Raw genomic sequence first — 72089 nt, 5'->3', positions numbered from 1 at the left:
AATCAAAGCAGAAGTAGGAGAAGGGCAGGGTGGTACAGAGAAATCATCAATGCACTTAGCAGTCAGGAGACCTGAAGTGTCTACAGGTTTTGCCACTTTCCCTTGCTGTTTGCAGCTTGATTTTAAGGATATCCCTTACCATGTCTTAGTTTTAAACTTTCCACTGGTATTGAGAAAACTAGAAGAAAAGAGTGGTTTTCCAACAGCAAATAACTTCTGTGGTATCAACTGAAAGCCCTACCGTTCCATTAACTCCTCAAACTGCCTTCACAGAGGGACTCTCTGGAGATACTGCAAACCCACAAGCTTGCCCCACTTCAGATGCCAGTGACAAATGGGGCCCCCAAGCCACTGGCACTTAGCCCCTCCCACTGTACATTCAGGGGGATTTCTGCAATCTAACGTTAACACTCCTCAGGCTTGAAAATTTGCTAGCAGGGCTCACAAAACTCAGAAAGCACCATACTTACAATTAGAGTTTAACCGTAAAGTCTAAACAGCACAAGAACCACCAAATGGAAGTGATACACAGAGTAGGGAATTGAGGTAGCGTGGTTGCGCAGTGTTTCCTCACCCTCTCTGGGCACACCACCTTCCAGCACATCAGTGTGTTCACCAATCAGGAAGATCCCTTAACTTGTCACTTCAAAGTTTTTTTTCTCTAATCAATGTTCTACCATCCAGACATGATTTGTTAAATTATTGGTCATTGGTAATTAAACTTAATCTCCAGCCTCTTTCTCCTCCAGGGAGTTTAAGGGTGGGACTAAAAGTTCTAATCTTCTAATCAATCAGATGGTTGTTTTTTTCTTTTGGCAACTAGTCCCATCATAAAGCTATCTAGGTGGCCCCAAGAGTCACTTCATAAGCATAAACTCAGGTGTGGTCAAAAGGGGCTCAAAAAACATGGGAGATCCCATCCTGGCTCAGTGGTAATGAATCCGACTAGTTCCCATGAGGACTTGGGTTCAATCCCTGGCCTCACTCAGTGGGCTAAGGATCTAGTGTTGCTGTGGCTATGGTGTAGGCCAGCAGCTGTAGCTCGGATTGGACCCTACTTCAGGAACTTCCATGTACCATGGGTACAGCCCTAAAAAAAGACCAAAAAGAAGAAGAAGAAGAAGAAGAGGAAGAGGAAGAGGAAGAAGAAGAAAAAGGCAACATTCTTATCACTCTGGGAATTCCAGGTTTTAGGAGCTCTGTGCCAGGAACCAGGGGTAAAGTCCAAATATTTATATATATTTTCATTGTATCCAAAAGGGCAATCAACTAGGTTATTCCTAAGTCCCTTTCCAGTTCTAAACTATTCTACTGATTTTTATTTATACTCCAGTTTCCAAAGTCAGGTTCAGTACTACTGAGCACAAAATTATATAGCTGTGTATAATGTGTAAAGACTTTGTGAATCTTAACACAAAAACAGGGTGAAAATGATTAGTTCTGCATTCCTTGCTATCTTCACTAAATGACAAGATTCTCAATGCTAGCAAACTTTCTCAAGATTATGTCAAAAGAACAATAACAATTGCATAGGTTGAAATAAAAATAACAATTTGGGGGATAGAGGAAGAAAGGTTAATGCAATAAATCTCATTAATTCTAACTTCTCTTTGACTTTATTATATCTTAAACTCCAAATAACAACAAATGTTTTTTTTTCCCCACAGACAATTCAAATAAATAGAATAAATACATTTTCTGAGAGGGCAATACAACATGTATTTAAGATAATTAAACAATCCGAATTATACATGCATATTCATGAACAAAAAACATAATGATATACTATTCACAACAACTTAACTAGTCACAAAAGCACCAATTCCTAGAGTACCATATTAATCTATATTTTTACCAATTTCACACAATATTGACTTTGGTTCCTACAGAATTTGCCATTTCTTTTAAATGACAGAACTCCAAATCGTAAAAATAAAACAAAAAAAAAAGAAGAGGGGAAAAATAAACTGACTTAAGTCCTGATGAATAAGCACAGTGAGAATTTTCTGTTCTTACATTTTGGCCACACTCTTGTGTTTATAGGAACTGTAACTAGAGATTTATTGTTTCAGGATACGTGGCCAAGTATAGTAAGGATTTTGCTCCTGGCCTTGAGAACAAAGTATATATGTTTTTCTCTAAATCATTTCCTGTACATTCTTTCATGACCATTAACAAGTGATCAAAAAGCCACTGACAAGGGCTTTACTGTTAACTGACAAGTAACTATAAAACAGGTCTTGGTAGCTAAACTTCAAGTTATTCCTAAATGTACCAAAGGTATCTTATATTTCAATTAATAAATGGAAGTCACAATTATAGCACCACCTCGTGGAAAAAACAATAAGGAGCTGGCTTGCCAAAGATAAGAAGTAAAAGACAAGCCCTTCCAACCTCATTAAAGGAAATATTTAAAAAATAATTTATTTTTGGTTGCCTGTTTGTTCCTTCACAATATATGTGTAAGGTTACAAGAAATTCAATTTGGAAAATTTTCCTACTCATTTTCAATGTTTTTTTTCTAAGCATAGTTAAGTCATTTTGATATTAATTATTTATTACAGCTGCATGAAATAAAACTCTGTGTATGGTGCCTAAACTATATGATTTTATATTCAGGCAAAATATTTACCATATTCCTTTTCTGTCTCTCAGTATTTTCTTCTTTTAACTTCTTCTCTTGTTCCTGCATAGATATGGAGACACAATTCTTTTAAATGATTGAAAAAAATAGAGATCAGATAATTCATTTTCAATAGTTGCTCATAGCAGGTCATAAATTAGAGCAACATGAATTGCGTGTGTGCTATATAGTATTCCAATCAATACTTATTCTCAAAATTAAAAGTGGAAAATTTATGGTTGCTGGTTTCTTATAAAGTTGATTTTCCAAATTTTAGAAACAAGACATCAGTTCTTTACTCATTAAATTATATAAAATGCTATTTATTTTCCTAATCATTTGCAATGTGTCCAATTACCCAGTCTAGTGGTTTTCAGACTTCATTGTGCATCAGAAAAATCTAGAGGAATAAAAAAATAATAATAACGACACCTTGGAATGTCTTCAGCAAGGATTTCTAAGGATTTTAAATTTAAAAAATAATTTCTAAATTTCATTTTCTCCTGAAAACTACTTTCTGCAGAGGTGGCAGTTTTAATTAATGACAATGGAGTAATGAAAAATATACAGAAGTTTCGGCCATGATTTTGTCACTATTATTTTGCAGCCAAAATGTAGTGGAATAAGAAATACGTAAGCGCTGAAAATAAGATGTTGTTCCAGCTTCCAATTGTCAGGAAATTTTCAGCATCTCTTGAAACTGAGGGTAGTCATCAGATCCCTTAAACTATAACTTACTTACCAAGTAGTATGCTGTAACCGGCCTTTACTGATCAAGCTTACTTGAATTGTTCTTGAAAATTGCATATCCTACAAGCTTCACATAGCTTAGACAATATATCATAAGATTCCTTTAATTTGCCTCTATAGATAACACCTCTGATGTATGGGTCACTCTAATAACCTATGCTTAAATTGTTTTTGTGGAACAGGGAGTTAATCTTGCCCAGTTCAAACTGGTTAGACCATTGACCATTCAATTGAGCCTGGCCTGAGTGTCTGATGGATATCCTTTTGATGTCAAAGGAGCAGAAACTCATGTCATGATAAATAAGCTCATCATTTTCAAGCACCTGGCCCATGAAGCATGTAACTCAGATAAGTGCGCAGCAAAGCAGCTATTACCACACTTTTTCCTGCCACCAATAACCTTCCCCTGCACCTCCAATCACCTTGCTTCTTTATTCTGTAAAATTCCAGAGCTCATCGCCTTCGGAGAGGCTGGTTTGAGATTTGTTCTCTCATCTTCTGGAGTAGCTCCCTCAGGAATAAACCCTCTGCTGCCAACCTTCTTGTCTCAGCATTTGGCTCGCGTCATTAGGGCGAACAAACTTGATTTAGGAACACTCTGACCTTGGTTTCCCCAGTTACAAAGTAAAGGTCACAGAACATCTATGAGGATTCCACAAGAAGCTTTTTGTGAAAGCCCTTTCAACACTGTAATACATAAATGTGTATAATTTGACAGATGTGGATGTTAAGCCTAGGCTAAGGACAGATCTCCTGCTTGGCTTCTTTGCCAAGGATTTTATCTTGCTTTAGGACATCCTGCCCCCACGTGGACGGTAGCTGATAACACCAACTAGGTTTAATGAGTCCAAATTATTAGAATTTTAATGATTTTGTTTATGGCGTAAAAATAAAGTTCACCTAGATATACTTGAGAATATTATATGTTGTTACTATAAATGTATATATGCTTATAAATGTATATATATTACATAAATATACAAATATGTAATATAAACAAAAATAAAATATAAAACAAATTATGTGTGAGTGCATGCATACATAGATATACAAAACCAATATGCACTCACACAACATATTTAATAAGAAAGGTCATAGCTATACTCCAATCACTAGGTTCCTTGATATCTATCAAAGAAAGCCTTTTCAGTTTAGGGCCACTGCTATTTAAAGTTAAAATAATAATATATTAAATGTTTAAGAAGATTTTGTTAGCAAAATATAGGATCCAGTGACATATTTTTAGAATAATTTGAGCCAGGAATAATATAAATTGCCACTTATTTTGGCTATTAACACTTCTAAAAATATACTATAATTTAATTAATATCTAAGGTTGTATAATTTTCAAAACCATTGAAATGAAATATAACTGGGCTTCAAAATATAGCTGAAACTAGTTTTCTCACCATCAAAATTTCACTCCCTAGTTCCATGAGAAAAAAATAGGAAAAACAGCAATGATAGGAAAAAAACATCCAACCAGCCAATATTCTGCACCAAACACTGGACATGGAAGTGAGACTACTGTAGATAATCTAGCTAAGTGGAGTGTGTTAGGTTTCTCCAGAAAAATGAAACCAACAGGAAGTGTACATAGCATAGATAGATAGATACATACATACATACATGTACATACACACGTACGTACGTACATACATACATACACAGACATAAAGATTTGTCTCAAGGACTTGGCTCATGCAACTGTGGTAGCTTGGTAGGTACAAAATCTTTAGGGTTGGACAGCAGACTGGAGACCCAGGTAGAGTTGTAGTTCAAGTTCAAAAGCATTATTTAACTTGTTTGTCACCCGATTAAAAAATGGATAGAAGACCTGAATAGATATTTTTCCAAAGAGGAAATGCAGATGGACAATAGGCATCTAAAAATATGCTCAATGTTGATAATTCTCAGAGAAATTCGAACCAAAACCACAATGAAATATTACCTTACACTTGTCAGAATGGCTATCATTAAAAAGAACACAAATAACAAATTTTGGCCAGAATGGAGAAAAGAGAAACCTTGTAACTGTTGATAGCAATGTAAATTGGTGCATCAACTGGGGAAAATAGTATTCAGATTTCTCAAAAAAACTGAAAATAGAACTACTATATGATCCAGCAACTCCAGTCACCCAAAAGTTCACAGCTGCACTACTCACAGGAGCCATGACATGGAAGCAAATTATGTGTCCATCAACAATGAATGGATAAAGAAGATATGGTATGTATCTATATATCTATATATACAAATACATGTAAATATGGAATTATGTATACATATACAATGATATATTACTCAGCCCTATAAAAGATGGAAATATTGCCATTTACAGCAACATAGATGGACTTGGGGGGCGTTATCCTAAGTGGAATAAGTCAGACAGAGAAAGACAAATGTTTTGTCATATCACTTAAATGTGGAGTCTAAAAAATACATCAAACTAATGACTATAAGAAAAAAAGAAGCAGGCAGGTAAAAACTATCAGGTAAAAAAAGCTACAAGTATATATTGCACAACACAGGGAATAGAGCCAATAGTGTATAATAGCTATAAATGAAGCATAACCTTTAAAAATTATGAATCACTCTACTGTACACCTGCAACTTACATAATATTGCATAACAACTATACTTCAAAAAAAAAAAAAAAGCCAGCCTGTTCATGTCTGATTAAACTTGCGTTGTGATTCTGCTTTAACTATTAAAGAAAACAATGCACTTAAAAAATAAAAATGTTGCAAATATGGTTCAGGATTCGAAATGGAGCTAAGTGGCCTTTATGGATGTAGTGTCAGACATGTTCCTATATCGCTGAGAATTTGAATTTTCTGAATTACATTGGACCCACAGACATCAGGAGTTATTCTCAAAAAATACCTGCTAGCAGCGGCCAGCTGCAAACATCTAGTCTCAAGGTCTCCCTTACAACAACAATTCCAGACTCCAACTAATCCTTGCTTAACATGCACTGCACCCTTACATCTTGCCAGCTCCAGTTATAATTCTTGACAATTTATGTCATTTTGTGTTTTTGCCTTAGTAAACCACCCCCATTTTGCAGTCTGGTAGGACACAATTCAAGTACTTTAAGAGCTGGTGTCTCCTCAGTTTTAGTACTCAGTTTGGCTCAAATAAAACTTTTTATAAACTCTTTAGTACTCAATTTGGCTAAAATAAAACTTTTTCTATTATGACTGTTTGTTGAGTATTTCCATTGATGTTACCTTTTGCAAAATAATTTATAAAAATTATGTAAGTCAAAAGCACACACACTAACAATCGGACATTGGCTTTTTGCAGGAAAAGTTTTGACTTCATTGTTGTCTTTTGTAACAACTTAAGAAAGACAATTGAATATGGTCTAATAGCTATTTAGCAAAAAACGCGAGATCAAAGAAATCATTTATCATCCATGCTATTAGCCAAGTGTGATGATGAAAAATATATTATTAGATGTACAGAGATTCAGACAAGTTTTTAATTTGCAGGCTTGTGTTGAAATATTTGCTTTTTCTATTTAGCTGATAGGTAAATTATATTAATGATTCAAAGATGAAGAATTATTCTATAAAATATGTATTGGTTTTCTTTTATCTGAACTTGAACTCCATAAGCTGAGAAAGAATGCTGGTAGTCAGGTGTATGCAGTTGCAGAGACTTCAACTTGAAATGCTATGGGATTCCTCTAATATCTCCTGCTTTTCTCTCCATTACCATTGTACAACATGCATCCTTGTGGGACTAAACCCTATTTTCAATCCGTATGAAAGTTATCATCACAGCTGTTTATCAGCAATAAATTTCCATGTTATATTCCAGTACTTAATTACTAAATATAACATATTTGAGACACTATAGAAAGAGACAACTTATTTTTTCCCTTCAAAATGTTTGCCCGAAGAAATACAATTATAATTTTCACCCCCAAGGACATTGCATAATATAAGCGTACAGATTTCAAACACTTATTTAGTGGTCTTTATCAGTATATAAAATTAAATATATAATTAAATTTATAATTATTAAATATATAATTATAAAGACCAATAAAACTACAGGATTTCCCAGAGATGTTTCTTTGCTATATAGAGCAATTCAGTTTTGTCATAGTTCCTACATTTAAATTAACATAAACTACTATCACCCTTAAGGGTCTTAGTAGAAAAGAAAAAAGAGACATAATTTAAAATGTTTTATAATTAATAATAGTAAAAAATAACTTGTTGCATGAGCTTGAGAGAGAAGGATTTTTACCTACTTCTGAATAATAACCTAAGATTATTAATTTTTGCCAGTAATTATTTCAGATACATCTAGACATACTTAGGTTGGTGTGGAGTTAGGAGGCTGAAGAGACCATAATAGCAAAGTCAGTATTCAGTTCAGGGAACCAATAGAAGGACACATCTTTAACAAAAAATTAATCTGCTTTGTAATGTAATGGGTGGGGAATGCAAAGAGTAATAAGATCTCTATAATCTTTTCTCCATTTAAGATCATATTTCTCTAAGTTATGCTTATTCAACTAACATTTAATCTAAGTTCAAGTTCTTCCTAATGGCAAATGAGCACTATTAAGGTTCTGGCTGAAAATTTCAGGTAAGGAAATTTTAAATCTTATGACAAGCAATATGTAAGTAGTATGTAATGCACATTTGGGCTTATTTTATATTTTCTTCCAAAAGAAATATCAATCATTACAAGGTTGTGAGTTAAATTTTTGTGTATTTCATTACTTTCTTTTGAAAAAGGTTTCGGGGGGAGTTCCCGTTGTGGCGCAGTGGTTAACGAATCCGACTAGGAACCATGAGGTTGCGGGTTCGGTCCCTGCCCTCGCTCAGTGGGTTAATGATCCGGCGTTGCCGTGAGCTGTGGTGTAGGTTGCAGACGCGGCTCGGATCCCGCGTTGCTGTGGCTCTGGCGTAGGCCGGTGGCTACAGCTCCGATTCAACCCCTAGCCTGGGAACCTCCATATGCTGTGGGAGCGGCCCAAGAAATAGCAAAAAGACAAAAAAAAAAGTTTTCGGGTTTTTTTTTTTTTTTTTAATAACTTAAGGGTCCTCCCCACCCCCACCCCCAGTGTTGCACTTCAGTAATTTTATAGATAGTGAGGAAATTATATTATATTATAGAGCAAAAAATTGGGAGTTTTTAAATGTGAGCACTTTGGCCTCTTTAAAGCTTTAGGTACCTCAGTTCCAATCAGTGAAGAATTCATTTCTTTCTTCATTAACCAACACATAAAGTAACAAATAAGATTTATGGATCTGGCGTTGCTGTGAGCTGTGGTGTAGGCCAGAGGCTACAGCTCCAATTTGACCCCTAGCCTGGGAACATGGATGGGGCCCTGAAAAGCAAAAAAAAAAAAAAAATGAATGGTGAATGCAAAGACAATCCTCACCAAGATCACTATGGTCTTTAAGATAGAACATGTACAGGAGTTCCCGTCATGGCTCAGTGGTTAACAAATCGGAGTAGGAACCATGAGGTTGCGGGTTCGAGCCCTGCCCTTGTTCAGTGGGTTAAGGATCCGGCGTTGCTGTGAGCTGTGGTGTAGGTCGCAGATGTGGCTTGGATCCTGTGTTGCTGTGGCTCTGGCATAGGCTGGTGGTTACAGCTCTGATTCAGCCTCTAGCCTGGGAACCTCCATATGCCGCTGGAGCAGCCCCAGAAATGGCAAAAAGACAAAAAAAAAAAAAAAGATAGAACACGTATAAAGATCAAAATGTCATCCTTCAGTGGGCATTTTATTTTCATAATACTCTGCAATAAATTAATATATATATGGATATAGTAAACCTATATGCATACATTATATATATATATGTATATAGTGTAAACCTCAAGTAAGTTTTATGCAAAGTCAAATGTATTTATTAAAAAAAAGAAACTTTAGGAATTCCCATCATGGCACAGTGGAAACTAATCTGACTAGGAACCATGAGGTTGCAGGTTCAATCCCTGTCCTTGCTCAGTGGGTTAAGGATCCAGCGTTGCTGTGGGCTGTGGTGTAGGTCGTGGATGTGGCTGGGATATGGCATTGCTGTGGCTCTGCCGTAGACCGGCAGCTACAGCTCCAATTAGACCCCTAGCCTGGGAAACTCCACGTGCTGCAGGTGCAGCCCTAAAAGGCAGGAAAAAAAAAAAAAAAGAAAGAAAGAATAAAAAAGAAACTTTATAGTTTCTCTAAAGAAAATCCTGTTGTGAAAACAATAACTGATTTTGGTGATGTAAATACTATGCTTGCTCCCTTTCTGTGCAATTAAGTAAAGCATATGTTTTGTTATCATCATCTATGATAAAAAATATTTGTATATACTTGCTTTTTTCCAAATGTTAGCTTTTTCTTTGAATTCAATTGATTTCACAAATACATTAATCGTATTTTTAGGTGTAGTCTCTGGAAAATTTTCCAGAAAGAGTAGATTAGCTTTAGGTTATCTTAAGGTCAGAATAATTAAAATTGTGTTTTCAAACCCTAATTTTTGGAAAAAAACTGTTTTACAATTTCTTTAAACCTCTGTGATCAATATAATTTCATCATTTAGTTTTCTATTAAATTTAAGAGCACAAAACAAATCTAAAATTTAACCTCAATAGTTTGAAAAAACTTTTAATACTTGCTATATTGCTAAGAGTTTGTATGTGTGTGTGTCTTTTTAGGGCTGCACCCATGGTATATGGAGGTTCCCAGGCTAGGGGTCAAATCGGAGCTATAACTGCTGGCCTACACCACAGCCACAACAACACCAGATCCTTAACCCACTGAGTAAGGTCAGGGATCAAACCTGCATCCTCATGGATGCTACTCAGATTTGTTTCCACTGCACCATGACGGGAGCTCCCAAGAGTTTTAAACTAAAAAAAGCCTCTAAGTTTTTTTTAAATTTTAATTTTCTAAGTCTCATATACATTAAGTAGCATAATGTTAAGTTAGGATTTCTTTGGCATAATTGATAGTAAAAACTATAATATCATGCTGTCTTTAATACACTATGCAGATTTTTGCTACCGTTATGTAGGCAATTTTCTTATCTTCTTCTGATAGACTGTAAAATGGACATGAGAAGTATCTCTTTGATTCATCTTTAGCTTGGGAGGGAGTTCTGTGCCTAGTAGGTACCCAATAAACACAAATAACTTCCATAAAAGACTACATTTTAGTTGTCTGAAACTGGCCTTGATTCCTTGCTTGTAAATAAAATGAATAAAATGACATTACATTATGACCAATTGTTCATCTTAGTGGATCAATGATTTTAAAGTTTCCTGGCAAGTAACTATGGACCAGGTTGACACCAGCAGGCAGAAATTTTGTGTATATCATAAAATCCTATAGCACAGAAACTTGAATTGCAATCTACCCCATGAACTGAATGATAATTCTGCTAAGTTTTGAATTAATGAATCAGTTAATGTTTCACTACAGATTGTCTTTGATGATGGGGAGCCCAGAAAAGACAGCACTAAAAAAAATAATTTCAACAGATTTATTAAAACAAAAAGAGTCATCTCTGCTTATTCCCAGACACATACACATGCACAGGTTTCATAAAGATTATTTTACTGGGGCAACTTGATTTTACAATATTCGGTGTGGAGTACACAAATTTATATTGTGCATTTTATGTTATATCAGTATGTTTGGGGCAGTTTATGGTTTATATGATAAGTGCCTTATAGTTAATAAGGGGACATGACACAGTCTGATAGGGTAACCTTGTGGTTAACATAGTAGACTCTGAGAGGCAAAGAGCCTTAAGGCTGCTAACACTAGTTCCTTCTTTATTTTGCTGTGTGAACTTGTCAAGTCAGCCTCTCTGAGCAATAGTTCCTTCTTTTTTGTGGGAATAATTACAGTACTGCCTCACTGGATCTTTTTTCTTAGTGGGAAATAAATGAGATTAACACATGTAAAACACTTTGCATGATGTCCTACACATAGTGAGCCCCAAAATGCTAGCAATTTAAAAAAACTGAGTTAGCTGTCAAGTAGCTGTTATTCACGTAAACTAGATTTTGAGCAGCACTTTCAATAGAAGAATGTGTGAATTAGCAATTCTTTTCAAATAGATCCTATTCCCTGGTAATATGACCCATCAAATCTTGTATATATTATTTGTATACAGTTTACTTGTAAATTTTTTCTCAGTGATTCATTAACACTGAGAAATATTTTTCTAAACATACTACTTAAGTCGTTAATAAATATTACACTTACTAAAGTGTTCATACTTTGCTTTTTAAAAGTATTCTCTTTGCAATAATCTTATATATTAATAACTAAGAACTACTTTAAAACTTCAATTGTTGCTAGTGATATTATATTAGCAAAATATGCCAAATTTTGGAAAACGTATGGCATTAGCCACTCTATGTTTCTGAGTAAGTTCCGACCCTATCTGAGGAAATCTGATCCAGGCCTGGGTGCAGAGTTGAGATATACAGTGGCTTTAAGCAGCTTAGTAGTAATCATTTAACAATTATGAGATGCAAAGAAAGGGTTGAAGGATAAGTTCCAAAACAGAATCCGAGAGCAAGAATCTTAACTAAAGCTAAAACAACAGGTTGAGAGGTAAGACACATGTTACTTCTAAATATGGAGTTGTCTTAAAATTATCATTGTGGCACTTCCATGACCAACATGATTTTGTAGAATGAAAGGTTCTTAAGAGTATCAATGGTTTGAAACAAAACTGAGAAATAATTTGTCTTTCCTATTTGCTTAAAGAGCAGACAATTTTGTTTGTATCACACCTCATCAAGTCTACATCAAGCCACATCATGTTGAACAAGAACACTGTACTGTGGTCTCTTCAGATATGCCTCCTAGGAACCACTCTTGGTGGGAATGTTCTGATCTGGCCAATGGAAGGGAGTCATTGGCTAAATATTAAGATAATTATAGATGAACTGATTAAAAAAGAGCATAATGTGACTGTCCTAGTTGCTTCTGGTGCACTTTTCATCACGCCGACCTCTAACCCATCTCTCAAGTTCGAAATATATCAGGTGCCCTTTGGCAAAGAAAGAATAGAAGGAGTGATCAAGAACTTTGTTTTGACGTGGATGGAAAATAGACCATCTCCTTTAACCATTTGGAGATTCTATCAAGAGATGGCCAAAGTTATCAAGGACTTCCACATGATGTCTAGAGAAATCTGTGATGGTGTTCTCAAAAACCAAAAGCTAATGGAAAAGCTGAAGAGAAACAAATTTGAGGTCTTGCTATCAGATCCAGTATTTCCTTGTGGTGATATAGTAGCTTTGAAACTGGGAATTCCATTTATCTACTCTTTGAGGTTTTCTCCAGCTTCGACAGTGGAAAAGCACTGTGGGAAGGTACCATACCCTCCTTCCTATGTTCCTGCTATTTTATCAGAACTCACTGACCAGATGTCTTTCACTGACAGAATAAGAAATTTCATTTCCTACCATCTACAGGACTACATGTTTAATACTCTTTGGAAATCATGGGATTCTTACTACAGTAAAGAATTGGGTATGTTACCCTTTTTATTATTGTTATTTGAACAAACAGAGCCTTGTATCGCTTCTTCTCCATTTCTCTGTGGCTATTCTTCCTTGATTCTACATACTGATTACTATCTATTACTAGCATTTAATAGCAGGAAAGAAGATAAAAGATGCCATGCTTTGGAACTACAGTGTGCTGTTTTCTAAGTTTATGTTATCTACAAATAACATGGTAACAAATACCTAAGTTTAAAAATAGGAATAAATTTTCATTTAGATATTGCATTGAAAATAGAAATTGCCTAGAAACTTCAGTGGGATGTGGGGAAATCTGGAAGAGATTAAGCTTTCTGCAGACAATTGTGTGTGTTGAACAACATATATGTTCATGGATAATATCTGATTATTGCACATAGATTTTATACTGTTTACTAGGCATTTTCTTAAATAGGAGGTTACAACAAAGACTGGGATAAAATTCCTGGCTTCAAGGATTTCACAGTCAAACAGAGAAGTCAGACAGGAAAAGGAATATAGTATGAATGATGTGGATAATGGAAATATATATAAATGGCAGAGAAAATGTAAAGGCAGTATGTGACAAGAGAGAGTGGTATTCTGGAAAACTTGAGTTATGATGATACACAGGACATTTTTAAACAGTGAATATGAATTTTCCTGCAAACTAAGTGTGTATAGAGAAACAGTGTGTCCGAGGTTGTGAAGTCTTTAAATATACACATGTGTGTTGGGTATTACTGATGATTCAGTATTTATGAAGGTCAAAGTGTAAAGCTGGGAGGCACCAGAAAGAATGTTGGAGATGTCAGGACTGCAAGAATGAATTTGTTCAATATATATTTTCAAAACCTCTTGCACTTCATGCTAAGCATTCTGAGTTTTATCTAAGAAGCAACAGGTAAAACTTTAAAGGGATACATTATGAATGGATTGAATTTTGTGTAAAATACTTGGACACACGTGGACTGGCATGGAGGGTCGTTAGACTGTAGGCTACAACATTACTCCTGGAAAGATGTGGTAAGAGCATGTACTAGTTGAGTAGCTTATAAACTGAGAAAAAATTGCTTTCAAGTATGCAGCACCATGTTTCAATATTTGTATATATCTCTAAATGATCACCACAGTAAGTCTGGTTAACACCTGTTACTGCACAGAGTTATGATTTTTTATTTGTGATAAGAATTTTTAAATCTACTCTTTTGGCAATTTTCAAATACACAGAACAGTTTATCATTAACTGTAGTTGCCATGCTCTACGTCACATCCCTGGGACTCATGTATTTTATTAACAGGAAGTTTGCACCTTCACCCATTTCACCCACCCGCTACCTCTGGCAACCTCCAATCTTCTCTCTGTATCTATGAGTTATGGGGTTTTGTTTTGTTTTGTTTTAGGTTCCACATACACGTGGAATCTTAACGGTATTTGTCTTTTTTACTTAGCATAGTGACCTCAAGTTCTATCCATGTTGTCCCAAATGGAAGGATTTCCTCCTTTGTTATTGCTAAATAAATTATTTGTGTGTGAATGTGTGTGTGTGTGTGTGTGTGTGTGTGTGTGTGTGTGTGTAGCCAAGACATGAAAACAACCTACGTGTCCATTGGTAGATAAAGAAAGTGCGATACTATGTGTGGCTATTGTAAATAATGCTGCAGTGAACATAGGACATAGATATATTTTCAAGTTAGTTTTCATTTCCTATGATAAATATTCAGAAATTCAATTGTTGGATTATATGTTAGTTCTATTTTTAATTTTTTGAGCAGCCTCTGTATGGGTTTTGATAGTGGCTGCATCAGTTTACATTCCTACCAACAATGCAGAAGGGCTCCCTTTTCTCCACATCCTTACCAACATTTATCTTTTATTTTTTGGATAGCAATTATCCAACAGGTAACAGATGTGATGGGATACCTCAATTTGGTTTTGATTTGCATTTCCTTGATGATTAGTACTTGATGATTAGTTTCCTTGATGATTGAGCTCCTTTTCCTGTATTTGTATCTCTTCAGAAAAATATCAGCTCAGATCCTCTGCACATTTTCAGTCATATTTTTTTATTTTGCTATCAACTTGTTTAAGTTTTTATATTTATATTAATCAGGTTACATGATTGCAACTATTTTCTACCATAAGATAAGTTGCTTTTTATTCTGTTGATGGTTTCCTTTGTTGTGCAGAAGCTTTTTACCTTGACAGGGTTCCATTTGTTTATTTGTGTGTTGTTGTTGCCTTTGCTTTTGTTGCTTTCGTTGCTTTTGATGCCAAGAAATCATCACCAAGACTTATGTCAAGGAACTTACTGCCTATATTTTCCTCTAGGAGTTTTGTGGTTTCAGTTCAGTAAGAACTGAAACCATAAAAGTCTTTAATACATTTTTAAAAATTGTTTTTATTTTTTAAATTGAAGTATAGTTGGTTTTTGATGTTGTGTCAATTTCTGCTGCACAGCAAAATGATTCAGTTAGACATACATACATGCACAGTCTTTTTTTCTATTTTTTTCTTTTATGGTTTATCTAAGAATATTGAATATAGTTCCCTGTGCCATACAGTAGGACCTTGTTGTTTACCCATTCTATATATAATAGTTTGCATCTGTTAACCTCAAACTCCCAGTCCTTCCGCCCCCCCCCCCCGTCTCCTCCCCTTTGGCAACCACAAGTCTGTTCTCTATATCTGTGAGTCTGTTTCTGTTTTATAGATGGGTTCTTTTGTGGTGTATTTTAGATTCCACATGTAATTGATATCATATGGTATTTGTCTTTTTCTTTCTGACTTCTCATAATGTGATAATCTCTAGGTCCATCCATATTATTGCAAATGGCATTGTTTCATTTAAAGTCTGTAATCCACTTTGAGTTAATTTTTATATATGATGTAAGATAGGGGTCCAATTTCATTCTTTTGCACATAAGCTGTCCAGTTTTCCCAACCCCATTTATTGAAGAGATTGGCATTTCTCCACTGTATATTCTTGGCTCCTTTGTTATAAATTAATTGACAATCTATGAGTGGGTTTATATGAGGAGGATTAAAAAGGATGTGCATTACCATTAGTGCTTCATCGCCTCTAGATTTGCTAAATAGTTGCTCCCAAATTCAAAAATAAACATTTACCTCCTGGAATATAAACAAAGGCCTACCTGTTCTGACACTCAGAATAAGCACAGCTACTATGACACTTATGAAGATAAAAGTAAAATGGGAGTTCCCGTTGTGGCGCAGTGGTTAACAAATCCGACTAGGAACCATGAGTTTGTGGGTTCGATTCCTGGCCTTGATCAGTGGATTGAAGATCCGGCGTTGTCGTGAGCTGTGGTGTAGGTTGCAGACGTGGCTTGGATCCCGCGTTGCTGTGGCTCTGGCACAGGCCGGTGGCTACAGCTCCAATTGGACCCATAGCCTGGGAAACTCCATATGCCCTGGGAGCGGCCCAAGAAATGGCAAAAAGAAAAAAAAAAGTAAAACGGTAAATATCGTAGAGCTAAAACTAGACTTTGAAAATGAAGAAAAAGAATAAAGAAATGGCAATTTTATGAGGCAAAGAAGCTTTCAAGATCTTTGAAAATTCTTTAACCTCTTCATGCATGTTTTAAACACCTGAATGACACAGACACCTGACTATGTGCAGCATCTGAAGTAATGAACTAGAGGAATGTACATGGAGAAATCCTTGGACAGAACTATGTCTACATTTTTATATCAACTTAAAATTTTATTAAGTTTTTGTCAACTACTTGTTCTCAACCTTGGAAAAATAATTATCAGGATCACAATGTTCTTCACATGTGTTGGTGAAATCATTCCTGTAGAAACCTTCCTTATGCTGGCGATCTTAAAATCATATATTTCATTGTATTTTGTTTGTAAGTTAATGCTGGTAATAAAACCACACCATTTCCCCCATCTTAAGACATGAGAGTGATCTTTCTTAACAATTGGTTCATGGGAATGTAATGAAGATCTCTAAAAACGTTCTTAGCCTCTGATTTTGATATCATGTTTCTCATCAAACTACAGTCTACCGACTTAGAATGACTATTTAAGTTTGTTTTACTAAAACATAGTGTTCTTATTGATGCCCAGGGACATAAGCACTCATATTCAAAAGGCCAGGTAAGAAGTAACATTATTGACATGATGGAGAAATTTCTTTTTGTGCAAGACTTTGTACATGTGAAGTGATACATGAGGAGGATGAATGGAACTGACTAGTAAAAAAACTTATTTCCAATTTGAAATTTGAATTTACCTTTTACTTTAGCTTAAATGCTCTAATCAAAGTCATTGCAACAAATCCATATCCATTCAGGTCTAAAATTGTCACACTTGGGGAAATAAATTGAGGACGTCTTTCTGTAAGATTATTTTTCTGCAGTGGAATGCTATAAGAACCTCAGCATGAGTCCCTAATCCCTGCTAATTGATAGGAATTGGATATTATAAGGGGGAAATTATTTCTTTTTTTTCAGGCCATGGGTAATTGGTTAAATTTTTGGATATCATTATAGTCATAGCTGGTAGTATCTATCTGTTGATCTCTTCTTTTGTACCAGACACTGTGATAAGTGCTTCACATGTAATATATATCTTAATCCTAGCAATGAACTTGTGAAGGAAAAAAATTACTATCACAAATGAGAATAGCATAATAGCATGTTAAAATCCAGTCATACAGCTACTAGACATAATAGCATGTTAAAATCCAATCATACAGCTACTCAGTTGAGAAAATTATTTTCAACATGTCTTTCTTACACCAGTGCATCTAGAACAATTTTTCTCTCCTTTAAAATTTTCAGGTGCAAATACATCAATTATTCAGAATATTTTAGGTTTAAGCTTTCTTGGCTACTTTTCTTCTTCCTTTCAATGTACTTAGTTATTGCAATCTATTTCGTGCCAATTTTAATTTTCCATGAGGAGTTTAATCAGACAATGTTATCACCAGGCAGCTTGCTATTCCTTTAAGTGTAGGTATCCATGTGACTCTGTTGCCTGGAGTAATTTGCCTGAGGATAGATTTCTGGTCCTAAGAGAGCTTTGATCAAACGGAAAGTAAGAAAAATCTTCTGCAGATTTCAAGTACAGTTGTTTAAAGTTGAACCAGATAAATTTTATTTTCTTTGTTTATACTAACAACAAGAAAGCCACTTCTGATATTGGGAAATATTTAAGGAAACAATAATGTAACATTTTAATGCTGTAAAAATATTTATAATCTATACAAACTACCTACTGTTTCAAGGAGTTTTTCCTTATGGTCATTATAAAAATAAACAGTTTTTTTTTTTTTTAATGAGTAACTTTTATATATTAGACTTATATAAATACATAATGTATTATTATATCTGAATAACTAGCTGAATAATCTCTAAAAACTAATACCATCTATTACAATAGACTATCTTGCAAATATGTTAAGTTCAATAGGAAAAACAGCACACTTTCAAAAAATAAAAAATTATGACTATAATATTTAGATCTTTGCATGAAGTAGGTACTCAGTGAGCACAGGTAATAAACATAAAGTTGAGTGTGTGTATCTCTGTAATGCTTGATTTCCAGTAGTCATTTTAAAGGAGGAAGCAATGTATTGGAGTCTTTTCTCTGAAGAGTAATATATTTTGGTTTGGTTTGGATCTTTTTTATTTTTTTGTCTTTTTTAGGGCCACACCCACAGCATATGGAGGTTCCCAGGCTAGGGTCGAATCGGAGCTGTAGCCCCCAGCCTATACCACAGCCACAGCAACACCAGATTGGAGCTGCGTCTGGTACCTACACCAGAGCTCACCGCAAAGCGGGATCCTTAACCCACTGAGCCAGGCCAGGGATCGAACCTGAGTCCTTATGGATGTTAGATTTGTTTCCGATGAGCCACGATGGGAACCCCTGGTTTGGATCTTTTTCTTTCTTTTTTCCCTCTTCCAGTCTTTCCTTTGCGTCCCTCCTTCCTCTACCTTTAAAATTTAAGTTAATCTTGATTGGTTCAAATCTTTCAAATCACCACTGGTAGCCCTCCCTTTTCCAAATCACCACTGGTAGCCCTCCCTTTTCCAAATTACTCCTGAGCCAGAAGACAACGGTAGGAGTGACACTGGAGGTGGAATTTGCTGTGGGAGGCGCAGGATTGCCGCCAAGAGAGCGTGCACTATTTTTCATACCCATTCAAAAAAAAGGAATGAAGGTTATAATCTTTCTGAGGATAATCTTGAGTTTTATGTCTGTGTATTTCTTAAATCGTTTGCCAACCTCCATACTGAGTACGTCATTAGTGATAGATCCTTTGGGATTTGCAGGGTCTGAGCAAGACTGACATTGGTGGAGAACTCGCCCACGCTTGGAAATATCCGCACAACAGCTCAGGTGCGGGGGAGCCGTGGTCTGAGGAGTGGTGGAGAGTAGGTGGGTCTCGGTAGTAAGATCTGTTTAAAGCGGTCGTTTTTAAAGTCAATTCTCTCCCTGCAGTATCATATTCAGCTAGCATTTAATGAGCACAAATGCTGTCCTGAATAATTTATATCCCTTGCTTCATTCAGTCCTTCCTCACAACTCTAGGAGGTAGGCACCATCACTGTTCCCCATTTTGTGACAAAGGGGCTGGGTAACTTGCTCCAGGTAACAATCAAAGAAGTGGTGAAGCATTGAATGCCAGATCTGGAGCTAAAAAGAAAGCTTTAACAGATACTGTTTATAGAGTTTTAAAGAAAGAAAGAGCACCTAAATGTAAAGTTTCAAAAGAAATAAGTAAAGTCCAATCAAGGAACTCAAATAAAATTGAAGCACAGATGTGTAAGGCTAAAATTTTCCTCACTCAAGTGTTGATTACTGAGCTTCCTAAAAATAGTATGAACACCTGTTTGCAGGCTCTTGTGGCCTCTGGCGCCACCTCCACTCCTAGAGACTATAAGAAATGAACCAGCACCTTTAAATCCTACCATCCAGGGCAATGCTGAGGGAGAACATAGCAAGAGGAAACCTTTAAGCCAGGGCATGTCTCCGGGGAAAAAAGTTATAAGGAAAACTGTACAAAAATATTTTAAGGAGTTCCCCAGTGGCACAGTGGGTTAAGGGCCTGGCATTGTCACTGCTGTGGTTCTGATCATTGCTGTGACATGAGTTCGATCCCTGGCCTGGGAACTTCCTCATGCTATGGGTGAGGCTAAAAAAAAAAAAAAAGTTTTTTTTGCTTAAAATTCTCAATGCAAACTAATATCATTATACATATTTTAAGAAACTTTATTTCAAATTTAATTTTTTACAGATGACTAGACATTCTCCAGCAAGTGTCATATACAAAACCTTTTACATCTTATTCTGAGAACTTTATGTCTGGTGTATGACCCTTTGAAGTTTTCCTTTTCAAAACTGACAAAGAATGAAAAGGAGCCCTTGATGCTGTAGGGGAAAAAAAAAATCTCGTCACCCTGAATGTGTCTCTAGTTTGAGGATTATTTTGAACTGATTGCTGTTAATAATCAAAAGGCTCAGGAAGTCTTTCTTTTTACCTCCCTCTTGAAACTACATAAAAAAATTTAGATAAAGGGGCTGGTCCAGGTAGAGCCCTCTCACCAGAGAATCTACAAAGAAAATGGGCTACTGAAGTGGGGAACTCTGCAGGGCCTGGAGACGGAAGCTACTCCATGTCCCACTGCCTCTGCATGGCACAGCCAACATTTGTGTTGCTTTGCCATAAGTTTTGACTAAGTGGCTTTAGCAGGGAAAACATTTTTCATTTAACCTAATTTTGGGAAAGATATGCTACATTGAAGACACATTTTATAAACCAAGGTTATTATCACAGAAAAAACATACATCAGGCTTCTAGCCCACCTAGAGCCATAAGATTCCTGTAATGGCTCAGTGGTAACGATCTAGACTAGTGTCCATGAGGATGTTGGTTCAATCCCTGGCTTCAATCAGTGTGATGCCATGAGCTGTGGTGTAGGTCACAAATGTGGCTCGGATCTCCTGTTGCTGTAGCTGTGGTATAGACCAGCAGCTGCAGCTCCAATTCCACACCTAGCCTGGGGACTTTCATATGTCTTGGGTGCAACCCTTGGAAGACAAAAAAAAAAAAAAAAATAGGGCCAGATTTCATTTTTTTCTGTTGAGATAATGATACTAATGCATTGAAAAATATGAATTATGTTGTTTTCCTTTTAATATGTTGATCAATTGACTTATGAATGAGTGTAGCTGCCGCATTAAATATTATTTTATTTGAAAAAAATCTACATAAATATACTTTGAAAGTTTCTTTTCATCTCAAAAGATCTGCAGTAGGATGGCTTCCATAATGGATGCCCCCATGCCTAAGAAGCTTTTCCATCTGCTGGTTGTTAATCTGACTCTGACTGAAATTGTTCTAAGTGGGAATGTGCTAATTTGACCAATGGATGGTAGCCACTGGTTAAATATCAATCATTTTAGAAGAGTTGAATCTAAAACATCACAATGTGACTGTACTGGCTTCATCAGTGGTGCTCTTCAACTCCCATCTCTATTCTCCCGTGAATTTTGAGGTGGTACCTGTTTCTTTCAAGAAGAGCACTATAGATTCCTTAGTTGAACATATGATAATGGTGTGGACGGATTACAGCCCAACCCCCCTCACCTTCTGGGCTTTCTACCAAAAACTGGGAAAAACCCTAGATATTTTTTTTCAAATTAATACACAAATCTGTGATGGGGTATTAAGCAACCCCGCATTAATGATGAGACTTCAGAAAGGTGGTTTTGACGTGTTGCTAGCGGACCCAGTAAAAATATTCTGTGGAGATCTGGTTGCTCTAAAGTTGGGAATTCCATTCGTGTAGATGTTGAGGTTCTCTCCAGTGTCCACAGTGGAGAGACACTGTGGGAAGATTCCCTCACCTGTCTCCTATGTACCTGCAGCCCTTTCAGGGCTCAATGACCAGATGACCTTTGGCGAAAGGGTTAAAAATACCCTATCTTGTCCTCTTCAAGACTACATATTTCAGTCCTACTGGGGAGAATGGAATTCATACTACAGCAAAATTCTGGATAAGTCTCTAAAACGTCCTCTTACTCGTGACTCCAGATGCCTTCTTTATCCTTACCGCTAATACAGCAAAAGGTTTTCACACCCTCCCTCCATGTGCCAGGCTGAAGTAAAAGTGCTTTTTACATGTCTTTGAACCTCATTTTCGGATGCATTCCTAAAAAATGGAATGATGGCATTAATACATATGCTGTTGTCTCAAAGCAAAAAATCTTGTGCCTAGTCAGGGCATCGCCTTTCAATGGGTGCATCAATCTTCAAATATAAATGAAAGTACCCTTACTAGAATAAATTATGAAACTGCTAAAAAATGCCCTCCTTCATTCTTCATTCCTTTTTTTTTTTTTTTTTTTTGTCTAAGGAAGTTTTAAAAAACCCAAATCAGGCCTTGGAAACTTGAATGTATATCCTCCTTCCTCCTCCGCTTCTCACTTTCTCTTTATCCTTAGGCTCCTCTGGGTGTTTGGGCCAGCGCTGCCTCCAGCTTAAATTCTCAGGGAACTTTGACAAGCCTCAAGGTTCCTTGCCCCACAGATTCCATTATGAGGATCAAGCAAAATAAAATAAACTGCAAAGGCCAGTTCTGGTTGGTTGTTTACATTCCTTGTTTTCCTGACCTTGTGAGTCTTCTTTCCTTTGTTTTTCTACTTTTTTCTCTCCTGAATGTTTTGTTTTTCCCCTCTAGATCTATTAGTAGTAGCAGGGATATTAATTTAATTAACATCTGGAATTAAAAGTTGATGGTACCAGTGTTGCTTTCTTACAAACGTAATATGAAAAATACTATTTTACTCCCAGTTTGGTCTTCCTTCCTCCCTTTATTTCATTTCCTTCCTTCCCTTCTTTCCTTCCTTCCTTCCATCTTTTTTCTTCATGTAGAAAAGATATCAGTACCAACCCAATATCTGCCTCTTTTCTAGGTACTGAGAACATAACATTTAGCAAAATAGATAAAAATCTCTACCCTTATGCAGCATACATTCTAGTAAAAGGAGACAGACAATAAATAAAATAAATATATCAAATATATGGGGTGTTAGACCATGATATGTGTATATAGTAAAATAAGAAGACTAGATATGCAAGCAGTGTTACATTTTTAAAGGGGGAGGCAAGGGCAGGTTTCAAATGAAAGATGACATTCAGACAAAGACCTGAATGAGGGCAGTGAAAGTGAGAACCAACAGGATTCCTGGCATAGATAAGAACAAGTGCAAAGACCCACTGCAGGCCATAGATGCATGGTTTGCATGAGGACTTACAGTAAGATTTGTTGTAACTCGACCTTAACCACTTTTCACAAGCAGAATCTGTAAAATGTTTTCTCATTCCTTCATTTTAAAATATTCTTTATCTTGTTTTCCATCACTTAAACTTTTAAACTTCTTCATAGAACCGGTCTAGAGGGAAGATATTGAAAATATCACACATGTAAATAAAACGCATGTATGATAATTAAAATCTGCATAAACTTTTGAAGATATGGTAGAATTTTGAAAGTGAAATTCTGTGTTTTTATATTTTTCATAGTGTAACATAACTGTTCTCTTCTTCTCTAGATTCAAAACTTCATATGCCTCAAAAACACGTATTTTGCTTTAAATTTAGGTGTTATTCACATGATTATTTCCCAAGACATTTTAAACATGTTGTATAATAATTATCATTGTGTGTGTGTGTGTGTGTGTGTGTGTGTGTATCGTGCCAACTCTTGCAGGCTTTGACATAACGGTCTGTATTCCTTAAACAGAGAGTTGCAAAAAGTAAAATGACGAAGGGTCTTGCAAATTCCAGGAGATTTGGGGCTCAGGTTCCACTTGCTAACTGGGTGACCTCAAGCAGATAACTCAAACTCTGAGCCTTAGCACGCCCTTCTCTTTAAAATAGGGTCATTGGAGTTCCCGTCAAGGCTCAGTGGTTAATGAACCCAACTAGCATCCATGAGAATGCTGGCCTCTCTCAGTGGGTTAAGGATCTGGCATTGCTGTGAGCTGTGGTGTAGACCATCAGCTACAGCTCTGATTCAACCCCTAGCCTGGGAACTTCCATATGCCACAGGTGCGGCCCTAAAATGACAAAAGACTAAATAAATAAATAAATAAATAAGGTCATTGTTTTACTTCTTTAAGGTGATCATATGACACTTTATGTGTGATATGCTATGACAATTCTAAAGGATTATACTTACATTGAACACTACACCAAACTACATAAGAATTCTGCAATGAAAATGCCCTAATTATACTATCATGGGGCTCTACACCTAGAAAATGTGTGTAGAAAATGAATGGCCTCTGGGGTATACTAAACCTTCCCTCTCAAAGGAAGCCACGACAAATTACATAATATGTGAAAATGTTTTTGTGAAACAGAATGTTCCCAAGTTCTCATTTTCACAGGACATTAATCTAAGTTCAGAAATCCTACATATTAAGAAATTAAATATCTTATTTACTTAAATCCTTTACGCTTATCATGTTACTAAACGCTACTAAATGCGGTTGAACAACAAATACCTACCTGGAATATTTTATTTCAAATCAAAGTATATTTTGAAGAAGAACTGGTCAAATCCAATTTGCCTTTTGTTTGCAAGTACATTCTTTAAGTATTAGAGACCCCTGTTAAGTGTAAACTGATACTGAAATAAGGCAGGTACCTTATATTTGATATTATCTTTGAACACAAGAGATTTCATAATGTGAAATTTATTTTGGCGTTTCCATTTCAATAGCTGTTCTTCAGTTCTGTGAGAAAAATAGATGAGAGAAAGAATCTGTTTAACTGTGATAAAGACAAAAATCCCAAATATCTATTTTGAGGAAAATAGAGGTAAGTAACACGGAAATATCTAACTGAACTTGTTCAAAATCCTGTTTTATTTATCAGTGAGGAACTCTTATAGATGAAGCAAGGAAAAATGATTATCAATTCGATTTTACTTTATTCAAATTTAAATATGCTTCTAACACCTAAGGGAACAGGCATATTTGGAATTAGTGCCCATCGTTGTTACTCAGGTTCAGGAGTGAATCTATTATTAAATCCTGTCCTGGCTAATAGTTCTGCAAGGCATCTTCAAACTGCACTGAGACTGATCTGGCCCCCTTCCTCAGAGAGATCTGCTCTACGAACATCACAGAGATAGTTCTCACGTGGGCAGGATTTGAGACTAGGCTTTGCTGCAAGCTATAGGAAGGCCAAGGATTTGAAGGCTGTCAGGAAAATGGTTAACAGGTAAGGAAATTGAAGGTCCTATTTTGCCTGTGTCTGGAGGTTCCCAGGCTAGGGGGCCAATCGGAGCTGTAGTGGCTGGCTTACACCAGAGCCACAGCAATACGGGATCCGAGCTGTGTCTGCAACCTACACCACAGCTCACGGCAATGCCGGATCCTTAACCCACTGAGCAAGGCCAGGGACCGAACCCATAACCTCATGGTTCCTAGTCGGATTCATTAACCACTGCGCCATGACGGGAACTCCCTGACTGATTTTAAACTGTAAAAATGAAACACACCTTATGGCTCTTCTGTATTTTGTTTAACATCATGTTTTTTATATTTGTTCATGTTGCACATAGGTGTAGTTGGTTCATTCTCACAGCTATATGGAGTTTAATTAACATACATTTTACTTATCCAGTCTACTGTTGATGGACATGTAGAGTGAATTGCCAGGTCACAGGGCATGCAAACATAGGGCCTGCATCTGTTTAGCTTTAGAAAATAGTGCTAAATTCGGAGTTCCTGTCATGGCTCAGTGGTTAATGAACCTGACTGGTATCCGTGAGGATTCAGGTTCAATTCCTGGCCCCGCTCAGTGGGTTAAGGATCCAACATTGCTGTGAGCTGTGGTGTAGGTTGCACATGTGGCTCGGATCCAGCGTTGGTATGGCTCTGGTATAGGCCAGCAGCTATAGCTCCGATTGGCCCCCTAGCCTGGGAACCTCCATATGCCATGGGTGCTGCCCTAAAAAAAAAAAAAAAGACAAAAAAGAAAAAAGAAAATAGTGCTAAATTCTAGTTTCCCAAGCACTCATACCAATTAATCTCATCAGCCATTTACTAGGATTCTAATTGTTCTCTATTTTCATCAACACTGGGTATTTTATTTCTGCTCTTTTATTTTAGCTTTAACCATGTTGTTGATGTGCAGTGCCATCTCATTATCATTTTTTTATTAAGGGTTAATTACATATTATTTTTTAAAAAGTACAGTGTGATTTGTTTTGTCAAATGTATAAACCTTTGTAATCAACACACCAATCAATCTCTAGAATCCCTTTTTAACATAGCTATCCTCCAGACCTTTCAGACACTAATCAGACTGAATCATTCCGTAGTTTACTAAGTTTTCATTCTTATTTACTTCCATTTTTGTTCTTTTTTGATCTAAGTATGGTTAATTTAGAATATTATATGAGTTTCATAGTAATCCAATGTTTTTATAGATGATAGCCCACTTAAAGTTGTAAAGTAACGGCAATGTTTCCCTGTGCTGGAAAATAAATCCTCATTTATTAATGTATACATAGTAATTTATATCTCTTAATCCACTATGCCTATCCTGTCCCTCCTCTCTTTTCCCTCCCCACTGGTAACTGCTAGTTTGTTCTATATATCTGCGTCTGTTTGTTATACGCATTTGTTTATTTTTTAGATTCCAAATATAAATGCTAACAAAGTATCTGTCTTTCTCTATCTGACTTATTTCACTAAGCAAATACTCTCAGTCCATCCACATTGTTGCAAATGGCAGAAATTCATTTTTTATGACTGAGTAATATCCCATTGTATATGTACCACATCTTCTTTATCCATTCCTCTGTTGATGAACATTTAGGTTGCTTCCATAACTTGAGTACTGTAAATAATGCTGCTAGGAATGTTGGGTGCATGTATCTTTTCAAATTATTGTTTTTATTTTCTTTGGACTTCCATTTTTTTTATGTGGCTTTTTAATGCATCCTATAATCATTTTAACTGTATAATATTATTACATTGTCACTCATGTTCAGTTTGTAATCCATCAAACATCTCTGCTTTGTTGTTATATTCACTGATACAGAAGCTAATGCCCTTCCTAGATGTACCATCTGTACAGCTAATGTGAGTGGACACATCAAATACATAGAGCAGGTATAACCACGGGAACAGGGAAGTGATGCCTGTGATCCTAGCCACTTAGCCCCAGAGAATATGATTGCAGCAGGGAAGGTAGTGCACATGACTCCCACCTCCCAGCTGCTGTACCAATTTACACTCCAAACAGTGTATAAGAATTCCCTTTTCTCCACATTCTCACCAACATTTGTTATTTCTTGACTGCTCATAGTCACAGGTAATTGGGTAGCAGCAGGAGCAGGGCCTGTGACTCTGTCCAGCCATGGAAACACCCCAACTCTGGGCCCTCACTCTTGCCTCCAGGGACACTGCCTGTGAATCCAGCAACCCCAGACACAGCAGAGGTAACTATGACCCACCATTTCCCTATCCTCCTCGCTCTGCAGAGACTAGGACTCAGGAGATCCCAGACCCAACAGAAGCACCACCATCCCAGAGCCTCAACAGTGACAGTGACACCAGCAGCAGCAAGGCACCAATGACTCCAGAGTCACAAGCAGTGATGATGATAGCACCAGGAAACACAATGTTGGTTTGGCTATTACCAAAAAGGCCAGAAACAGCAAATGTTGGTGAGAGTGTGGAGAAAAGGGGACTCTTATACACTCTTTGAAGTGTAAATTGGTACAGCTACCATGGAACACAGTGTAGAGGTTCACACTGTTGTTATATTCACTAGTTTGTTGTATTTATGTAGATTCCACATATAAGTGATATCATACAGTATTTGTCTTTGATTTATTTCATTTAGGTATATATTTTTCTTATGCTGACTGAGACTTTCCTCTTAATATTAAATAGAAGTAGACATTCTATGATATTCTCATATTTGATTTTAAAGGGAAAATGCTTACTTTTTTCATTTAAAATGAAATATATGAAATCGTTTCCAAAATCTGTGAAAATTTGAGCAACAGAATAATGACAATAATGAAATACAATCTATAAAAATAAAATGTTGAACTATACTGATGTAAGTAAATAAGTAATTGAATAAGCAGGACATTCCTTAAATTCTAATTAATAAATATAGAAAGAATAATGGGATTTGAAAAATTGACTGTGCTTTTAATTTTACATCACCATACTAAAGTTAGCAAAACTAGGAATTCATAGTAAACAATGTGAATTATCCTGCTAATATTCCTTTTTCTTTCTAGTATGCAATCCAGGTTTCCCCCTTGCACTTATTTTTCCACTCTCCCTACTCTTCTCCAATTTGTGACAGTTTCCACAGTCTTTCTTGGTTTTCCACTTATAAAGAATACTGGGTAGTTAATTTTTAGACCATCCCTCATTTTTTTCTTCTTCTGATATTCTCTTGTGGCAAAGGTGCATTTGAAGTAAGAATGCAATGTTGCTAAAAATGCTGGTATTTCATTCCTTTTAATGGCTGAGTAATATTCCGTTGCGTATATGTACCATGTATTCTTGATCCACTCCTCTGTCGATAGACATTTAGGTTGTTTCCATGTCTTGGCTATTGAAAATAGTGCTGCAATGAACATAGGAGTACATGTGTCTTTGTGAGTCATGGTTTTCTCTGGACAGATGCCCAGGTGTGGGATTGCTGGGTCAAATGGTAGTTCTATGTCGAGTTTTCTGAGGAATCTCCGTACTGTGTTCCACAGTGGTTGTACCAATTTACAACCCCACTAATAGTGTAATAGGGTTCCTTTTCTCTACACCCTCTCCAGCACGTATTGTTTGTAGACTTTTGGATGATGGCCATTCTGGTTGGTGTAAGGTGGTACCTCATAGTGGTTTTGATTTGCATTTCTCTAATAATGAGTGATATTGAATGTCTTTTCATGTGTTTTTTTGGCCATCCACATGTCTTCTTTGGAGGATTGACTGTTTAGATCTGCCCATTTTTTGGATGGGGTTGTTTGTTTTTTGGTATTGAGTAGTAGGAAGAGCTTATAAATTTTGGAGATTAATCCCTTTTCAGTCAATTCCTTTGCAAAGATTTTCTCCCATTCTGTGCGTTGTCTTTTCATTTTGTTTAGGGTTTCCTTTGCTGTGCGGAAACTTTTCAGTTTGATTAGGTCCCATTTGTTTCTTTTTGTTTTTACTGTCAGTACTCTAAGAGGTGAATCTGAGGAGATGTTGCTGTCCTTTATGTCGGAGAGTGTTTGGCCTATGTTTTCCTCTAAGAGTTTTAGAGTATATGGTCTTATATCTAGGTCTTTAATCCATTTGGAGTTTGTTTTTTGTGTATGGTGTTAGGAGTGTTCTCATTTCATTCTTTTCCATGTGGCTGTCCAGTTTTCCCAGCACCACTTATTGAACAAGCTGTCTTTTTTCCATTGTATGTTCTTGCCTCCTTTGTCATAGATTAGTTGGCTGTAGGTGCATGGGTTTAATTATGGGCTTTCTATCCTGTTCCACTGATCTACATTTCTGTCTTTGTGCCAGTACCATATGGCTTTGATGACTGTTGCATTGCAGTATAGTCTGAAGTCCGGAAGCCTGATTCCTCCAGCTCCATTTTTCTTTTTCGGTATGTCTTTGGCTATTCTGGGTCTTTTGTGCTTCCAAACAAACTTTGAAATATTTTGTTCCAGTTCTGTGAAAAATGTCCTTGGTGATTTGATAGGGATTGCATTGAATCTGTAGATTGCCTTGGGTAGTATAGTTATTTTGATAATATTGACTCTTCCAATCCAAAAGCATGGCATGTCTTTCATCTGTTTGTGTCATCTTTGATTTCTTTCATCAGTGGCTTATAGTTTTCAGAGTGCAGGTCTTTTGTCTCTTTAGGTAGGTTTACTCCGAGGTATTTTCTTCTTTTGGATGTGATGGTAAATGGGATTGCTTCCCTAATTTCTCTTCTGATCTTTCAATGTTGGTATATAGGAATGCTTTCTATTTATGTGTATTAATTTTGTATCTTGTGACTTTGCCAAGTTCATGGATGAGCTCCAACAGTTTTCTGGTAGAATCTTTAGGATTCCCTAGGTATAGTATCATGTCATCTGAAAATAGTGATAGTTTTACTTCTTCTTTTCCAATTTAGCTAACTCATAATTTCAATTTGGATTCCTTTTATTTCTTTTACTTCTCTGATTGCAACAGCAATTTTCTTAGTGTAAACTTCTGTGGGAGGGAACTCATTTGTAAAAGTGAGGCTAGATCTTATGAATCTAGCATCTTGTGAAGGTATATAGGTTGTGAGGGCTTGGGCAAGGCTTCAGACTTTTCTTCTCCCTACTCTTGCCACATACTCTGTACTCATCAAAGGAAAGACCCAAGATTGAACATCAGAATTCCTGCTTTGACTTTGTGTTAGGGATTCTCCTGACTTTTTACTTTCTTACCAAATCAAAAATGAAATTTTAAAAGGGTATTTTTATATTTTCCCCAGAATTTTAATTTTCAGTTCAATGTAAGTGGAAAATGCATGAGCTTTTAAATTTATGGAAATAAATCCTTCTTCATAATATGAGTTCTACCTTAGTTTTCTCATATAATAAAATAACCTAGAAATATTTCTTTAATAGTCCATATATATTGAGGTCAATTTCTGAGCTGTGTTATATATCTTTGTTCTCTCTTTGTCTTTGTTTAAATTGTTTACAATGTATTATGTTGAGTGAGTAAAAAAATTAGCCTTTTTTTTTAATCACTCCTGGGTTATTTACTTTATATAAAGGGACTTTCATCCTCTAAGATTATGTGTTATTTACTCTGTATAAAAAGACTTTCATCCTCTAAGATTTCAATGTTATCTCATTTTTTTTTCTAGCAGATTTATGGTCCTTTCCTATCTTTCTGTTATCTGACTCTCTTTTGGACTCTGTTTTTTACCAGTAACTTCCAGAACTTATGCAAAATCTAACTATGCAATAGTGCACAATTCTCAATCCTTGATTCCTGATTTATCCTGGCATCTTCCAAGAAAACCTACTCTGGGTTTTCATTTTAGCAAAACAGAAAAACACTCAAATAATTTGAAATTTCAGTATGTCCCCTTCAAATTACTGAAATGAATATAATTTTGTAAGTGAATATAACACTTGATATAACTATATCACACTTAGAACACAGATTCATTAATATTCTACGTTACTTCTAAATGACTCTTTTCAACCTGCAAAGGTGACCCTTAAAAACTTAGCTAACTCATAATTTCATCATTCCCTTTCTCCACCAAGCCACCTTCTTCACGGGCTTTGCCCTTCCTCAATTCTTCTCTCCCTTCTAAGATCCATCTCCCTTATTCTTGTAGAATGTTGTCTAACTGACATCTTCTGCATTAATCTGTTAAGTCATTTTGAATTAGAACTGTATGTGCATTAATCTGTGAAATCATTTTGAATTAGAACCATATCTGATTTGTCTCTTTATGACCTGTGCATTGTCCATAATATGGCATATAGTAAGTGCTAAAAATTGCTTACGGAAGATAGGAAATATCAAATGACTTGGAGAGTAATTGGAATTGGATAGCAATATGGAGGGATGATTGAACACAAAATCTGTATTTCTAAATATCCCCCCTCTGTTGAGATTTACAGACATCACCAATCATTAATTTATGCCACAGGTCAAAAACTCTTCCCATAGCTGCTCCTATTTTAGTGTTTCATGATATTGCCAGAGTCATGATTGCACTGGGGCTGATCAGTGTAACCCAGGCACTTCCTTGGTGGCTACTGGTCCTATCAGCCATAAGACTCTCATTCTGTGCACTCCATTCACAAAACAGTATTATATTCTCCCCGATACTCTCACCAAATCTTGTTTTCTAATATTTACTTTTCAATCACCTTACCTGTTCTTTCATTCTCAGCAATTCAAATCCTAGTTAGATGCCAGACTAGTTTTATTAAAGGACAGACGTGACTGATTTCTGAGCCTGATTTGAAGATTTGAGTAGACATATTTTTAGGGAGATTAAAACTGAAACCAGAGGATAGCACTCAAGATTGTTTGAATCCTATTTTAACTAATAGTTTCCTTTTCTGCTTTGTTCTGTGTTAGCCTCTGCTCCATACATTCTGAACTAATAACTGTATCCTTAAATGACCATGACTTACATATCATTGATCATTTTCTCCTTTTCTTCCATTCACCTTCAGAACCCTTCTTCTGTAACCTTTGCTTCTGGGCTAGCTGAAAGGGCCCCTCCATTCTGAAGCTTTGCATGATTTTCCTCACATAGGAATGACAGCATCTTCTGAGACCCTAGAACGCTGTACCTTCCTATAGAAATAATATATTCCTCCTGTATTATGTGATTCATGTGTTTTTCCATATATTAACATGTGGCCATAATTTTTCCCCACTTATTAATCATTATGTTCCATAAGAGATACCATAGTATTTACTAGAGCTACTTACATGGGTTCTTCTATCATATTTAAGAATTGTCAATTAAAACAAATTTTCCCCATTTTAACATATTTAAAACAAACTCCTATAATGTTGTGATCATTTCTTCCAAAATGTATAGATATTTCCTATCTCCTCCTGAACAAATATCATCCAGGACTGTGTCCATTTAACAACACTAGCAAAGTTCTCTGATAAGTCTTATTTCATAACTCTAGAAATTAATTTTTAACTTGCCCTCTGTCTAAATCGCCACTTCACTTCTGTGCCCAGCAAATATTCATCCTCGGCAGAGCCATGTGTGAGGGAGTTGCTGTCACGGTGTCTGAGAAATGGATTTCAGCAGTTCTACTGCTGCAGCTTTGCTACACTGGCTGTGGATTCTGTGAGAAGATCCTAGTGTGGCCCTGTGACATGAGCCATTGGCTCAATCTAAATGTTATTCTGGAGGAACTCTCGGAAAGGGGCCATGAAGTAACTGTGCTGGTCTCTCCACAAAATTTCATCATTGACCACAAGAAGCCTTCTACACTGAACTTTGAGATGTTTTCTGTATCACACAACAGAGAGGATGCTGAAAAATCACTAAATGAGTTTTTAAACCTGTCTGTTAACATCATGCCATCATTGTCACCCTGGAAGGCAGCAATAAAACTGCAAGAATATTTTTTAAATATAAATGGTATTTTAAAACGTCAGTGTGAGAGTGTAATCTACAACCAGTCACTCATGAAGAAACTCCAGGACGCCAACTACAGTGTAATGATTATAGACCCTATGATACCCTGTGGGGAGCTGATTGCTGAGTTGCTGTCAGTCCCTTTTGTGAACACGCTCAGGCTCTCCCTGGGTAACACCTTGGAGAAATACTGTGGGAAACTTCCATTTCCCCCTTCCTATGTGCCTACTGCCATGACAGGATTAACAGACAAAATGAACTTTCTGGAAAGGGTAAAAAATTTAATGCTTTCCCTTTTTTTTGACTTCTGGCTCCTACAATTTGACTCTCAGCTTTGGGACCAGTTTTACAGTGAAGTATTAGGTAAGAGACTCTGCTTTTCATTCTACAGTAATTATCAGAAACTAAGGAATAACTTCTTAAAACTTTCACTTCCAAACAAAATGTTACAAGTGATATAGCAATGAACTGTTACCAGTAACTAATTGGGACTGGGGAGGCAAAAGTAGTATCTTTCAGGGTTACACTTTCTTTGCTACCCTCTATTTTGTAGGATACTTTGATGCTTAAAAGATGGTTACCAAAACACAATGAAATGTAAATCATGCTAATGCATGCCAATCCAATGGAAGATGTATTTTGTTTTTCTGTCAGATGTAGGATATCACAAATAGGTCTAGTACCCCAACTTTTCATAGTGAGATGTTGGACTTATTGGCAAAGAGAGTGTAATGTTTACTGAAAGAGGAAGATAATCTCATTGTCTGATTTTAGCAATAAACTGAAACCTGAGCTCTATTTACAATGACATTAAATTTGGTATATAATTTACTATGAATTTCGCTCTACAAATTTTGAGAATCAGGAGTTATTAAATTCAAAATTTATACCATTCTCCTGCTGGAACTTCTATTCCTATTTCGTATAAATTTGGGGTAAAACTTTAGAAAGTCCTGTGTGAACTGCTTTATCATAGCTGGTCATACTGAAAATTTTCCTAGGTTGCTTTATACTTCTCAAAAAATTAAATAGAAAACTTAAAGGCATTTACAGCTTGAGGTGTTAAAAACAGTATATTTTCTTGTATGCTGAATGTATGTAACTTCAATAGTTATGTACATTCTATTTTTAATTACTTTTCTTTTCTAATAAAGAATGGTTTTGCTGGGGTTCCCTGGTGGCCTAGTGGGTTAAGTATCTGACACTGTTACTGCTGTGGCGTGGGTCATCACTCTGACATGAGTTTGATCCCTGGCCAGGGAACTTCCACATGCTGCAGGCACAGCCAAAATAAAGAAATAAATATAAATAAAAAGATGTTATGCAGTGTTCACATATCTAGCTCTCCTCTTATTCCATCAAATGAGACTGGCTTTCACTCCAAATGTGTTTGAGAGTCATGAGGAAATATGACCTAATACACAAAAGATCATGCTGGGTATTAGAAATATTAACTAGTTTAATTTCCTTAATGTAGTAGTTTGCTAGGTCTGCTATAACTAAATCTAACAGACCAGGTGGCATTTAAAAAGGTGTATTTTCTCACAGTTTTGAAAGCTAGAAATCCATGACCACTGCGTTGTCAGGACTGGTTCTCTTGCGGCTCATTTGGCCACTAGAGGGCCACCTGCTTCCTGTGTCCTCTCAAGGTCTTTGCTCTCTAAGTGCTCATCAGTGTCTCTTCCTCTTCTTATGAGTTCGGTCATTTCCAGGGCCCACTCTTGTGATCTCATTGAACTTTATGTCTTTAAAATACCTATCTTCAAATACAGACTTCAACATATTAATGTTAGAACACAGTTCAGTCCATAACACTGATTTTCAACACCTCTATCATTTCATAGAGGTATTTAGAAAAGCCCACTATAAAATCCTTATCTTTACACCTGATTTTGAATATACACTGCCTTGATTTCAGAGTAAATAGTTTAACAACTAACAAGCACTTCCTGGGTGTAGGCAGTGTGTTAGGCTCTGTGGAGTTAAGGAAAATAAGACCCAAGACCTTGGCCTCAATTCTGCATCAGAAATAAATTCAGGACACAGAATTTAAAAATTAAAAAATTTTAATAAAAATAAAATTTTAAAAATTTAATTAAAATTAAAAATAAAAAATTTTAATTAAAACTAAAAAAATTTCTTATAGTTGATTTACAATGTCTGCTGTGTAGCAACGTGACCCAGTTATACACACATGCACACACACACATATATATATATATACACATTCTTTTTTTCACATATCCTCCATCATGTTCCATAACAAGTGATTAGATATAGTTCCCTGTGCTGTATAGTGGGATTTCATTGCTTATCCACTCCAAATATGATAGTTTGCATCTACTAACACAAATAGCTGAAAATTCAAATGGAATAAATTTTATATAATGAATGATAACTGGCTTCTCTTTTCTCCTATATAAGCACTAAATTTTCTTGTCTTTATATCAAGATATTATCTAGGTATTATTAAACATAAGTATATATGTACATATTTTCTTTTTTACCAGTAGGAACAATTACAAAGTATTCAGCTTTACCTATGTTTTCACCTTATTTTATGTCTTTCCACACATTTTAAAATGTACATTTTTCTATATATTGTCTTAGAAATATTCATTTGAATGGATTAACAAATCACTGAACTTGTCTAGTGCTGAAAACTACACTTGGATTTTTATAGCTCTGGTGTTACAAAAATTGAAAAATTGCCCTAAACTTAATTGTGCTGTATCTCTGTCACAATGACCTCTAAATTTTTGAGCTGTTTAGCCTTTGTCCTCAGACTTTTCTTAGGTGGCCAGCAATTATTCTGTTTTCTTTGGGCCTATTTATCCTATTGACCTCTAAACTATGTTGGTATTTTTGAGGAATTTAAAGCTTTTTTTTCTATGATATGCATGACAAACATCCTTTTAAGTCCATTAATTGACTTGGGAATTCTAAACTAATTTATAACATAGAAATATTTATATACATTTAAAAATATTATGCATGTACTTGCCTATATAACTTCAGACATATATTCAAACTCTACAAAGTAGTAATGATTCAAAAAAGAGACTATCCTCTTTGGGCCTATATGATCACCAGTTTTGAATAGAATCCTCAAGAAAGGATTCTCATCTGAATTTTTCTTTATTTAGATGCAAAACATATTTTCTGTGTATAAAGAAGTGACTGGCTTGGTAATTTGCAAATGGTTGTTCTTCTCTACAAATCTCCTAAAATGAATACTTGGATTACTTGGATTCTGTCCCTTCCAAAAACTATCATTTTAAAGGTAACATTAAAATAAGTATGTGATATCAGAGTTCCCATCATGGCACAGCAGAAACAAATCCTACTAGGAGCAATGAGGTTGGGGGTTCAATCCCTGGTCTTGCTCAGTGGGTTTAAGGATCCAGTGTTGCCATGGGCTGTGGTGTAGATGGCAGACAAGGTGCAGATCCTGCATTGCTGTGGCTGTGGTGTAGGCCAGCAGCTGTAGCTCCGATTGGACCCCTAGCTTGGGAACCTCCATATGCCATGGTTGCAGCCCTGAAGAGACAAAAGACAAAAGAATAAATAAATAAAATAAAATAAAATAAGTATGTGATATTGATATTGCATATGTATTTTACATTCCAAAGGGTGGGTACATTAGGTATAAATTTCTTGGAGAATTCCTACTGAGAAAATAATGCCAAATCAAGTGAAGTGATGAGATTTGACTCAGCAGGATAAGGTAAACTGACATGGGTGGGATTCTTCAGCAATATGAAAGAACCAGAAACTGTAACAGCTGAAAGATAGAAATACTGTCCTGACTGGAAATTAGAAAGTCATTGAGAGTTGATTCTGTGCTAACATGATGATGCGAATCTGTCATCTGCCATTTAATTGGAGAGAAACCATGAGTATCAAATTCATCAGTCTTGGAGTTGTGGTTAACAGTTTTCATTGAATTTATTTCATGGGAGATTAGACCCCTAGCCTGGGAACCTCCGTATGCCAAGGGTGCGGCCCTAAAAAAGGCATTTATTTCATGAAAGAAATACTTATTTTTGTAAAATAATTAATTTTTAATTTTATTTGATTTTATTGAATTTATTTTATTGGATCTACTTTTACTTTACACATTACTGTTCTATAACTACCCAAATGTTCTTTCTGCCTCCTTCCAATTTCCTAACCTTCCTCTCTTTCTTCCTATCTTCTTTCCTTCCTTCCCTCTTTCCCTCACTCCTTCCTTATTACTTTAAAATCCCTTTCCTTTTAACATCTGGATTTGATAATCATCTAGAGAAACTAGATTTATTTTTTCCCTAATAGCATATCAGAAAATTAGTGGCACCGTTTTCCTCTGGCAAACATATATGCTAATAACTTTCAGCCATCTTTCTTCATTTTCTCTAGGAAGACCCACGACCTTATGTGAGACTATGGGGAAAGCAGAAATTTGGTTAATCAGGACATATTGGGATTTTGAATTTCCTCGTCCATACTTGCCTAATTTTGAGTTTGTAGGAGGATTGCACTGCAAACCAGCCAAACCATTACCTAAGGTAGGTCTATTATGATGGAAGGCTTTTTTTCTTTAACCTTATGATAAAATCCTGATTTTTCCTTTAAAGTTTACAATGTCAAAACATATATTCTGCTGTACATCTTCAGTTTGCTACTCCAAATCTATTTTCAAAATAATGGGGGGGGTGTCTCTTACAAATGATACTCTTTTTTTAGTTGGACCTTACTTTGTTATTTAAATAGAAAAATAAAACGATCCAAGAACTATCTTTATATTTAAGGAGTGAAGAGACAGATATTCATTTGCTTGAGTTGTAGGTGGAGGAGCATAATCTGTAGAAGACAGCAGGTTAGATGGTGTTCCTAGGAGAATTCTTGATTTTTATTTAGGATAAGGTAGATATTTAAGTTTAAAATTTCACTTCAGTATTCTGCATATGCTTTTCCTACCAACCAAGTTATAGCTGCAGACAAGCTCTATTGAGTGTTATTACTGGAAGTAATAAACAATAATTTAAATAAATACATAAAATAATTTGTTTTTAAAAAGACTAGATGGTTCTCTGCTGCAGAAGAAGCAATCAGTCTAATGGTATCCATGACAGTCCTCTGTGTTTGCCTGTTTAAAAGTGTGGGAGAGCATTTTTCACTCCCATGATCTTGCACTTGTATGCTAAGAGAGAATTTTATCTTTGCAGGAAATGGAAGAATTTGTCCAAAGTTCAGGTGAAGATGGTATCGTGGTATTTACTCTGGGGTCGATGGTCAAAAACCTCACAGAAGCTAGAGCTGATCTCATTGCCTCAGCCCTTGCCCAGATTCCACAGAAGGTTAGTCAGGCCTCCAATTCTAGTGAGCAACCACTTTGCTAACAGGGGAGGGAATGTGGCCAATAGAACTCTTACAGATGAATGTTGTAACTCCGCAAACACTGAGCAGACCTGGCCCGTCTTTAAGTAAAAATTTCTCAAAACATTAAAATGCATTGGGAGCCACATTTTACCATTTACCTTCTGGGACTTCACGTTAGGATGGAAATACATCTTTTTGTGAAGTCACTTATTTTCAAGGAAATAGAAATGAAAATGTTAAAATCCTAATAACTTTCTTTTTTGTCCACTCTGTGGCATATGGGTTTCCAGGACCAGGGATCAGACCCAAGCTGCAATTGTGACCTATGCTGAAGCAACCCCTGATCCTTAACCCACTGCACTGGGCCTGGGATCAAACCTGCGTCCCAGTGCTCCAGAGATGCCACTGATCCTGTTGCACTATAGCAGAAACTCTAGATCCTAACTTTTTACTCTTTGAAATCTTATGACTTCACTGACTCTTCCCAAAAGTTCTCTGGTGTGTTAGCTCTAGGGTCCAGGAAAAGAAAGGTGACATAGAGCAGAGGGAAATCAAGCTCAAGAATATACTTTATATCTCCAGGTTTTATTAGGACTCCAAGTATAGTTGGTTTAGGAATAGGACCTAATAGATCTAAATTGAATTTGCTACCATCGAAACAATTAAGAATCCTAATATTGTCAAAGAATATATATTTTCTAATTTATAACATTCAATTAATTTTAATTTTATTAATTCTTGATTCCTACTCTTTATATACTCCCAATTCACAAAATACCTTAGATCTCTTTATTTGTATATTAGAGTACATAAAACTCTGTACTTGTAAGTGTACTAATTAGGCATGTTAAAATTATGAATTTTTACTTCTAAACTTTTCCATTCATTTGTCATTTGTTAGTATTTAATCTGAAATTCATCATACAGAGTTTCCAAAGAGAAAAAAGTGTGTAACAAAAGGTTAACGTCCTAACAAGACACTTCGTTAAACAGTGGAGTATAAACAAATTATTTATTCCATCCTCCCTCAGAAAGAAAGAAAGAAGGAAAAAGGAAGAGGGAGGGAAGGATGGAGGGAGGAAGGAAGGATGGAAGGAAGGCAGGAAAGGAGAAAAGAGGATAAGTCATCCAAAAAGCAGACAATAAAATTTTAAAGCAAATTTTTTTTTGAAAATATAACATTTAAAACTTAAGAGCTAGAATGGGCTTGTGACAAATAAATTTACATAGTATTCACATTTGTTTTAATGTTTTTAACCCTCATACTCTGCCTCAACAAGTCCTGTTTATTTCTTTACTCACAATCTCACTCCCAAGAGCATTTAGGTGATAGTACTATATTAATAGACTATTAGTACAGCCCTTTCAAAAAAGGCAAAGGCAAATTGTTTTGCCTGATCTCTCACTGTTTCCAAAATACCTTTGTACATCTCTCTCAACTATCACATAGAGTAGGCTACATGATTTCCAAGTATCTCCATAGCCTTAAGATGCCTTAGTTTTATGTTTTTACTTGCAAAATTAAAGCATTGTCTTCCACAGGTTTTATGGAGGTACTCAGGAAAGAGACCGACCACACTGGGGGCCAATACTCGGCTCTATGACTGGATTCCACAGAATGACCTTCTCGGTAAGACTCAGGAAAAAGCTGTACAGGTAGATGATGAATGGACAAGTGAAGTAACTATTTAACAGCAAGTAAATTCAGTAAATATTTAAGGAGTTCCCAGCGTGGCTCAGTGGTTAACAAACCCGACTAGCATCCATGAGGACGTGAGTTTGATCCCTGGCCTTGCTCAGTGGATTAAGGATCTGGTGACGCCATGAGCTGTGGTGTAGGTCACAGCTGCATCTCAGGTCCCGCATTGCTGAGGCTATGGTGTAGGTTGGTGGCTACAGCTCTGATTCAACCCTTAGTTTATTAGTTATTAATTAAAGAACTGGCCATTCACTATATAGATTCATGCTTCCTCTGGCTCACAAAACAGCAGCCTTAGTTAAGACCCTCATCGCTGTTCAAGTTTTGGTCTCCTCCTCAGTAAAGTCCTTCTAGACAATGCCGAGGAGTTAATTCCACCTTTTCAGGGATCACAATTTTCTGGACAGCACTATCCCATGTGCTCAGCTTTTGTAGAAAATCCTGCCTTCTTCGTTGAGGTATCCAAAGGTTATTTTTCCTCCCCGTCTCTCTCTGGAATTATGTTAACATACTATGTATAATAAAATCCTCACTCACTTCTCACCCAATCCCCAAACCAGGTCACCCCAAAGCAAAAGCTTTTATCACTCATGGTGGAACCAATGGGATCTACGAAGCTATTTATCATGGGGTGCCGATGGTGGGAGTGCCCATGTTCGCTGATCAGCCTGACAACATCGCTCACATGAAGGCCAAGGGGGCTGCTGTGGAGGTGAACATAAACACAATGACAAGCGAAGATTTGCTCAATGCCTTGAAGACAGTCATCAATGAACCTTCGTAAGTATTACTGCTTTGAAAGGCTCATCATTAATTACGATACCCATCATACTCGAAAATGTCCAATGTTTCTTGCATTTCTAACTGGTGTATTTTCAAATAACAAGTATAACATGATCATATAAAAACTATTTTATTATTTCATTTCCCAAATTGCTGGAGCAATTGGCTTAAGTGGAAAAAAGAAAAAAAACACAGAGATGTCAAATATTCAGTTAATTTTTTCCAAATAAATAATGTTAATGGTTATATAAATTCCTAGATACTTTCCAGGATAATCTGCTTATTTTATAAATAAATAAATATATATTTATTTAAAATATTATAATCATCTGTAAGCACAAAAATGAAAGGGATAATTCACCCTGTATTAACCATTCGAAAGTCATCATTGTTAATACTGAGTTTTATCATTAATCAGTCTACACATACATATAGGGAGGCAAAATTAGAGTAGTTAATAATATTTTAAATATAGGTTGATACTATTTATGGATTTTTGAGCAAAATTTTGTTTTATCTTATTTAGCTAAAAATAAAATAAATTTATAAACTATATGGGCCTATGAACTATATGGATATATCACTATTTTTTTTTTTCTTGGAAAGATCTCACAAAGGTTAAGAATTAATATATGCATATATAATGTTTATTTTTAACTATGCGTTTTTGTTTTTGTCTTTTTAAGGCCTCACCTGTGGCTTATGGAGTTTCCCAGGCTAGCCGTCAGAATTGGAGCTGTAGCTTCCAGCCTACACCACAGCCACAGCAACATGGGATCCAAGCCACATCTAGGACCTACATCACAGCTCACGGCAATGCTGCATCCTTAATGCACTGAGTGAGGTCAGGGATTGAACCTGCATCCTCATAGTTCATAGTCAGATTCATTTCCGCTGAGCCACAATGGGAACTCCTTAACTAAGTGTTTAATTTTAGCCACTAATGGTTGAAGTTGTAAGTAATCTCATCTCTCATATGTATTACTTAAAATTTTAATTTGTCAATACTTATGGCACTTATTTTCCTCTCATTTATTTAATCTTTTCACATACTTTAAGAGAATCAATATTGACCGTTGAATTAGAGATTCTTTGTTTCAAAATATTTTAAATTCATTCTTAGCTGAATATATCATATGGAATTTTCCATTGGTAAAGAGTCATGGACTCCCTGAGACCACGGTTAGCAATATTTACTCATTGCCCTGATAAGAAAATGATGCCTATCTGAATATAACATACCTTGTTCTAATTTCTTCCCTTCAGAACAATGTACTGTTACAATCTTCTGGCTTTAGATCCTGCTATAAAGTTTTGAGGATTGGTTTTACTTTTTTCCTTGTTCAGCTGGAAAAAGATATTATTTTTTTAAATTCAGAAGATTAATTATGGTATATCCTTATAATTTCTTTTCTATGTTTTCCTGGGATTATAGTGTGTCCTTTTAACATTGTTAATATAGGATGAAAATTATTCAATTTTTATTTTCAGAATTACTTTTTGGTATTTATTAAAATGTCTTTTAGTTCCATTTCATCTCTATTTCAGGGATATCAGATTTTAAAATCTGTTTAAATTTTTTCTCTATTATTTTCTAATTGTTCTTATCATTTTTTACTTTTTTAATTCATTGAGACTTCCTTAAATAGTCCATAAATTAGTAAATGTACTTTTTTCATAATTAACATTACTTACTGTTTATAATTTTCTTATTAATCCTTTAAAGTGCAATTTTTAACAACTTATTTCAATAGCTCAACTATATCTTTTAATACCTTCTCTTTTTTCATAATCTGATTTTGATCTTATTCATAATTCTCACATTCTTACTATAATTAAATTCTCCTTTTTTGAATTATGTATTATACCTAATTATATTCTAAGTCTGTCATTTTAGTTTTCCCCCCAGTATTGTAAGTTTTTGTCAAGGCATGTTTTTCATCTTGCTTTCAGTGTTTGCTTCAAATTTGTATAAATATCTAATTTTAAATTGGTTTTCCAGTTATCTTAAACAATTATTTTTGTTCAGACACAAAACTTGAAAGATGGTTATGATATTCCACTTACACTACTGAAACCTGAAATTCAGTGGGAGGAGAGTGTAAACTCAGATGGAATTTTGTGCAATTTTTTAAAGTGGAACTGGTGTACATCAAAATATCTGTTCAAAGCCCTAGGAGCAAGGTTTTCTAAGCAAAGTATTCAATATACTCATTTCCAAAAGAGAAGACACTCAATATTTGCCTTGAAAGCATCTTAAAAAATCAGCCCTGGTGGTCCATTTTCCCTCCCACCCACATTCCAATCAAAAATTTTTGTTAAAATGAATGTTCGACTCATAATTTTCGGAATGTGATACCTATCATCACGAGCTAGAAAGGGGAGTTAGAAGCTTCCACAAGGCTTTCCAGGATCTTCTCTTTCTTGATGTTTAATCTATAGTCTATTGCCAAGTTGTTAATTGCTGATAATTTGGTTCCTTTTACCAAATATCAGACTAGATAAATTCTGTAATTTTTTTTAACATTTAGAATGCTTACTCAATTTTATTGTTGATTTGAAAACTATAGATGTGAAAGAATCATAAATGCTCTTAGAATTTCCAAGAAAACATGTGAAATGCTTTATTTTAAAGCATTAACTCTAAGCCTAATACTAAGTCTGAAATTATCTGAGAACAAAAGTGTTTAGTGTTGAGTGTATGTATAATGTATTTATATTCTCTTTTCTTATCCCTTAAAGGCATTATGGAACACAAAAATTACATTTAAGTATATAAACCATAGCAATTTGAAGTATTCATAATATATTAAAGTAACAATCATAAAACATAAGTATGGTCATTTTTATCCAATCTCATTTCTAAGAGAGTATTCTTTTTTTTTTTTTGTCTTTTTGCAATTTCTTGGGCCTCTCCCACGGCACATGGAGGTTCCCAGGCTAGGGGTCGAATCAGAGCTGTAGCTGCTGGCCTACGCCACAGCCACAGCAACGCGAGATCGGAGCCCTGTCTGCTACCCACACCACAGCTCACGGTAATGCCGGATCCTCAACCCACTGATCAAGGCCAGGGATCGAACCCGCAACCTCATAGTTCCTAGTTGGATTCGTTAACCACTGAGCCACGACGGGAACTCCCTAGGAGAGTATTCTTTATTTCTATTTGAATTCACACATACAAGCGTATCTAACAAATATGTATGTATTTCAAATTTCAAATTTCTATCTATAAATGGAGAAAACCTTGAACAAAAATATTATTTGCACAGGTAGGCTCTTATCACCACTGCAGTTTGCTTAAACATATTAGGATAAATCTTGTGAAATTACTCTTTTGGTCCTACCTACATTTCAATCCATTAGAAAGAGAGCATGGCTATTCTTTCTCACTGTGCACAAAAAGAACACAGGTCAATTACACCTTGAGGCTTCCTCTTGTGTAGCATCTTCACTGGTGAATGATGATCACATTTCTTCTCCATTCCCAACAATGTCCAACTCACCTCGGGACATCTCTTCACAAACTATGTACCTTCTGTCATTTTCATGCCTCCAGGCTGGAACTTTTATTTCTAACACAAAACCAAATGTAAACATACTAATTCTGGCTTAACCACCAGGAAATCTCAAGTGAATGCATAACTTGCTTTTCCAAGATGTTGTCTGAGAGACAGTTAGCATTTGTTAACTGTGCTTCTGCAATGCCACATTGATTGTGGGCTTTACTTCTAGTGAGATTATTCCTGAACCTTGAAGTTAAATAAAATTCCTTGCCATTTCTAAAATTACCCTAGTATCTTCATCTCATCTTGATACTGCCAATATAAACACTCTCCTTTGCCTCATACAGATACAAGTATGTGCGTTGGAGGAATTACCATAAGGCCAAGATCTCAGACACTGAAAACACGGCTCACTAATGTTGACCATCAGTTTCCTGTGTCAGTCATCATTAACTAGCCTGACATGAGAGGCCATGCTTATGGACTTTCTAATGGGTATTTTCTCTCGATAAATGTTATTCACAATCTTAGAAACTATACTTCCCTCAATATCAAGTTCCTTCTTGGAAAAATGAGGCTGTATATTTACAGCCAGTTAATTCTATTTTTTATATGTTTGTATTTTACCACATTCTGTTAAGAATGTATTTCTTCCACACCTTCCTTTCACAACTCTTAAAATGCTATGCAACCAGCAAAGTTTATGTTTCAATAAGAATTACAATTTTTTCTTAATATACCTATTGTTGTTGGCTTCCATAGCATATAACATGTGTCCCACACTTACCTTTAATGAAAACAAAAGCTCTCTAATATCTATGTTTTTCCCTGCCAGTTACAAAGAGAATGCTATGAGGTTATCAAGGATTCACCATGATCAGCCTGTAAAGCCCCTGGACCGAGCAATCTTCTGGATCGAGTTTGTCATGCGTCACAAAGGAGCCAAGCACCTGCGGCCAGCAGCCCACGACCTCACTTGGTACCAGTACCACTCTCTGGATGTGATTGGATTCCTGCTGGCCTGTGTGGCAACTGTTATATTCTTGGTTACAACGTGTTGTTTGTTTTCTTATCGAAAATTTGGTAAAACAGGAAAGAAGAAAAAAAGGGAGTAGATCTTTTAAATTTGGTTAAGTCTTCAATGGGCAATTCTGTTCATTGTAACCACAGTGACCTTAATGAAAACATAACCTCTACATCATGGTTCCAAAATCCTCATTCCTCTCTACCTTAACCTAGAGATAAAATCTAGAATTCAATAATAGCATTAGCTAGTGGGCATGTCCTATTCTTCCTTTAGCTTTTCCCAGCTGGCTTTACCCTCTTCCTCAAGCTTCCTTGACAAAGGTACACTAAATAATTTTATGTTGATTCTATTCATAATATCATTTTTTCTTTATTTTTAATCTTAAGTGATAGGCTGACTAACAAGATGCTGAATCCTGGGAAATATACAAAATATAAGCTGAAGTTGTAGATGCAGAAACACAGAAGAATATAATTCACAAGTTCCTCTGGAATATTCGCTAAGAGTTCGCTAAGAGGCTCTCGGGCTTTATGGAGCTCTGCCAGAACGACCAGATTGTGCTACTCAAAGCAGGTGCCCAGGGAGAGAGGACAGGCCCGGGGCAATGGGGACAGGTAAATAATAGTTAGGAAACCATCACTGGAGATTTGTATAAGAAGAGTGATAATTGCATTTTTATAAAAATAAGGCTTTCTGCTTGCCCATTGTTCCTGAGTTCAGAGCCAAATCAGTAACAACTTTCATGGCACAACACACGGAAAGGTCTACAGATTTCCATTGAACACATGCATAATCATGCCTACACTCCTGCCTTTAGTCAGCAGGTGTTCTTGTGTGCCCGTTAGTGCAAGAGACAGCACTGCTTTCAAGCAAGAGATCGACTGAATCATTGTTTTTTTTCTCAGGGACAGAGGATGTCAGCAGTATGTTAAAGGTGAATAAATCATTTTTAGAGGAAATATGACAAGAAATATAGAAAAAGTTTAATAATTTTATGAAATTTTAATTAATAGTACAACTGACAGTCTTACAGTTAAATGTTGACTCATCATGTTTAAAAATCATTAATGCTCATAATCTATAGTCACTATTTATAAGCAAAAATTTTGTTTTCTGTCAAAAAAGAAATATCTTCTTGGAAGGTAAAACCATTCAGTCTCTAGCTTCTTTCAGTCTCTAGCTTCTACAAATTTAAATTCAATTAATTGTCATGCTAAGGACATAAGACGTTAGCAGGCCCGTTCAACCAAGGCTGTGTTATACTAAATATTTATCAATGCAAAACACTAATTAAAGGCAATGTTCATGTTTGAATCAGCTTTACATTAATTTAACAAATGGATTAAAGACTCAAACTTAATGCCATGTTTAATTAAAGTTTTAATTTCACTATGTGATTTCAGAAATTAAAGAAATAAATGTCATCCATTGGTTTACTGAAATTTTTGAAATTCTGTTTCATTTCAATATGCGTATTCAAAATTACTTCCAATTTTAAAATAGTCACATAATGGGAACATGTAAGTACTTCTTGAACATGCACGTTACTGAAAATGCAAGTAAATTCTACAAATTTTTTTGAGAAAGCTGAAAATGTATTTGTTAAATGTTTTAACATTTTTAAAAGATGATTCATATTGATGTGCTCTGGCTTTTACAATTTTCTTAAGTTTTGAGAAGAGCTGTTTATGTTTTCTCTGTGTTCAGCTTATTTTCTGTGATTAGAATGCAGCAAATGGCTAAGATCTAATGAGAGGAGGGCTGGCCATCCTTAGCCCTGAGCACTACTTAAGTGCAGGCACTGCCTAAGTGGTTTCCGAGCCTGGACATCCATACATACAAGACTATCCTCAGCTCAATAGCCATTGCTCACCCGATTTCTCTCTTTCTGCTTTCTGATTATCTACACATTTCTTCCTTTGAGTTTCATCAGAATCCAGCTGGCAAAAATTCCCATATGATGCCAACTGCATTACTTAAAGTAACTGCAACATATACTAAATGAATAGGAATAGTCATGTTCATAGTAAACAAATGCAGAAAGACAAGGTAATTTTCCAAACAAAAGACAAAGGAAAGACTCGAAATTTTAAGAAAGTATGGATATGAAAATAATATTGAGAAGTTTACTATTTGTACAACCCTTGAAATAAGCCAGAATAAATAAATATTAATAGGGCCAAATTATATAAGCTATATGAAGCTGTGTGGACTTGCCCACTGTCTGACCAATGGCCTATAATTAACCCTTGGATTTTGAATCGCTCAGAATCCAGGTATCACCAACAAAATGGTAATTATGGGAAATGTCAATGTTGTGAAGATACAGAGAAATTTCCTATTCTTCTCGTTAAGTCAAGCTTACAAGGACTTTACGAGTACACTCAATTAGATGGCACATTTAGACAAAGTAACTCACCACTAATTGAATTTGCTGGCTTTTTGCCTTCATCAAAGTGATCTTGAACATGAAAAGAATCAATAAAAAGCACAAGCCCATACATTGGCTATATTTGAATAGTGGCTGAGCTGAACATTGAATCATAGGCTCCAACCCCCAAATACTTACACAAACTAATTTTTGCAACAGCTCCCTTTGGAGCCATTGAAACAAAGATACTTTACAGGATATTTTCCTGTAAAATTGATTTGAATTTTTAAAAATTATTTTCTTTAGGAAATACTGTCTGCAAGTGTTAATTTGCTATTTCAAAGATAGAGTGTACTTTTTTTCACATTTACTTTAAGTTCTACATGTTTTAAACAAGTTATGCACTACCTATGCTTTTGCATACATGGAGAAACACTCCCTTTATTTTATCTGCCATCAAATTACACCTGGCAGCATTTCAATAACTTTCCAACACTCCCAGTGAGCTCTGCCATTTGCCTGCTCCAGGCAGTGACCTCTGCTCCTGTTTTACTGGGAGTGTGTCCAGGTTTGGAAATCTCTCCATGTTTCCTTGTCTCAATCTGTGACTCTACTTCTCTTCCTCCATATTCAGCCATAATATAATGACGAGAGGGTCTTACTGCAGTCATCACTCATAGTGAATGAGTAGGGGCTCTATAAGACAGAATTTGTTTTGATTTCCTGCTCTGGTGATAAGGACCAAACACTTATTGAAGTAAAGAAAATAAATTATTTTTATGTAATCTTATTGCTTTTCCACCATTTTCCTAAAAATGTCAATGTAATCCCATACCTAATTCAGTGATAATCCTGGGGACTATTATTAAAAGTCAACATTCCCCCTTTTTTTGTCACACTAGAAGCATGTGGAAATTCCCTGAGCCAGGGGCCAAACCTGTGCCACAGTAGTGGCCCAAGCTGCTGGCTGCAGTGACAATGTTGGATCCGTAAACTGTTGCATGACAAGAGAGTTCCCACTGTGGCTCAGCAGGTTATAAACCCGGCTAGTACGCAGGTTCAATCCCTGAACTAGCTCAGTGGATTAAGGATCCAGCATTGCTGAAAGCTGTGGAGTGGGTCACAGATGAAGCTTGGATCTGGTGTTGCCATGGCTGTGGTGTAGCCCCAGCTACAGCTCCAATTCGACCTCTAGCCCAGGAACTTCCACCTGCTGACAGATGTAGCCATTAAAAAGAGGAATTCCGACCATGGTGGGATATATATGCCACACTTCTTTATCTAGTCATCTATTGATAGACATTTAGTTTGCTTTTGAATCTTGGCTATTATAAATAGTGATAAAATATATATGACATAGGAGTGCATATATCTCTTTCTGAATTAGTGTTTTCTTTTCTTTTTTTCTTTTTTTTTTGTATAAATACTCAGGGGTAGAATTGTTGAATCATATGGTACCTCTATTCTTAATTTTCTGAGGAATCTACATACTGTTTTCTATAGTGGCTACGTCGATTTTAATTCCCAAACAACACTTCATGAGGGTTGAGTAAATAAGTAAATAAATAAATAAATAGTCACACAGAATGTGGAAGTATTCTTGCTACATGACCTAGTTTAAATTCCAATAAAACTTTTAAAACAAGCACTTCTTTCAAGTGGGTGTGTACACCATCTAGCCTGTATTTATTTCTTAATTGTTTTGTTCTACATACTTTTAGATTCTCTTAATTACTCACTTGCCGGAGGCCAGCTCCGGCGGCCAGGGAGTGTACGCTTTTTCCCGAAGAAGATGGATGGACGTTGCCTTTTGCATCGGAGACAGCCTCTTTGTCCCTTCTTTCAGGGTGCAGGACTGCTCAAACTTTATTGGCAACATTGATTGATTATATAGACAGTTTTTCACTACAGATTACATTATAGTGTTAAAAGTACATTGATTAACTATTACATGGTATAGCAGCTATGCATCCTGTTTTAAGATCTCTATCTTAACTAAACTTAGTGAGTACTTTGAAGAGGCCATAAAACACAAGAATTTAGCATTTATAAACTTTGTTTGTAGACTGGTGCTTATCTTCAAAGCGTTACGGCAGGGAGACAGTGTAAGTAAATATAAACCAACTTAATTAAACTAGCTACCACTAAAAAGCTTTTAAAATCAAAGACAAAACTCACAGCTAGGTTTTTTGGATAGATATGGCTAACTTCTATGGACCTCATTAAAATCCTACCTCTAAAGTTTACTATATAACTAGTTAATAGATTAAACACTATGTTTTAACTAAGTTGGATTTAAATAGGGGAAAGTCTTTCAGGATGAAATTCTTATTATATTATTGTTGTAACTTTGTTAAATCACAAATCACCACAGGAAAATAGGAATGGAAAATAAGAATAATAAGTAAATAATCAGGAAAGACTGAGGAAAACTGAATAACAAATAAAATAGCAGAAAAGACTAGGTCACCCGAGAAACAATCCATGTTCTCCAGTGCAAACATGGAAATTGTTTTCCCAGGAAAGCCCCAATTTTTCCCCATCAACATCAAAGTGAGAACTGTGTAATCTGAGGCCTGCCCTCATCTTGTACCGTACAGGCAGGCTTTCATCCTGACCAGAGGCCCACCTTCGGCATGTACCGTTCAGGTGAGCTCCTTTTCTTGGTTAAGAACCTGCCTTCAGGTTTTTTTTTGCCATCAGGCAAGGTCCTTTTTTTGAGTCCCTGCATTTTCTCGGCTCCCCGCACTCACTCATTCTGAATTTTTTTTTTCAGGGCCGCATCTGCAGCATATGGAGTTTCTGGGACTGGGGGACAGCCTACACCACAGCCACAGCAATGCAGGATCTGAGCCACGTCCACCACAGCTCAGGCCAAAGCCAGACTCTTAACCCACTGAACAACGCCAGGGATCGAACCCACATCGTCATGGATATTAGTCGTGTTCACTAAATACTGAGCCATGATGGGCACTCCCCACTCTGAGTTCTGATGTTCATTCTAACAAAAAAAAGTTTTCCTGATCTTAACCATCTGTCTCTATAATCTCAAATGCACAGCATTTTGTACTTGCTATTGAGAAGACTTATTTATTTATAAAGTTAGTAATTATTACTAATATAACTTAATAAAAGTTAAATACAAATCTTAGATGCAACTCTGTAATATGCAAATGATTTCCCTGAAAATAAATATGGAGCATGAAAGGTCTTTTTCTCAAATTATGAGTTTGATAAGTATATCTAATTTGCTATATATGTGTCATCTTCCAAATGGTGCAAAATCCTCCTTTCGAACTTTAATACAAACCCGATGCTCTGCAAATCATTTCGTACCACATTGACATTCAAAATTCCAATTTATTCCTATATACCACTATATAAATTTTCTAGAGCCAACATAGCAAAGTACTATAAACTGGTGGCTTAAACAACAGAACTTTATTTTCTCACACTCTGGAGGCTTGAAGTCCAAGGTCAAACTGTCAGCAACGCTGGCTTCTTCTAAGGTCTCTCTACTTGGCTTATAGATATTCATCTTTTTCAGGTGTCTTCACATGGTCTTTTTGCATGTCCTGATTCCCATATAAAGTGGGCCTTATACGACCTTATTGTACCTTAGTGACCTCTTTTAAAGTCCTATCTCCAAATAAACTCACCGTCTGAGATACTGAGTCTTAGTACTTTTGGAGGAACACAGTACAGCACATAACAACCATAATTAAAATTTCAAAATAAATTCTTTAGTTGATCAAAACATCAAATATATTAGAGTATGATTCCTCAAAACATACATCTACCATCACCCCAGTATTAAGAAAATAAGGAGTTCCTGTTGTAGCTCTGTGGTAAGGAACCTGAACATGAACATGCGTGTTCAATCCCTGGCCTCGCTCAGTGGGTTAAAGATCCAGCATTGCCTGAGCTGTGGTGTTAGGTTGCAGATGTGGCTCAGATCTGGCATTGCTGTGGCTATGGTGTAGGTCAGAAGTTGCAGCTCATATGCAACTTGAATGGGAACTTCAGTATGCCATGGGTGCAACTCTAAAAGAAAAAAAAAAAATTAAGAGAACATTTCTATTCCTAAATGAATCTTAAGAAAAGAAACGAAACTGGAGTTCCTGTCATAGCTCAGCAGAAGCAAATCTGACTAGCATCCATGAGGACACAGGTTTGATCCCTGGCCTTGCTCAGTGGGTTAAGGATCCATCATTGCTATGAGCTGTGGTGTAGGTCACAGACATGGCTAGGGTTGTGACTGTGGCATAGGCCAGCAGCTGCAGCTCTGGTTTGACCCCTAATCTGGGAACTTCCATATGCCACAGGTATGGCCCTAAAAATCAAAACAAAACACTACATTGCTAAAAAAAAGAAGTGCTATCATCTGAACCTTCAGTGAATCAATCTTTTTGTTGGTGGAGGTCTTGCCTTGTTGATGACTGCTCATGAATTATGGTGGTGGTTGCTAATACAAGGGTGACTGTGACAATTTCTTAAAATAAGACAACTGTGAGGCTTGCCACATCAATTTGCTCTTCCTTTCATGAATGATTTCTCTGTAACATGCAATGCTATATGATAACATTTTGCTCAGTAAAACTTCATTCAAAATTGTAGTCAATTCTGCTATTAGGTGTTTCCTGACCTAGATGTTAATGAATTTGTATGTTAGCAGGAAAAAAAAGTGTCTATTTTGTTCTCTTAATAATTCTGAAAAAATAAGAAGATATACTTTCTCTTACAAGAGTTCAGTGGGTCACTAAATTTCTACATTACAAAACTCATCTTTTTTGTTAGAAAGTTTCCTCAATTTCTGTTTCAATTAGTTTACACAAAGGCCAGTCCAAGTTGTTTAAACTGCTTAGGAATTAAGTCAGTTAAGCTATTGACTCTAACTGGTACCAGACTAACCCTCTGCCATAACCAACTAGAAAAATGGACAAATTACATGTCACAACTCTTATGAACATCAGGTATCATAGAAACAGAACAACTAAGAGAACAGAAGCTTAATGAAATGAACTAGAGTTTTCTGACTGCAGACACTTTTGAGATGACACTGCCCCAAACAGAATCAACAACAGAAACTGGGGGTATTATCAATGAGTGAATCAATAGAAACTGGAATTTAAGGGGAACTGATATCTGGAGTAGGAACAGTATATTGTATAAATCAAAATGGCCAACACTGTTTTCTACTGAAAAATTAAGCTACTCAGATAAGTGTTTTCATTGTCTGCCCCACATTGCTTCTTCCCACCTGAAAAGGGATTTCTTCAGATTGCATGCATTCTTTTGATTCCACGATGCAAGCCAAGTGTCGAGAGCCTCCCATTTGTTTCCCATAGAATCCCGAAATGCTCCTGTGTATGAGCTTTCTCCCAATCCCACAGATTTGGGGCAAGTTTCTGCACTTGCTCGCCTTGCTTTAATGGTAGTCTAAAACTCCTCCACTGGACTCCTGGACCCCCAGAAAGTTGTGTTCATCCCTGAGTGACTGCCGAAATCAACATTCCATCAAGGTTGGCAGTAGAGTTATCCTATTTTGCAATCTTGCTGATGTCTTTCCAGAAAAGAAACTCTTGCCATGAAAACCTCGAAGGAAGTTGATATCAATGGAGGGTCTTTTCAGAGAGCACAGATTTTAATATACATAAAAGAGAAAGTTATTAAACCAGTTTTCTTTCTTGAGTATGACATTTTCTGAAATAGATTTTTTTTTTTTTTTTGAAAATCAGGTAAGTTTCTCCATGAAGAGTGAGTGCCAGGTGAGCAGAAGTTGGAGCAGTAATATTTGAAGGCTATTGCAGTAAATCCAGATGAGATATGAAAATGACTAGAGTTAGGAGGTCCCATTTTGCCTCAGTGATAATGAACCCACCTAGTATCCATGAGAATGAAGGTTTGGCCTTGCTCAGTGGGTTAAGGATACAGCATTGCCATGACCTTTGATGTAGGTTGCAATCTCAGCTAGGATCCCACATTGCTGTGGCAGTGGTGAAGGCTGGTAGCTATAGCTATAGCTCCAATTTGTCATTTGACCCCTAGTTAAGATTGCAAAGGAAGATTGATTTACAATTTGGGAGTAGAATTTATAGTTTTAGTAAATTGTTGAATAATAAAGCATTATATTTTATTATTAGCCATTATTCTTATGATAATATTATTATCACAATTAACTCCTATTGTTCCTCCTATTGATAAATTGCTTGAGGGAAAAAAAAACTTTTTAAGCAAAAGTATTATAGATAAAGTTGTTGTCCTAAATATTTTTGACTCCATTTCCATCCACATGGAGTCAAGGCATCCACATGTGGAGAGCTAGGCAACAACAACAAGAAAGGAATTTTATATTTTATGAAATTCCTTAGAACAAGTAAACAGAAGTGGGTATTTTTTATAACAAGGAAAGAGAAGTGGATATTTCTGGAAGGAAGGCCAATATCGTCAAGATATCTTCATGACTTACCCTCTCCATTCTAAGACATTTCTAAAACAAAATAACCTTAATTTGACCTAGAAACTCAACTCAAACTCAACTGCGGTAAGAGTAAAAATATATATTTTCTCTTTTTCTTAAAGATAGATGTGACTTAGCAAAAAGGGCACTTTACTTAGCATCAAGATATTTATATTCAAATCTCACTGCCTTAAACTGAAGTTGAATTATCTCACTCTTAAACTGAATATATTTTCCCCTGTCAGATGGCCTCTTAACCAGAGTATCTAGCAGAATTATGAATAAGAGAAATATTAGAGACTATTCTGTTCAAATGAACATTCAAATAAAACCAGAGGGAAAAAATTCAAAAATCTACTCAATTGAAATGCATCACATGATAGCATATTTTAACATAATTTTAAAATTATTATGGATTTGCGTTTAACTTTAAGCCCCTTTCTTTTGATATTTTCTAAAAGATCTTTGGAAACTCTCATTCTGGGAGGTTGTTTGCTATTTTATTGACTTTTTTCACCTTTTTTTTAATCCGAACAGTTACATTTCATTTTAATTTTTTTTAATTTAACTGTCCACCTTTAATATCAAATTACACAAGAAATGCTGATTTAGGAGTATGTTTCACTGAAAAAGCTCACTATTTCATCTAATTTAGGCAGTTACTGCTGACAGGAGGTAAGCAAAGAAATGCTGCACGATGAAGCCGCCCCCCACCCCCGGAACCTCGCACTGAAGCACAGGAGGCGGAGCCGAGGGAAAAGAAACCGGAGATGAAACTTAGGGGCGGGGACGCGCTGCCGGGTCCTCCGACAGGGTGCGGCGTCAGGACCACTTCCGGGTGACGTTGGGGTCCTCCATCCGCCTGAGGGCGGGGATCCGCGCCACTTGCACCCACCTGAGAACCTGGAAGGCGGTCGCGTTCCGTGAGGAAGGATCGGCTCAGCAGCTTCTCAGCTATGGTCTCCAGGCGGCCTCGCCTGGGCGGACAGAGTCCGTGGCCGCCGGTGTGATGCTTCCGGATCCACTGCACGCCTGGGATACGGTGGGAGCGCAGGAGCAAGGTCAGGAGCAGGGTGCGGCCGCGAGCCTCGGAGCCGCCCTTCGCACCTCATTTTAATCTTTAATACAAAGTACACACATCAAAGTCTTCCCAACCTACTGTGCATTGATTGGGAGGGTCAAGGAAGAGATTTTCGATTGTGAGTTTCTTGCACTTGGCTAAAGCCCAGGATTAGTTTGAGCAAGAGATTATCATGAAGACAGTGAAAGGCGTCTGTGTCTTTTTCATCCTGCATCTGTGTTTCTTTGACCCTGGAAGGACTGGAAAAGTACTTGTATGGCCGGCAGATTTTAGTCACTGGATTAATTTAAAAGTTATTCTGGAAGAACTCCATCTTCGTGGGCACGAGCTGACCGTCCTGGTACCTTCACCAAGCCTTCTGCTTGATCATACCAAGATTCCCTTTAAAGTGGAGATCCTTCAACTTCCAGTAACTCAGGAAACTCTCATGGAAGAGCTGGATACGGAGCTCTATACAGCTTCTTTTGAACTGCCGAAACTCTCATGGTGGGACCAGCAAGTGGCACTGACAAAAATGGTAAAGAGATTTTTCATAACAGCCAAGAGTATGTGACAGCGCTGTCACAAACAAGGAGTTACTCAGCAGGCTACAGGCAGCTAAGTTTTATGTCTGTATTGCAGACCCTTTAAGCTTTTGTGGGGAGTTGGTGGCTCAGCTCTTCAATATTCCATTTGTTTACTCTTTTCGAGCTTCCTATGGTAATACTATGGAGAGATTGTGTGCTGGACTTCCTATGCCTTCTTCCTATGTTCCTAGCAGCGCATCAAGGCTGACAGATAAGATGACTTTTATGCAGAGGCTGAAGAATTGGTTATTGTATACAATGAGCGATATAATGTATTTATATTATCTGTTTCCAGAAAGGGATGAGTATTACAGCAAGGTTTTAGGTAAGAGAAGTTGCATGTAATAATGATTCTTATTTCGTATGTAAAATGTAAATACTTATCTGACCCTATGAAAACTTATAGAAGGTAATTTTAAATGAGGACCCATGCTCCTTTTGCTAAAATGTTTTGAATGAAAAAAATAATTTTTTCATTTTATATGATTGAGTAGTGACCATATATCAAAGAAAGATTATTCTCTACATATAAATCCTGTTTGATGCTACTAATTTTTTTTTCTTCAGAGTATCTGGAAAACTCAAATCTGACAGTGTGCTTAATTTCCATAACTTTGGACTACTTCCCTCTTGTTTACTTCTCCTTTTATACAGCTTGCTTCTTTCTGATTAACCTGCTGTTTCTCAAGCTTCCTGTTTGGATCCTATTAAGGCTTGATTGGCTGGTTCCCAGGCTTGGCATGTCATGAGCATGAAACTAAAAAATCAATAAATATGTTTTGGTTTCACCTGCTCTTTTCTTCCAAAGGGGATAAAAGGAAGATGTTTCTCTAAAGGACCATGTTTGTAGACTTTTAAACTTACTGTTTTCTTCATGTTGTTCTGCTCATAAATGTGTTAGAGTCAATGAGTGAGCACAAAGATATTTCTCTTTCAGGAGTCCATTTATCCTTTCTTGTCTTCTTTTGCATAATTGATTTTTTTTCATTTAAAAATGTTAATGTAATTCTGTTAAGGATGCTTTTGCCTAAAAAGGAGTTATCTTTGAAGAAGCAATACCTGCTTACATTATTCAGTTAGATTATTTTAAGATATAATTAACATGTAACATTGTATGAGTTTCAGGTGTCAATGAAAATTAATCAATGGTCACCCTGTGAAAAAAATAAAAAATATTAATCTAGCCAGTTTTAGGATTATAAGCCATGAGACAGTCTTTCAGAAATCTCTGAGGGGTGTTCTGCCCATTAGAAGTCAAAGCACAGTTGTATAAGGACAAAGGACTATATATCAGAATAATATTGAGTTTACATATGCCAGCAAGGTGAATAGTGGGTCATGGTGACCCCTTAAGGATTTAAGGATTTAAGGAAGGAATATCATCTTCTAAGGAGTTACCTTGGTGGCACCAGGAGGAAATTTTATTTTATTTTATTTATTTTTTTGCAAGTAGGCATCCTTGTGTATCCTGAGAAAATCTAGTTAATATATAATTCAGATATGCAGTGTACACTAAGGTGGAGTCGGGTGGTGGCTGAAATGGCAGAAAAAATTTTATGTTGAATTTTCCTTGTCCTATCTTAAAATCATTTTATCTCAGGTATACAACATAATGATTGTGTATTTGTACATATTGTGAAATGAACACACAAGAACTCCAGTTAACACTCATCGCTGCACATAGTTACAGTTTTTTTTTTTAAATTTTGAGATGAGAACTTCTAAGATCTACTGTTTTAGCACATTTTACACATACAATGCAGTGTTACTAACTAGTCACCATGGTGTATATTACATCCCCAGGACTTAATTTAGAACTCTAAGTTTGTAGGTTTTCACCACCTTCACCTACCTATGGTGCCCACCTTCTAACCCTGGCATCCAGCAACCACCAGTGTGTTCTATGTTTTCAAAGTTCATTTTCTTTTTTCTTGTTTTATTTTTAGATTCCACATTTAAGTGATATCAAACAGTATTTGTCTTTATCTGACTTACTTCATTTCACATGATTTCCTCAAGTTCCATCCATGTTGAGGCAAATGATGGATGCGTTGTCCCCTTTTCTTATGATGGTATAATATTCTATCATATATATAACCATAGTTTCTCTATTCATTCAGCGTGAAAAACATTTAGATTGTTCCCATATTTTGGCTACTGAAATTATGCTGCAGTGTTGCAGTGAATATATGTGTGCCATAGTAATTTATTTTTTTTGAGGAAACTCCATACTGTTTTCCGTAGTTTTGCCCCAGTTTACATTCCCATCAACAGTGCACAAGAATTCCCTTTTCTCCACACCCTCACTAGCATTCGTTACCTTTTATCTTTTGATGATAGCTATACTAACAGGTATGAGTTGATAATTCATTTTGGTTTTAATTTGCATTTCACTGCTGTCTAGTACTAGTGAGCACCTTTTCATGTACTTGTTGGCTATTTGAATATCTTTGGAAAAATGTCTGTTGAGGTCCTTTGCTCATTTTTTTCAATGAATTCTCTAGGGGTTTTTTTGTGCTGAATTCTATGAGTTCCTTAGACATTTTGGGTGGTAACCCTATGTTTAACATACAGTTTGCAAATATTTTCTTTCATTTCATAGGTTGCCTTCTCCCTTTGTTGATCATTTCTTTGCTGTACATAAGTTTTTCAGTTTTAAATAGTCTCAATTGTTTATTTTAATTTTGTTGCTTATGATCTTGGTGTCATATTAAAAAAAAAATCATTGCCAAGACCCCATGTCAAGAAAATTTTTCTTCATATTTCCTTCTAGGAATTTTATGGTTTCAGGTCTTGGATTGAAGTCTTTAATCCATTTCCAGATAGTTTTTGTAGTAGAGTAAGATTGGGGTCTAGTTTTGTTCTTTTGCAGGTAAATGTCTATTTTTTTCAGCAAGAATTATTTAAAAAACTGTCTTTCTCCATTGAGTATTCTTGGCTTCCTTGTGAAATATTAGTTGACCATATATGCATGGGTTTATTTCTGGGCTCTTGATTTTGTTCCATTGGTCCATGTATCTGTTTTAATGCCTGTACGACATGGTTTTGATTATTATAGCTTTATAAAATTGCTTGAAATCAGAAAGTGCAGTGCCTGTGTGTTGGACTTATTTCTCAGGATTGCTTTGGCTATCTGGGGTCTTTTTCAGCTCCAGATAAAGTTTGAAATTGTTTTCTTTGTTACTGTTTTTGACAAAAGTATCTCTAATAACATATTATTGCTAAAAAAAAATAGTCCTTAAAAGTTAAAAATATCCTTTATAGTTATGATCTCTTATTTTATAGTTGTTTCCTTTTCCCTTTAGTGGGGAGTACCTGTTCTAAATTTCCTCTGAGGAAATATTTTTTCATCAACTCACTAACAATATGAGTGTTTCTAATGAAGGATGCTGCCCAGGAATAGATGTTCAAAAAGGCATATGACCTAATCAAGATTGACATGTTCCATTGAGACCTTTTTCTGGGCATTTTGTGACAGAAACAGATGCTTATTTCTCTGGACTTGACCCTTAAAAAATGGAAACTAAAAAAAGGTCTGAAATCTCATCCTCGTGACATTTTCTGAGTCATGGATCAAGCAATGACTGATCTACCACTGTATCTAAGTTGTTTGCTTATTCCTGGGTCCAGTAGTTTCATACTCAGTTTTGAAAGCTCTTTTGTAGTGAAGCATTAGGGAAAAGATATAACTGTCGCTGATTCTTTCCTTACTCTTTGTACTTTAGAGTATTCCTTTGGGGGTTGTATCAATAACCTGAGAAAGAAGTCTCTGCCTGATAAGTAGAAGAAAAATATTTCTTTTACTCTCCTAAGTTTTAAAATGCTCTTAGATGGAGATTGACACTTGGGATCAATTTAGACTTCTCTATATAATGTATTCCAAGTATGTTTTTCAAAATTAAAAAATACGTATTCAATTACTAATTCAACTATGTAATTAATATGTTTTAATAACTGAGAAGAAAAAAGATGACGTCTGGTTCAAAAAATATTTTAAACTATAAACATTTCAAGAGAAAAAGAAATGTTAGACTAATACTGTTAGGTTGGAGAGAAAAATGGTCAATGTCTTTAACAGCAATAAAATCATAATTTGGGGGGATGGTCTTTTCTACCAGGCAGAAATATGCAAGTTAACATTTAACTTCATGATATCTAAACACACACATCCACAATAAATCAAATAAATAACCAAATGAAACATAGATACATTTCTCTAAAGATATAAATAATCCTTCATTCTGTATTTAACAAATGCCCCAGCATACTACCAAAACGGCATTACTTTTGGAAATTTGGGAAATGCTTTTACAAATTTGAGATATTGTCTCACAATCTCTTTATCCATATTGGTTATTTATTTCTTTTCATACTATATTGTGTTCATTTCGACAAAATGCATTAGGCACACTAGATTGATCTCTAAGGAGTGGAGATTTAGCAGGAACAAGATATCATCTTAATATGGAAGAAAGTGAATTAACTGTTTGACCCCATAATTCCACTCATAGGTTTATAACCAAAAAAATGAACACATGTATCCACACAACATATACATGAGTGCTTGTTGCACCATTATTCATAACAGCCAAATATGGAAACAACTGGTCTTTAACTGATGAATGAACAAAATGAAGTATAGCCATACAAAGAATTATTCAGCAACAAAAAGTAATGAAGTACCGATACATACTACTACATGGATGAAACCTTGAAAACGTTATGCTAAGTGAGGGAAAGCAGCACAAAAGACCATGTAATATATGATTTCATTTATATTAAGTGAAATAAGATTACTCTGGAATAGCAAATAAAGTCGATTAGTGGCTGTTAGGGGCTAGGAAGAAGGGAAAATGGAAAATGGCTGACAATGGATATAAGATTTCTTTGGGTAGTGATTATATTTTCTAAAATTTAGTACTGGTGATGATTTCACAATGTTGTAAATATACTAAAACCCACACTGTTGTTTATTTAAGAGGAAAAATTGTGTTATATAAATTATATCTCAGTAAAACTGCCATAAAAATGCCAGTTGTGGGATTAAAGCATCACACACAGAGAATAAGATTGTACGCATGACTGACACTGAGAAGGCTCCAAAATGGGATATGTGCTGGATCTGAAACTGGTTTCTGAATACCTCTCACATTACCAAAATCAAACCCCTAAATGACTGAGAGTTGCTTGTGATCTCATACACAGATAGATGGTGCTGGTCAGTTCAAAACCCCTCATGTTTTGTAATCGAAACCTTAACAAATGACGAACATCAAGGAGAATATGTAAAAAGCCATGTGGTGTGAAATCAGAGAGCTGTGGTTTCCCCATTACAGTGATATGGAGTCATACTTCAGAACTCTGGTAAGGGTCTTTATACCAGAGCAGTTATGTAGCAATAAGAAATGAAGCTCTGGTTTTAAACTAAGAAAGATGGTTTAATTCAGAGTCACTATTTGAGTTCTTATTCTGTTAATACTTCTTTGCACTTCAGTTGAAAGGGGCCCCTTTTGCACTGTTTGTCAGCTCAGTATGTCAAAATAGCAAATGTTTTGTGCCAAATTATTATGAAGTGCTGTCTTCACCAAAGAGAAAAAAAAAAAATCTCATGAAACGGGAACTTTCATTTTGTTTACCAAAGGAGATAATCACTTTAAAATTTTTATTAAGAGATTTCCATTCTGGATAGGATGTAATTTGTTGTGACAGCAAACTCCCAAACAGCAAGGGGGGGAAAAGATGGATCAATTACAAAAGCTGATTTTTAAAGATATCAAAGTTTTGGGGAGCAATGAGAATGAGATAAATTGAAATTCCAGAAGAGGATGAGACCATAGCAGTGTTCACTGGCAGAGTTTCTTGTTCCTTGATGGGAGGGTGTGCCCATTCTGAGCATGGAGTAGGGGTCAGGATTTGCACAAGATGAAAGACCATTGGCAGAGAGAAAGCAGCAGGCTTTTGGCTTTGTCTAATGCTTAATTTTGTGTCAGATTATTCACTGTTTTGTAATCTCAGAGGAAAAGGCCAATTGATTTCTCATGGCTAACATAGCATGAATATTTTTTTCCTTACAAAATTTCATGGTAAAATATTACCCTCCATCATCCTTCTTTTTTATTCAGGAAAACCTACCACGTTATGTGAGGTTATGGGGAAAGCTGAAATGTGGTTGATTCGAACTTACTGGGATTTTGAATTTCCTCACCCTTACTTACCTAATTTTGAATTCGTTGGAGGCCTTCAGTGCAAGCCTGCAAAGCAACTGCCTCAGGTAACTAGTTGTGCTTATTTTTGTCTGTTTGAGTATTTACTTCCTAGAATGATTTCTGGTTTATTATTTATAGTTTTTGATCCTCAAATTGAAAACTGGACACAGAAATTAATAGGAATTATCCATTTAGAATATGATACTGGCATAAATATTAGTAATATCACCATGGTAAGTGTTAATGATGTTCAGCAAATATGCCGGATATTTGACACAAGTTGAACTCTTAGCCCTTCCATTTAGTGAAATTGTCCACTACTCAATTTTGAACTGAAGCACATCACTTCCAGTCCAACACTTAACTGTCAAGCCTAGATACTCCAGAGGTCTCCTTTCCTCTGTTCTGTCAATGGAGTGTGTTCCTGAGTGGCTGCGCTGTTAAGCTGAGTTAAAGAATATATGTAACAATAGAAGGACAGATGGCAAGAAAAAGAAGCTGTTATTTTAAGCCACTGAGATTTTGGAGGTGCAAGTTATTGAATATAATCTTTTATGGTCTCATCCTCTTCTGGAATTTCAGTTTATCTCATAGTCTAAGAAGTGATGATAGTAGGGAAATTGCAATACTTTGAGAGAAGAGCAAATAGAGATGTGATGGACCATCCAGAATCCTGGCAGAAGTTCAGTCACGATGACCTATCTGGTTTGAGTAGAGGAGAGAAATTAGCCTGGAGAGATGATCGCAGGATAAGTTATGAAAAAACAAATGGGTGATATTAAGTGTTCTTTACTTCAAATTTAAGGTCAATGAATAATCAGTGTACAATTTTTAAGCAGCTTACACTTTCATAAATATTGGCTATTGAATTGTTTGGAATGAAGTAAGATTTAAAATGGGAATGTGCTGAGATATTGGTGCAATAGTTTATGTAAGACATTCCAGAGATAAGCTATAATATGATAGCAATTTTGAGTATACATGGAGCGATTTAGGTAGTCTTTGCAGAGAAAATCAGTAGGATTTGCTGATAGACTGGAAGTAAAGGTTATGGGACAGAGTTCCAGAATTATTTTTTGACGTTTTGTCTCTTTGTATATGTCATTCCTTTATATTTTTTTGTAAGGGAAATTTTGTGGAGGATATTAACATGTACTAAAGTGAAGAAGTAAAAGGGAGCAGTTGTGAGGGAAAACAATTTGTTCGTATTTGGGGATGCTGAATGAGATACAGTGCAGTGTCTAGCAATCAGCTATGCAATATGTTGTTTTAATCTCATGGGGCAGGTCTATGCAATATTTGTAGAGACATTTTCATTCACAGCAAAATTAAGCACAAAATACTGAGATTTCCTACATGTCTCCTGCCCTGTCCCATATACAGCTTCCCTAATCAGCAATATCCCACATAGATGTGGCATTAATAACTACCAGTGTTCATAATTTACAGTAAGATTGAAATAATAAACTTCTTAGAGACATTTACATTCACAGCACTATTGATCATGAAGTACAGAGGGTTCTCATCTATCTCCTGCTCCCTCTCATACACAGCATCCCTCCCCATCAGTATCCCACACAGGTGCGGCACATTTGTCACACTTCAAGAACCAACAGTCACATGAATGTCAGCCAATGTCAATAGTTAGCAATAAGGTTAAGTCTTGTGTTGCACATGCTGTTTTGATAAATATACAAAGACATGTATCTACCCTTAGACTATAATACAGAATATCCACTACCCTAAAAATCATCCGTGTTCCACTTATTCATCCTTTCCTGCCCCCATATCTCTGGAAGTCACTATTTTTTACTTCCTTCATGGTTTTGCCCACTCTGTTAAGCGTTAGTTTTGAATTTGGGCTGTTAGTTATATGAAGAAATGATTTTGTGTTGGCTGTTTATTGTGACCATTACATCCCTCAGAATAAAAAACAGAATCTGGGTGAAGCAGAAGACCCTAAGTCAGAGGTCTAAGGTTTCTGTGAACAGAGATTGTTCCTGAAAACTTGATAGCATTAGAAAGCATGAAAAGTTGATACTACAGAGTAAAGACATAAAGAAATAATATTTTTTTAAAAGTAGAGAAAGGAAAATGGTTAGAAATACAGTCAGAAGAAAAGAGGACAGAGATCCTGCCTCCTTCTAGATACTGTAAGTGGGGTGGAAGGAGTATACTTAAAGGATTATAGGGCAAGACTTGAGGTTGAGGTCAGACCAGGAAGTACATGGAATATTCAATGAAGAAGCTGAGAATATTTGGGGATTTTTAAATCATGTAACAGGAATTTTTACTTTACACTGTTATATGAATACATGAATATTTTGATAAGATAAATGATATGGCCCTAAAATGACCAAAAAAAGACAAAAAAAAGAGAAGCAGACACTAATGGGCACTGAATCTACATGTATCATACTAATACAAGAACCAAAGTGAATGTGCAAAATAACATAAAGAAGATGAAAAGTAAAGTAATTGTGAAGTTTGAGGCTCTAAAAGAAAAGAACACGATGGGAGAACCCAGTAAAACTTGAACCTTTCCACAAACATAACCACATTTGAGTTCGTGTAGGTACAGTGAGTTAGGGTAGGTACAATGAGTTAGGGTAGGTACAGTGAGTTAGGGTAGGTACAGTGAGTTAGGGTGGGTACAGTGAGTTAGGGTAGGTACAGTGGCAGATGATAAGTGGAAGCCCTTTTTTTTATTTTTATTTTTTTTTGTCTTTTTGCCATTTCTTGGGCTGCTCCTGCGGCATATGGAGGTTCCCAGGCTAGGGGTCGAATCGGAGCTGTAGCTGCCAGCCTACGCCAGAGCCACAGCAACACGGGATCCGAGCCGTGTCTGCAATCCACACCACAGCTCACGGCAAGGCCGGATCGTCAACCCACTGAGCAAGGGCAGGGATTGAACCCGCAACCTCGTGGTTACTAGTCGGATTCATTAACCACTGCGCCATGACCGGAACTCCGGAAGCCCTTTTGTTAACTGCATTTGGGCCTTAATCCCTATGCAGATCACTCTGGTGAATTAGCCTGGATCATTTGGTTAGACTCAACTTTACATAGCTACTTCTTCCTTGTGTCAAAATCTTATCAATAGTCAGGCAAATATGTCAAATTAATGAGATCCATGTAAACATTAAAATAAAAAAAAACAATAGTTCCATCATGCCCTAGGTATAAATGAATATGACTAACATCCATGAGGACGCAGGTTCGATCCTTTGCCTCACTCAGTGGGTTAAGGATCTGGTGTTGCCATGAGCTGTAGTGTAGGTTTCATATGGGGCTCAGATCTGGAGTTACTGTGGCTGTGGTGTAGGCCAGTGGCTACAGCTTCGATTTGACCCCTAGCCTGGAAACCTCCATATGCTGTGGGTGTGGTCCTACAGAAAAAATAAATAAAAATAAATAAATAAATAAATAAAATATTGAAGTCCCATTTTTGGAACAGGTTATTTTCTTCTTTAATTTGGTCCAATCTACTAAAGAAGTAAAAGGAAAACCACACTTACCCACATGCGTGTGTTCTTATAACACTGAGTATAGTAGTCCTCTAGGAAATGTGACCCAACTAGGCTTCTGCAGTGAGACTCAGACTTTCATCTCTTTCTTGTAAGGAAGACATAGGTAAAGGTTGGGGAGAAGAGTGAAGTATTTCCCTCCCACTACAACATGAGATAAGATGTCAACTTGATTCCACATAATTTGTGGAATTATGAAAAATTTTTTTTAATCTCAAGTCTTCAGAATATGTTAATAATACTCTCAGTTCATATCATACTGTAATCAGCCCACAGCAGACATCTCTTTTGATTTATTTTCTTGCATTGTCTTTATCTTCTTCCCTTCCATTACCCCACAACCAGTAACTATCTAGTCAAAAGCATTTAATATTTATCTTCTCATTCCAACTTACACAAATAATTGGATTGTTGAACTATATGTAGTACTGATTTGAGTTCTTTGCCTAAATAATGTTATGCTATAATTTATATTTTCTTCATATTAGTCTATGCATTTTAGGGTTTTTTCATATATCCAGGTTTCTATTTATAAATCTATTTCATTTATTCTGACTCTTTCAGGGAGTTTTGTTATACGTATTACTACATTTTGCTTATTCTCCACAAAGGACAATCTGGTGTCCCCATCTCTGTCCTACAACAAAGAATATTGGAAGGAAAGTTTGAAACTTGCATATGTTTTAGATTTTTATTAAAAGTAGTATTGTAGAATGATTGGTTACAGATGTACTAAATTTTGTTGCGCATTTAATTTCACTGAATACCTGCACAAATCTATTATTTCATCATGAGTTCTTAGATGGTCACATCTTCTACATGTTATCTTCATCTTAACATCATTCTATTTTTAAAAATGTGTGTTTCGTAAAGGTAAAGTGATATCACTTGCTGAATTTTATTTATCTCCATTAATTGCAAAGTCGTACATCTCAGAAACTTATCAGTTATTTTATTTTCTCTCTGTGAAACTCATATACACAATACATTTTTTCAGATAGCCTATTTTTTCTCCAAATAATACAAATTGTTTCCATATTTTAGAATATTTAGGTATTAATCCTTGATCTAGCTATTGCAAATATCTTCCCCTGTGATTTCATATATTCATTATCATTACCTATGATTTCCTTTTCAAAAATAACATACTATAGTTGATGTAGTCCAATCTTTATTTTTATACTTTATGATTTGTACTTTTCAAATTCTCATTTAAAATATGTGTCTCTCTTCTAGGGTTAAAAAGACGTTCTCTTGTATTTTATTTTTAAATGTATAATATTATTTTTGTGCATGGTATGAGGGTGTGTTCTAGTTTCATTGATTTATATGCAGCTGTCCAGGTTTCCCAGCAATGCTTGCTGAAGGGTTGTCTTTTTCCCATTTTGTGTTCTTGCCTCCTTTGTCAAAGATTAATTGACCATAGATGTCTGGGTTTATTTCTGGGTTCTCTGTTCGGTTCCATTGGTCTGTATGTCTGTTTTGGTACCAGTACCACACTGTTTTGATGACTGCGGCTTTGTAATATTGCCTGAAGTCTGGGAGAGTTATGCCCCCTGCTTGGTTTTTGTTTTTCAGGATTGCTTTGACAATTCTGGGTCTTTGTGGTTCCATATAAATGTTTGGATCGTTTGTTCTAGTTCTGTGAAAAATGTTTTGGGTCGTTTGATAGGCATGGCATTGAATCTGTAGATTGCTTTGGGTAGTATAGCCATTTTTATATTATTAATTTTTCCAACCCAGGAGCATGGAATATCTTTCCATTTCTTTATATCTTCTTTAATTTCCTTGATTAATTTTTTATAGTTTTTGGCATATAAGTCCTTTACCTCCTTGGTCAGGTGTATTCCCAGTTATTTGATTTTTTGGGGTGCAATTTTAAAAGGCATTGTATTTTTGTATTCCTTTTCTAATATTTCATTGTTAGGGTATAGAAATGCAACTGATTTATGAATGTTAATCTTATATCCTGATACTTTGCTGAATTTGTTGATCAGTTCAAGTAGTTTTTGGGTTGAGTCCTTAGGGTTTTCTATATACAGTATCAAAATAAATGCAAAATGGATGAAAGACTTAAATATAAGACAAGACACCATCAAACTCCTGGAGGAGAACATAGGCAAAACACTCTCTGACATCAATCTTATGAATATTTTCTCAGGTCAGTCTCCCAAAAAAACAGAAATATGAACAAAAATAAATCAGTGGTACCCAATCAAAATGACAAGCTTTCACACAGCAAAGGAAACCAAAAAGAAAACAAAAAGACAACTTTCACAATGGGAGAAAATAGTTTCAAAGGATGCAACTGACAAGGGCTTAAACTCTAGAATATACAAGCAACTTATACAACTCAACAGCAAAAAAGCCAACCACCCAATTGAAAAATGGGCAAAAGACCTGAATAGACATTTCAACAAGGAAGATGTACAGATGGCCAACAAGCACATGAAAAAATGCTCAACATCCCTGAGTAGCAGAGAAATGCAAATCAAAACTACCATGAGATACTACCTCACACCAGTCAAAATGGCCATCATTAATAAACCCACAAATAGCAAATGCTGGTGGGGGTGTGGAGAAAAGGGAATCCTCCTGCACTGTTGGTGAGTATGTAAACTGGTACAACCACTATGGAGAACAGTATGGAGGTACCTTAGAAATCTATACATAGAACTACCATATGACCCAGCAGTCCCACTCTTGGGCATATATCCGGACAAAACATTCCTTAAAAAAGGCACATGCACCTGCATGTTCATTGCAGCACTATTCACAATAGCCAAGAGATGGAAACAACCCAAATGTCCATTGACAGATGATTGGATTCGGAAGATGTAGTATATATACACAATGGAATACTACTCAGCCATAAAAAAGAATGATGTAATGCCATTTGCAGCAACATGGATGGAACTAGAGAATCTCATACTGAGTGAAGAAAGTCTGAAAGGGAAAGACAAATACCATATGATATCACTTAAGTCTGGAATCTAATACAAGGCACAAATGAACCTTTCCACGGAAAAGAAAACCATGGACTTGCAGAATAGACTTGTGGTTGCCGAGGCAGGGGGTGTGGGGTGGTTGAGGAGCTTGGGGTTTATGAATACAAACTATGGCCTTTTAGTGGATTAGTAATGAGATCCTGCTGAGTAGCACTGGAAACTATGTCTAGTCACTTGTGATGGAGCATGATAATGTGTGAAAATAGAATGTGTACATGTATGTGTAACTGGGTCACCATGGTATACAGTAGAAAAAAAAATTGTGTTGGGGAAATAACTTAAAAAATAAGGAAGAAAGAATAAAATAAATAAATAAAATATATAATATTAAATATATTAATATTATATATAAAATATAATATTATATTATATTTTTATATGATATATTTAAGGTATTCACATTTTTTAAATTAATACATGGTAGGAGGTATTTCTCTCTCTCTTTTTTTGTCTGAATAAGGAATATGTTTTTATACCACTACCTAATAATAATCCACCCAGGGTGATATTTTTACACTGATTGTCTCGGTGACTTATCTCAGTTAATTTCTTTTTTTTTTTTGTCTTTTTCTACGGCCACACCCAGGGCATATGGAGATTCCCATGCTAGGGGTTTAAGCTAAGCTTAGTAGCCCCCGGCCTATGCCAGAGCCACAGCAATGCAGGATCTGAGCCGTGTCTGCGACCTATACCACAGCTCATAGCAACGCAGATACTTAACCCACTGAGCAAGGCCAGGGATCAGACCTGCAACCTCATGGTTCCTAGTTGGATTTGTTAACCACTGAGCCACAATGGGAACTCCTTATCTCAGTTAATTTCTAACATGCTGCAAGGGCACCTCTAATTTAGATCATGTTTGTTTGCTGAATAACCAGTGACTTCAGGTCATGTTTTAAACTGTGAAATGGTTAACATATGAATAGACAGAATTATTCTAATTATTCAGACACATTGAAAAAGGTGTGACTATCTTATTCTTGTAACTGTAAACTTTCATATTACAAAGACTGTTTCTTTCACAGGAGTTAGAAGAGTTTGTCCAAAGCTCTGGAAGAGACGGAGTTGTGGTGTTTACTCTGGGGTCAATGGTCAAGAACCTCACAGAGGAAAAGTCTAACATGGTTGCATCAGCCCTTGCCCAGATTCCACAGCAGGTCAGGTAACCTTATTTTTTTAGGGGCAGCTATTTTAAAATCCATGAATATCTCTTTAAAAGTGCTCAAATATATGCGAAAAGTTATTGGTATTGTCCTTGTCAATTTAACTAAACTGTAAAGAAAAAAAATTTAAATGTTAAAAAACAACAGTTGTTTTCTTACTTTAAACCTGGTATTCATTACTAACAGGAAAACATATCAAAGCATTTTCCTTAAATAATGAGTTAAGTTTTATCATTCACTACTCTTTAACAATCAGTCAGCTTTGTGCCTAGGTTTTAGGGATTCCATGTAATTTAACCTTGTTTTATTATTTGTATTCTTTTTTAAAAATTTGAGGCATATATGAAGTAACAACCATCATGATGGAGAATCAAGGAATAGATATTCAAAAATGTAATCTTGATTCACAAGATGCCATAGGTCTATATTTCCTTGCCATCCTTATCATTAATGAATTTTGATCAGGCCCTGGTTGAGCCTGGGACTGAAAGCTTAGATTCCTGGAATATTCCTAAATTGTGAATCTTCTATTTAAACAGTTAAAACCTTAATAATATAATAAAACATTTATACAGTTCATTCTATGATTTCTCACAAATAATAATTTTTATACCATTCTAGTTTGTAACTGAGTGATGTTCTTAAACTACCAGAGACACTCTTTTCCCCCTTTTCCTTTAGTTAAAATAGACAATTACATGTAATTTTAAGTAAATGGTTGTAATAATTTTTGTATTCATAACTGAATTACTTTAAAATTGTTTTAGGGAAGCAGTACCATTTAGATATTTGAAAAGCATCTTGAAAAAATATGGAATTTTCAATTGCATTAAAATACAATATGTAGGGGTAAAATCAGAGTAGAATCAGAAGCACCAAGATCTGTCTTTCTACCTAAATAAAATTGTACTAGCAAAAACTGGCAGAAGTATTGACATTGGAACTCTGGAGACTGTCTGAGCACTTGCAACTCAAACATAGAAAACATGACTCAGAAATGTGGTTGATTTCTTCCCTTTAGAGAGGCAGCAGCTTCAAAGCCTCCACCACCCAGCATTATGGCAGCTAGAATGCCTGTATTCCTTCTGTGATTGGTAAAACATGTTGGGCAATAAAGAACTTATCCTCCAGCTATTGAGAGTCTGCATTCTGATTGCTGATTACTGCCATTTGATCATTTGGGTGTAGGCACAGATCAGTGAGCTGAAGAAAAAGTAGTGAAAATCAATGAAGCTGAAATGAAAAAAAAAAAGAAGAAGAAGAAATGAGGCAGTTTAAGAGACCTCTGTGACAACATCACACATAGTAGCATTAACATTATAGGGATCCCAGAAAGGGAGAAAGTGACAGAAAACAATATTCGAAGACATAATGGGTGAAAAATTCCCTTACATAGGAAAGAAAGCAGCCACTCAACTGTTGGAAGCGCAGAAGCCCAAACATGATCAACACAAATAGAATCACACCAAGAGGCATTGTAATTGAAGTGGCAAAATTAGGATCAAGAGAGAATTTTAAAAGCAGCAAGGGAAAAGGAACAAGTTATGTACAAGAAAGCTTCCATAAGGCTATCAGCTGACTTTTGGAAGAAACTCTGGAGGCCAGAAGGTGGCATAACGTATTAAAATGATGGAAGAAAAAAAAGTGTGACTAAGAATACTCTACCTAGTAAGTTTCCTATTCATAGTCACTGTAAAGATCAAAATTTTATAAAAAAAAAACAAAAAACAAAAAATAGGAGTGCCCCTCATGGCCCAGCAGAAATGAATCTGACCAGCATCTGTGACGACGTTGAAGGTTCTATCCTTGGCCGTGCTCAGTGGGTAAGGACCCGGTGTGGCTGTGGCTGTGGCGTAGGCCCTCAGCTACAGCTCTGATTTGCCCCCCAGCCTTGGAATAAGAGGGTACAGCCCTAAAAGACCATAATAATAATAATAATAATAATAATAACAAAAAATTTTAAAGAGCAAGGCAAAATTGAAAGAGTTGGTAGCACCAAACCTGGTTTCCAAAAAATGTTAAGGGGAATTCTGTAAGTGAGAATGAAAAAGCCAAAACAGAAACATGAAAATTACAAAAGGAAAAATTTCATTGGTAAAGTCAAACATAAAGTAAAGTTATACAACCATGTGTAAAGCTGGGATGAAGATTTAAAAAACAAAATTACACTATCATATATATTAGAAATAAATAGTTAAGGGATGCATAATAAATAGGTAAGGGATACAGAAAACAAAAAGATTTAAAATATGACATCAAAACCAGTAAGTGTGGTGGGGGCAT

At 36.0% G+C, this 72089-nt stretch overlaps 1 protein-coding gene and 1 pseudogene across 2 annotated transcripts; both read left to right on the top strand.

The window, feature by feature from the left end:
• Positions 1-12166: 12166 nt before the first annotated feature.
• Positions 12167-45512, top strand: LOC125137771 (UDP-glucuronosyltransferase 2A1). 2 transcript variants are annotated; one of them, XM_047798816.1, is made up of 6 exons: positions 12167-12884; positions 37450-37598; positions 38259-38390; positions 39955-40042; positions 40672-40891; positions 45233-45512. In XM_047798816.1, exons 1-6 carry the CDS (start codon positions 12167-12169, stop codon positions 45510-45512), a joined length of 1587 nt encoding a protein of 528 aa, XP_047654772.1. The 2 variants fall into 2 exon arrangements, with proteins under 2 accessions (XP_047654772.1, XP_047654773.1); XM_047798817.1 differs by lacking the exon at positions 38259-38390.
• Positions 45513-55495: 9983 nt separating this feature from the next.
• Positions 55496-72089, top strand: part of LOC125137512 (UDP-glucuronosyltransferase 2C1-like) — a 33553-nt pseudogene continuing 16959 nt past the window's right edge.

Source organism: Phacochoerus africanus, chromosome 10, assembly GCF_016906955.1.
Source record: "Phacochoerus africanus isolate WHEZ1 chromosome 10, ROS_Pafr_v1, whole genome shotgun sequence".
Lineage (NCBI taxonomy): Eukaryota > Metazoa > Chordata > Mammalia > Artiodactyla > Suidae > Phacochoerus > Phacochoerus africanus.
This window is presented reverse-complemented; position numbering and strand designations above follow the sequence as displayed.

Coding starts and splice junctions, on each gene's coding strand:
- LOC125137771 (XM_047798816.1), top strand. CDS start 12,167: ATGTTGAACAAGAACACTGTACTGTGGTCTCTTCAGATATGCCTCCTA. Junction 38,391..39,954: donor TTGCCCAGATTCCACAGAAG/GTTAGTCAGGCC, acceptor TGTCTTCCACAG/GTTTTATGGAGGTACTCAGG. Junction 40,892..45,232: donor ACAGTCATCAATGAACCTTC/GTAAGTATTACT, acceptor TTTCCCTGCCAG/TTACAAAGAGAATGCTATGA.